This window comes from Arvicanthis niloticus, chromosome 7 (genome assembly GCF_011762505.2).
Source record: "Arvicanthis niloticus isolate mArvNil1 chromosome 7, mArvNil1.pat.X, whole genome shotgun sequence".
In the NCBI taxonomy this organism is placed as follows: domain Eukaryota; kingdom Metazoa; phylum Chordata; class Mammalia; order Rodentia; family Muridae; genus Arvicanthis; species Arvicanthis niloticus.
Window position 1 is genome coordinate 31,357,781 of NC_047664.1, and position 72,089 is coordinate 31,429,869.

Consider the following 72,089-nt stretch of genomic DNA (forward strand, 5'->3'; position numbering starts at 1 on the left):
CATAGGCAAATACACAGACACACATACACACACACAAATACACAAACACACAAACACACACACACACTGCCACCAACATCAAACATCAAAATAACAGGACTTACCAATCATTGCTCTTTGTGATCTCTCAACATTAAATGGGCTCATTTCTCTAGTAAAAAGATACAAACTACCAGAATGGATGTGAGAACAGTATATAAGAGACACCCCCCAACATGAAAGATAGATACTACCCAGAGTAACAGACTGGGAAAAGATCTTTAAGCAAATGGACCCAAGATGCAAGCAGGAGTAGCTGTTCTAATATATAATAAGATAGACTTCCAACAAAAATTATTTTTAAAGAGATGGAGAAGGATACTCCATACTCATCAGAGGAAAAATCCACCAATACTATGTCTCAATTCTGAATATCTATTCCTCAAATGAAAGGGTACCAACATTTGTAAAGAAAATATTACTAAAGCTTCAATCATATATTAGACCCCAAATACTAAAATGGGAGACTTTAATACCCCACTCTCACCAATGGACAGTCATCCAGACAAAAACTCAACAGAGAAATAATGGAAATAACAGATGTTATGACTCAAGTGGGCCTATCAAATATTCACAGAACATTTTACCTGCACACAAAACAATATATATTCTTATTTACACTTCATGAAACATTCTCCAAAACTGATAATATTCTCAGCCACAAAGCAAGTCTTAACAGACAAAGAAGATTTAAATAACTCCTGGTATCTTATCAGATCACTATGAATTAAAGCTGTATTTCAACAACAGAACCAACAGAAAGCCTACAAACTCATGAAAATGAAGGACTCCCTACTCAATGACCACTGGATCAAGGAAGAAATAAAGAAATTTAAAATGTGTTAAGATTTAATGAAAATGAAGGAACAACAAACCCAAACTTATAGGACACAATGAAAAAACAATGTTAAGAAGAAAGTTCATAGAACAAAGTACCTTCATAAAAAAATTAGTGGCATCTCATGCTAATTACTTAACAACACACCTTAAAGCTTTAGAACAGGGACATGATCCTGCCAGTCTCCATCTGCACCCAGGAGCTGAGCCTGTTCCACAGCTCTCTATACACAAATCCCACCAGGAGAGACCTGGTCTCCCAGGAGTGCTCTCATTCCTAAGCTTAGAGGTGAGATCACCACTTTCGCTCCAATAACTTTCCAAAGTGAGACCTGCCAGGAGGGCACAGGGCACAAGAACCGTAGAGCAGCTGGGAAACAGGATTGCTTTGGTCTCCATCTGTACCTGGAAGCTGAGGATGTTCTATAGCCCTCTACACACAAATTCAGCCAGGAGAGAGCTGGTCTCACCAGGATTGCTGACATACCTAAGATCACAGAATTACATGTCCACAGAAGGGACAAGCTCCAGTCAGAGACAGCAAGACCAACTAACACCAGAGATAACCAGAGGGAGAGAGGCAAGCATAAGTACCTTACCTGCCTTGTCCAGCAGGGTATTAAGCAGGGGTCCGGGGAGATCACCTGAAAGAGAGAAGAGGGGAAACAGGCAGACTCAAAGAATAAGCAGCTTGTCTGTAGTCTGATCAAAATGTTGATTTTACTGTTTTCACACAGGGGTTATACGCACATAGAGGCAGGATGTGGGAAAGGGGATGACGCTGGAGCGTAGGTGTTTTGGGAAAGTACAGATGTCTTCCAGAACAGGGTATCTGCTTGGTGAAGGTTCAGGGGACAGAACACTATGACTCCGCCTATGATTCACTTGTCCTTATCTAAGTTGGTACTATCCACCAAGGCTACCAAGGTCTATGACGATCCACAAGACCTATGACTACTTGTTCTCATCCAGGCTGGTAAATTTCCACCAAAGCTGCCTGTTAACAATATCTTATAGCTATCTGTTTCAGTGTTTTTCCACAGAGACCCAACCAAGACTTTGTGTTAGCAAGCTGACTTAGGCCTATAGCTGATTTTACGACTTCAGTGTATAAGCATGGCTGCCCCTGACACTGAACAACAGAAACCAAGGCTAATTGGCATCATCAGAACATAGTTTCCACCAAAACAAGTCCTGGATACCCCAACACAACAGAAAAGCAAGATTCAAATTTCAAATCACATCCCATGATGATAGAGCACTTTAAGAAGAATATAAATAACTTCCTTAAAGAAATACAGAAGAACACAGGTAAACAGATAGAAGCACTTAAAGAGGAAACACAAAAATCTGTTAAGGAATTATAGGAAAACACAACTAAATAGGTGAAGGAATTGAACAAAACCATCATAATCTAAAAATGGACATAGGAACAATAAAGAAATCACAAATGGAGACAACTCTGGAGATAGAAAACCTGGGGAAGAGATCAGAAGTCATAGATTCAAGCATCATCAACAGAATACAAGAGACAGAAGAGAGAATCTCAGGTACAAAAGATACTATAGAAAACATTGATACAACAATCAAAGAAAATGCAAAATGCAAAAAGCTCCTAACCCAAAACATCCAAGAAATCCAGAATACAATGAGAAGACCAAATCTAAGGATAATAGGTATAGAAGAGAGCAAAAATTCCCAACTTAAAGGGCCAGTAAATATCTTCAACAAAATTATAGAAGAAAACTTCTCTAACCTAAAGAAAGAGATGCCCATGAACATACAAGAAGCCTACAGAACTCCAAATAAACTAAACCAGCAAAGAAATTTCTCTGGTTACATAATAATCAAAACACCAAAAGCACAATACAAAGAAAGAATATTAAAAGCAGTAAGGGAAAAAAAAGTCAAGTAACTTATAAAGGCAGACTTATCAGAATTACACCAGACGTCTTACCAGAGACTATAAAAGCCAGAAGATCATGGGCAGATGGCATAGAGACCTGAAGAGAACACAAATGCCAGCCTAGGCTACTATACCCAGAAAAACTCTCAATTATGATAGATGGAGAAACCAAGATATTCCATGACAAAAACAAATTTATACATCTTTCCACAAATTCAGCCCTACAAAGAATAATAAATGAAAAACTCCAACACAAGGAGGAAAACTATAACATAGAGAAAGCACAAAAATAATCTTCTTCCAACAAACCCAAAAGAAGATAGCTGCATAAACATAATTCTACCTCTAACAACAAAAATGACAGGAATGACAGGAAGCAACAATCACTTTTCCTTAATATCTCTTAATATCAATGGACTCAATTCATAAATAAGAAGACATAGACTAAAAGACTGGATATGTAAACAGGATCCAACATTTTGCTGCATACAGGAAATGTACCTCAGTGACAAAGACAGACACTACCTCAGAGTAAAATGCTAGAAAAAATTTCTAAGCAAATGATCCCAAGAAACAAGCTACAGTAGTCATTCCAATATCATATAAAATTGACTTTCAACCAAAAGTTATCAAAAAAAGATAAGGAAAAACACTTCATATACATCAAAGGCAAATCTACCAAGATGAACCCTCAATCCTAAACACCTATGCTCAAAATGCTAGGTCTCCCAGATTCAGAAAAGAAACTACCAAAGCTCAAAGCACACAGTGCACCACACACAATAATAGTGGGAGACCTCAACAACTCACACTCAGCAATGAACAGATCATGGAAACAAACTAAACAAAGACCTCATAAAATTGAAAAGCTTCTTTAAGGCAAAGGACACTGTCTATAGGAAAAAACAGCAACCAACAGATTGGGAAAAGATCTTTACCAACACTCTGATAGAGGGCTAATATCCAGTATATACAAAGAACTCAAGAAGTTAGACCTCAGAGGACCAAATAACGCTATTAAAAATGTGGTACTAAGCTAAACAAAGAATTCTCAATTGAGAAATATCTAATGATCAAGAAGCACCTAAAGAAATGTTCAACATCCTCTATCATCACGGAAATGCAAATCAAAACAACCCACAGATTCCACCTCACACCAGTCAGAATTGTTAAGATCAAAAACTCAGGTAACAGTAGATGCTTTCTAGGATGTGGAGAAAGAGGAACACTCTTCCATTGTTGGTGGGATTGCAAGCTGGTACAACCATTCTGGAAATCAGTCTGGCGGTTCCTCAGAAAAGTGGACATAGCATTATCTGAGGATCCAGCTATACCACTCCTGGGCATATACCCAGAAGATGCTCCAACATATAACAAGGACATATGCTCCACTATGTTCATAGCAGCCTTATTTATAATAGTCAGAAGCTGGAAAGTACCCAGATGTCCTTTAATAGAGGAATGGATACAAATATTGTGGTTCATTTACACAATGGAGTACTACTCAGATATTAAAAGCAATGAAATTTTGAAATTCTTAGGCAAATGGATGGAACTAGAAAATAACATCCTGAGTTAGGTAACCTAATCACAAAAAAACATTCATGGTATGCACTCACTGACAAGTGGATATTAGCCCAAAAGCTTAGAATAGCCAAGATACAATTCACAGGCCACATGAATCTCAAGAAGAAGGAAGACAAAAATGTGGATACTTTGTTTATTCTTAGAAGAGGGAACAAAATACTCAAGTGAGGAGATATAGAAACAAAGTGTGGGGCAGAAAATGAAGGAAAGGCCATCCAGAAATAGCTCCACCTGGTGATCCATCCCATAAACAGTTACCAAACCTAGACACTATTCTGAATGCCAAGAAGTGTTAGCTGACAGGAGCATGATATAGCTGTCTCCTGAGAGGCTCTGCCAGATCCTGACAAATACAGAGGTGGATGCTCATAGCCAGCCATTGCACTGAGCACAGGGTCCCCAATAGAGGAGTTAGAGAAAGGACTTGCAGTCGCATAGGAGGAACAACAATATTAAACAACCAGACCCCCTAGAGCTCCCAGAGACTAAACCACCAACCAGAGTACATATGAAATGATCTATTGCTCTAGGCACATATGTATCTTAGGATGGCCTTGTTAGACATCAATGGGAGGAGAGGCCCTTGGTCCTGTGAAGACTCATGCCCCAGTGTAGGGGAATGCCAGGAAGGAAAAGTGGGAGTAGGTGGTTGTATGGGAGAACACCCTCATAATAGGAAGGGAAGAGGAATGGGATAGGGGGTTTTCAGAGGGGAAACCAGGAAAGGGAATATCATTTTAAATGTAAATAAAGAAAATATCTAATAAAAAATGACAGAAAAGAGAAAGCTTTAGAACAAAAAGAAGCAAACACACCCAAAAAGGAGTAGACTGAAGGATATAATCAGTATCAGGGCTGAAATCAATAAATTAGAAGGAATAGTACAAAGGATAAATAAAAAAGAGTTGGTTTTTTTGAGAAAATCTATAAGATAAACAAACCCTTAACCAACTAACTAAAAGGCATAGAGAAAATATCCAAATTAATCAAATCATAAATTAAAGGGGAAGCATAACAACAAACACTTAGAAAATCCAAAGAATCATTGTCTTACTTCAAAAACTTGCATTCTACAAAATTGGAAAATGAAAATTTAATGAATAATTTTCTTGATAGATACCACTTACCAAGGCTAAGTCAATATCAGGGAAACAATATAAATAGACAAATAACACCTAAGGAAGAAATAGAAGAAGTCATTAAAGTATCCCAACCAAAAATGCCCAGAGCCTGATGGTTTTATTGCAGAATTCTACCAGACTTTCAAAGAAGAGCTAATACCAATACTCCTCAAATTTTTCTACAAAACATAAATAGAAGAGACATTGCCAAATCCATTTTGAGGCCATAATCACACCAATATCTCAATCACACAAAGACAACAAATTTCAGACCAATCTCCCTTAGGAACACTGATGCAAAAATACTCAATAAAATTCTTGCAAACTGAATATAAGAATGCATCAAAAACATCATTTACCATGATCAAGTACATTTCATTCCAGCGATGCAGGGATGGTTTAGTATATGAAAATCCACCAATGTAATCCAAAAAACAAACAAACAAACAAACCTCACATCTCCTGGAAAAGCCATTGACAAAATCAAACACCCTCTCATGTTAAAAGTCTTAGAGAGAGCAGGCAGATAAGATACATACCTAAACAAAATAAAAGCAATATACAGCAAGCCAATAGCCAACATCAAATTAAAGGGAGAGAAACTTAAAGCAATCCCACTAAAAGATGACAAGAAGAGGCTTCCCAATATCTCCATGTCTATTCAATATAGTACTCGGAGCAATAGAACAACAAAAGGAGATTAAGGGGATGAAATTGGGAAGAAAGAAGTCAAAGTAGAACTATTCAAAGATCATATGATTGTATACATAAGTGACCCCAAAGTTTTACTAGGGAACTCCTACAGCTCATAAACTCCTTTGGCAAATTTCTGGATAAAAAATTATTTTATTTTTTAAAAAATAAAAATCAGTACCCTTCTTATATACAAATAATAAATGGGTTGAGAAACAAATTAGGGAAACAACACCCTTCACAATAACTACAAATACCAGAAAATATCTTGGTGTAACTCTAACCAAATAAAGGATAGACCTGTATGACAAAAATTTCAATTTTTGGAAAAAGGAAATTGTAGAAGATATCAGAAGATGGAAAGATCTCACATGCTCATGAATTGATAGAATTAACATAAGAAAGATGACCATTCTATCAAAAATATCTACAGATTCAATACAAATCCCATGAAAATTCCAACACAATTCTTTACAGACCTTTAAAGAACAATAAAAAAAATTCATAAGGAAAAGCAAACAAACAAAATCACAGGATATCAGAATTAATTCTGTATAATAAAAGAACTTCTGAGGCACCACCATCCCTGATTTCAAACTCTACTAAAAAGCAATTGTAATAAAAACCATGCTGGGCGGTGGTGGCACACGCCTTTAATCCCAGCACTTGGGAGGCAGAGGCAGACGGATTTCTGAGTTTGAGGCCAGCCTGGTCTACAGACTGAGTTCCAGGACAGCCAGGGCTACACAGAGAAACCCTGTCTGAAGGAAAAAAAACCACCACCACCAACAAAACCCCACATATTACTGACATAAAAACAGACATGTTGATAAATGGAAACTAATTGAAGAAATAGAACAAGTCTATTTATCTATGGACACTTGGTGGTTTTGTTTGTCTGTCTGTCTGTTTGTTTGTTTGTTGTTTTTGTTTTTGACAAAGAAACCAAAATTATATGATGGGAGAAAATAAAATCTTCAACAAGTGGTGCTGGTCAAACTTAATATTTGCATATAGAAGAAGGCTAATAGATCCTTAGTTATTACCCTATACAAAATTCAAATCCAAGTGGATCAAAGACCTCAACATAAAACCAGATAGCCTAAATCTGATAGAAAAGAAGGTGGAGAATAAACTTGTATACATCGGCACAGGAGACAACTTCCTAAATAGAACATCAATAGCTCAGGTACTAGGATGAGACCTCATGAAACTGAAAAGTTTTTGTAAGGCAAAGGAAAATGTCAATGGTACAAAAGAGAAATCTAGAGAATGGGAAAAGGTTTTCACTAACTCCATATCTGATAAAAGTCTGACCTATAAAATACAGAAAGAACTCAAGAAACTAGATATCAAGAAGCCAAAGAATCCAACTGAAAAATTGGGTACAGAGCTAAATAGAGATTTCTCAACAGAAGAATCTCTTATGGCTGAGAAATGCTGAAAGAAATGTTCAACATCCTTAGTCATCAGGGAAATACAAATCAAAATGACTCGTTAGTCTATGTTACACCCATCTGGATGGCTAAGATTAAAAAAAAAAAAACTCAAGTAACAGCTCAAGCTGGCAAGAATGTAAAGCAATAGAAACACACCTCCATTGTTGGTGGTACTGCAAACTTTTACAGCCACTTTGGAAATGAATTTGATGGTTTCTCAGAAAATAAAAAATAGATCTACCTCAAGACTCATAAGTACTAGTCCTGGTTATATACCATAAAGTTGCTTTACCATACCACAAGGACTCTTGCTCAACTATGTTCATAGCATCTTCATTTATAATAGTCAAAAACTGCAAACAAGCCAGATGTCCCTGAACTAACAAATAGATGAAAAATATTGTGTTGCATTCACTCAATGAAGTATTAGTCATTAAAACCAAATTTCATAATCTCATTATGAAATTTATAGTCACATGGATGGAACTAGAAAAGTTCATCCTGAGTGAGGCAACCCAGACCCAGAAAGACCAAGATGGTATACTTATAACTGATATTAGTCAAAGTGCATGATAACTCTTCTACAAACTATGACCCAATGAAGCTAAGTAACAAGGAAGGCCAAAGGGGGATGCTTAAATCTCACAGAGAAGGAGTAATAGATTACACATCAGAAGTGAATGAAGGGAAGTAAATGGGTGTTGGAGGAGTAGTGGTGAGAACAGGAGGGATGAGGTGGGGGAGGACAGAGGGAGAGAGTACTGGGAGAAACAATTGGAGGAGGTACCTCTGATGATGGCGTGCTAGAAACACAGTACAATAGAAACTCTCAGGATTCTATGAGGGTAATCCTAGCTAAGACAGGAGGCAAGACTTCCAACACAGCCACAAAACATTAGATCCACAATTTGTTCTGCTTACAAGATGTTCAGGGAAAAAGATGGAGCGGAATTTGAGAAAAGGCTAACCAGTGACTAGCCCAGGTTGAGACCCATACCATGAGAGGGTACCTTACTCCTGACACAATTAATGGTATTCTGTTATACTTACAGATAGGTGCCTAGTATAACTATCATCAGAAAGGCTTCACCCAGCAACTGATGTGGAAACCCACAGTCAAACATTAAAGATAGCTTGGGGAATTCTGTGAATTAGGGGCAGAAAGGGTTGAAAGAGCTACAGGATTCAAGGACACCACAAAACAAACAAACAAACAAACAAACAAACAAACAAACAAAAAACCTACAGAAGCAACTAACTGGGATCATAGGGAATCATAAGATTGCACTGGCAACTGAAGAGCATGCATAGGATGGACCTAGGCCCTCTGCACATATGTAGCAATTGTGCAGCTGGGTCTTCATGTGGAACTTCTAAAGTTGGCACAGGGGCTGTCTCTGAATATATTGCCTGCCTTTGGATTCTTTACCCTAACTGGGTTACCTTGTCTAGCCTCATTAGCTGAAAATGCACCTAGACTAGTCTTCCTCCAACTTAATATGCCAAAGCTGATTGATATCCATGTGAGACATCCGCTGTCCTGGGGAGAAGGGAATGAGGCGTGGGTGTGTGGGAAATGTGTGTGGGAGTGGAGGGAAATGGACTTGAAGGAGAGAAGGTAGGGGAAGCTTCAACTGGGATGTAAAGTGAATAACTTAATAAAAATATTTTTGAGATAGAGAAGAGTAGGTCTTTAAAATGTAAATTATGCACGGGGGTAAGGGTTGAATAGTTAGAAAGTTTGCCAGAGAAAAATCTCGCAATATGTAATAATTAAAACTACTTTAAGGACTCTACCCAGCCTCATGCAGACCACACTCAAGACAACTTCCTGCCCAGAAATATGCAGAAAAGCACAAGAGGACACCAAGTCTGATGCCATAGTGTTTAGGAGTGGCAAATAACATCAGAGTTGACTCACAACCCCAGTGCCACACAGCAAGAGTGGAGCAGAGCACTACTGAGATGACCCCAGACATCCAGAGGCCCAGAACCACTATGATGAGCAAGTAAGTGATAGAGAGATGGAAAAGGAGAAGCAGAGGTATATGAGCACAGGAGAGGCAGAGCTGAAGACTCAAGGGTGGTGAAAAACTGTTTGTGAGATTCACTGATGCTACTTAGGGCCATGGTGAGGTTCTGGACCCCATCCTACCACTGAGGCCCATGTCTGGGTTCATGGTCCTGCAAAAGCAGGGTCTATTACCACTAAGGTCCAGATGGACAACCATGGTCTGGGCTGGTGCCTACGGCCATGTCGATGTCTCTGGGATGTATAGAACTGACCCACCCTTTGCCTAAGTAATCCAGAGGAGCTGGCCCCATAGAAATTGAAAGCAAGAAAAGTGACCCTGCCCCTCACCAGCTGCAGTACTCTGGAGAATGGGGCTCACACTTCTCCCTGGAAGTACAGTGAAGCTGGCTGGCCCTGCTTGCTGAGGTTTCAGGTGAGCTAGTAAGTACCAAAAGAATGAGAGTGGGAGAGCTGGCTTGTCCCTTGCTTGCTGAAGCAGGCTCTGTACCTCACATGGAGCAATACAGTAGAGCTGACCCTGATGGTGTGGGCATAGGTGAGATGGCTCTGCTTTTTGCCAGCTGAGGCATTACGGGAGTTACCCAGAGCAGTTTTGGAGAGTTTACTAAGGGCTTCGATTTGGCCCTCCCCAACATCTATCCCATCTATGAACTGGAACATGTGAATTGGCTAGACCTGCAGATCAAACCTGCAGGGTCTCCATGACACCGGGAAATAACAGGATATATAAAAGGAGTCCTGGTGAGGATCCTGTAATATAGTGTAGGAAAGGCCAAAGGTCTTGAACCAGAGCAATGACTCATTGCAAAGAACATTTGCAAGTAAAGAAGTAACGACAGACTGTCACACACTACAACTTCTTTTGTGGAGGAGGTTGCAAAGGCAGAGGGTAGTACAAAGGGATCAGGAAGCCAGCATCTGTTCCTATCCTAATATCAGACACAATAAACTTCAAATCAAAACCATTCAGAAGAGATGAAGAGGGGAAGATATGATCAAGTGAACAATTAACCAAGAGGCCTAAGCATTCAATCATCCTAAACCAATAAGCACCAAATTCTAGCACACCCAATTTCAATAAAAAATTATACTGATGGATTTTAAAACACAGGTTAACATCAATCCGTTAATGGTAGGTGATTTCAATGCCCCATTTTCTTCATTTCTGTCTTCAGAATGAAAAATTGCATCCTGTATTCCCTTTATGTTTGGATTGTAGGGATTTTTTTTCACTTTATTTTATGGAGAGATTTTTTTTTTCTTTCTCCTTCAATCATGACAGATAGTTTTGCAGAGCACATTGGTCTATGCTGGTTGTAATTGTCTCCTAGGACATCAATTGAATTGCTTTTGGCTTTTCTGGCTTTCAAAGTTTCTATTGAAAGATCAGTTGTTATTCTGACCACTTTCCTTTTTTTTTTAAAGAAAAATATGTTTTGTGCCTTTTCTGTTGCATCTTTCAATACACTTTCTTGGTTCTGTATAATTAATGTTTTAACTATAATATGTTGTGGGGATTTCTTTTGCTGGTCTGCTTTGTTTAGCATTCTCTGTGCTTCTTGCACTTGTATGGATATGTCTGTCTTTGGTTTGGGGAAGGTTTTTCTGATGGTCTTGTGAAAGATCTGTTCTATGTTATCGACTTGGGATTCTTGTCTCTCATTTATACCTATAATAGAAAGTTTGGTGCTTTGATGGTGTCCCACACTTCCTGTACGCTATTTTCTTGTGTTTTAAAAAACATTTTCATATCTTGATTTTTTTCATATCAATCCTTTATTTTATCTTCAAGTCCTGATAGTCTATCTGTTGTTTGATTAATTCTACTTATAAAGCTTTATACTGTATTGTCTTGTTCAGTTACTGGGTTCCACAATCCGATCTTCACTTCAGCTTGATTCTCCTCAATGTTTCTATCTCCTTACTGAATTTCTTTCTCAAGGCATGAATTATCTTCACCATTCCCATCAGTCTTACATTTGTGTGGGTCATTCAGGCATTTATTCTTCTTAAGCTTTTTATTCTTAATTTCAGAGAGCTTTTTCCTTGTTTCTTCTTTAAACTCCTTGAATTTTTTGATCATGTGTGGTTTTTTTTAATATTGTTCTTTTACATTGTGGGCCCTGTAGTTCATCTAGGTAATCTTCATTAGCAAATATTTCACATGGTTTGTGTCTTTATGATGAGATATGGCCATGTGTACTTCTTTTGTTACTTATAAAGCTGATTTGAATAGAACAGATTTGGACAGATGAGAGGCTGTGCAGGTGGATTGGACCTACAGTCTTAAGATGTCTTCAGTGGAATGAAGTTAAGAGGATAGGCAGAGTAGACTAGTTTATAGGATTCATCTCCTGGTATAAGCCTAAACTATGGGGCTAGTTCTGGCTGGGTGTAAACATTAGATGCTAACTGTGGGTTAGAGTCTGTGTATAGAGAGTGCTGGCAGAGATGTGGCCAGACTAGACTAGGGCACTGGATATGGAACCCAAAACAGTTCTTGAAGATTGGATAGGGTGTGTAAATATGAAGGGTCAGGAAGACTCACCAGGCTAGACCCCAGAAAAGGATAATGGGAAATATCTGGAACAATTGCCTGATAGAATGATAGAAAGGTGCCATTACACAGTCAACTAAATGACAATAGTGTAAATGCCCAGAGAAGCACACTTTGTATATTGTGAATCAGCATCTGACATATGGTACTCCTTCTTCCACAGCCTGATGATCTACAGTTCTTGTTTTCACTGGTGGTGGGGTGTTTCTGCCAGGATGGATAATAAGTATTCCATCAAAGTAGAAGCTAAGAATCTCCCTTGTGAAAATACTACTTTGGGCTCCTGATGCTGTGAATCAAGCCAAAGGAGGAATTACAATGTGAGCATATTCGATCGATCCAGTCTATCAAGAGAAATTTTGACTGGGTATCCATGGTGCTGGGAAAGGCTCTATTTCTGGAGTGCAGGAGATCTTTTAAAGTGTCTCTTGGTGTTACATGTCCTAAGATTAAGATCAATGGGAACTCATAACACAATCCAGACAAGATGAAAAATGAGCCCTGTGTAGCCTCCCTCTTCCACTATGGCTACTTTATTTATAGGTCCATTGGGAATAAGAGATCACTGGGGAAAGAGGGTGATTGCTCTCCAAAGAATGGACCATCTTATTTTATTGACTGTTGTAGTCATTCTCTGTTGAAGGCATCTTTGTTGAGGATGGGTGATTTCAGAAAGAAAGATGTAGGTTATTTCTCTAGATAAAGAACTGAGATCAGTTGGTAAAACAAATAAGGAATGGGTAGTAAAGAAAGGTAGTTACAAATAACAGCCAAGGCTATTGGACCAGTTACAGAAATGACAGTTGTAATTGCCCCAAGTGTTTAGGTCTTATTTTGTTAAGGATTTATTTATGTATGAATATAAATAGAATAAGCAGACATACATGTTTCCTTTCCTCTCCATTTTAAAAACCATGTAATATAACATCTACTGTATTTGAATGCTGTTAAAACTGTTTTATAATTAAGTCTTGGGATATTGAAAAACTAACCATTACTAATGGGACTTTGACAAGTATTCTGGGGAAAGAATGATGTTGTTCTGGCTGCACATGGTAGAGTTACATCATGTTAGGAGGAATAATGTTCTTGTTACTGTCTTCACCCGAAAATTAGATATGGCATAAATGAGAGGTGTTTGCATATCTAATTGACAAAATTAGGATATCTTATGTTTAATCCTAATGGTACAATTGGATCCTAATCCTCCAGAGTGGATACCATATTCCAGTGAGGGCTCAGATGTAACAAGAGCCCAAAAGAATGCAGAGCTGTTAGCTTACCCATCTTTGCTTCTTGCTGTCAGTTACTATCTCATCGTTGCTTCTACCATAACTGCAGCATTTTTCTATCAGCAGAAACCAGCTTCTTGATCCTCCAAGATGAACTGAAGACAAGCAAATTTTAAAGAACATCCTAGACTTTCAATACTCTGTTAGAACTGCTTGGCCTTCAGACATGTAAGCTATGCAGCTTCAAGACTTTCAGTCTCTCTGACACAAATGACCATTATTGGAATGCCAATCCCCCAAGTTGTAAGCCACAATAGTATAGAACCTTTTATAATATAAGTTTATTCTACTAGTTATATTTCCTTGACAACATTGACTAATTAAATTATTTTATTCACCAATTCACCAAGTTTGTTCCAGACTGACTGGAGTGAAAAATGAGATTGACAGGGTGGAGAGATGGCTTAGAGATTAAAAGATTATAGTACTTTGACAGAGAATCCGAGGTCAGAACCTAGAACCTCTACTATTATGTTCAAAAATACCTATAGCTGTAGCTCCAGGAAATCTGTAAGTTTTGCCACAACAGAAATATGCATACATATACACATATGCACACACACACACAAATACACCACAAATAAATAATTAAAACAAAATAAAATGTAAGATCCAATTACCTTTTTTGTTCTTTTAAGCATATTTTTAAATGATTTTGCTCTTTTCATTTTTAAGATGATATACTTTGATCATATTTTTTTCCTGCATATTCTCTTTCCAGCTCCTCCCAAAATATACACCCAACCAACTTTATATGTTCTCTCTCTCTGAAGAGCAAAACCAACAAAAATAAAACAGCAAAGACAAAACAATTAAACAAAAAGACTCCCCCCAAAACAACAACAAAAACAACAAAATACACTTAAAAAATTCATGAAGTCCATTTTGTAGCAGTCAATAACTCCTGCACACAGGACCTAGACTGTAGTTAAATATACCAAGTAGTATTCCACTGGGAAAAAAAAGTATTTTCACTTTGTCAGAAGGTATAAATTCTAAATAGCTTCTTGTTTAGAGGGTGGGACTTTATGTCTGCCTCTTTTTCTCAGTGTTACAACTTTGTCCAGTTTTAACCTATGGAGGTCTTGTGTATACTGTAACAGTGAGTTCATTATTTCCTTAGAGTCATCTACTGCCTCTGGCTCTAACAACCTTTCCATCTCCACTTCTACCTGGGTTCCTGAGCAGTGAGTGGAGTGGGTTAATAAAGACATCACATTTAAGACTGAGTACTTCAAAGTCTTCTATTTTCTGTACACTATCCAGTTGTTGTGCCTTCCCGCAGCCTTGAGCAGACAGGAAAGAACTTGTTTGCCACAGGACCTTAATGACCCAGGTGGAGTCATCCACCCTGGCAGGACATAAAACTTCCTACAGGAACTTAGAATTGCTGAGCTTGCCTTGGGACATAATCCAGCTAAAACAAAGGATGGGTTCTGTGGGTTTCCCCTATATATACAAAATGCTGAATATTTAATTTTGAGATGTGATCAAAGAACTTGGTCTTGGCTTCATGGTTCTCATGCCCCTCTCTCTGTTTTTCATTTCCAGCCCTTCTTTCAGGTGAACCCAGTTTGTCCATGGCTGCTGGCAGCCACAAGTTGTAGTCTGTGTTAGTTACCATACACTGCAAGAAGAAAGTTCTCTGTAGAGGGTTGAGTTACATGCTGATCTATGATTATAGCAATATACCATCAGGAGTCATTTTATTACTATATTCTTTAAGGAGAATAATAGTTGTAGGTGTGAATCACACATATTGAAAGCTTAAAAACTAAAGTCTACATTGTTTTATTGCTCTGAAGAGTTACCATGACCACAGCAAACCTCATCAAAAAAGCTTTAATTGGGCTTGCTTACAGTTTCAGATGTTTAATATATTTTTTTTATCATGGTGGGCAACATGGCAACACACAGGCAGAAGTGGTTATGAAAAAGTTGTTGAGAGTTCTACATCAGAATTTGCTGGCAGCAGGAGAAGAGCAAGACACTGGGTCTGGCTTGGGATTTTTTCAAACCTCAAAACCAATGCCCTAGTGACATACTTCCTCCAAAAAGGTCACAATTCCAAATCCTTCTCAAGCAATGCCACTCCCTTATGATCAAACATTCACATCTATGAACCTATGGGGGTGGGGGATTTCTATTCAAACAAACACAGAAATATAGGAGAAAACAAAGTATTTTTCCATTTGGATCCGGGTTAACATTACTAAGGATTGTTATTTCTAGCTCCACCCATTTACCTGCAAATTTTACAATATTCTTTTTCTTAGCAGCTGAATAACATCTCATTGTATAAATGTGTTGTTTTTTTTAATCCACTCATCTGTTAATGGACACCTGGCTATTTCTAGTTTCTTGCTATTATCAAAAGAGCAGCAGTGAATATTGATGTGCAAATACCTCTGTAGTAACGTTTAAAGTCTCTTGTTTGCTCCCAAGAGCAATACAGATGGATTTTGTGTTAGAACAATTTTCACCGTTTTAAGGAACTTTCCACGTTAATTTCCATAAGAATTTTTGCAGTTTGCATCACAAAAATAAATATTTCCCATTCTTTATATCTTCAGTAACACATACAGTCATTTGTTTTATTGACCATGGTCATTCTGACTTGGATAAGATGAAATCACAATGTAGTTTTAATTTTTATTTTCCTTGTGGCTAGAACTGTTAAACATTTTTAGCTGTTTTTCAATTACTTGTATTTCATCTTTTGAGAACTCTGTTTAGTTCAATACACCATTTTAATTGGGTTATTTGCTTTCTTGATATTAAGTTTTGGTTATTTATATTTTAGATAATATCCCTCTATTGGATGAATAATTTCAAATGTTTTCCCCTTTCTGTTGAATGCCACTTGACTATAATAATAGTATTCTTGGTTTTACAGAAGTTTTTGGCTTCATGAAATCTCATTTATTCTTTGTTGGTTTTGATGCCTGTGCTACAGGTATCCAGTTTAGAAAGTTCGTTCCAACTCAGTATGTTTCTTATTTTGTATATAGGAAGGCTACTGAATTTATAGTTTGTTTAGTTTGTATCTTGCTACTTTGCTGAAAGTTTTTATCAGGTATAGAAGTTTCCTCATGGTGTCTTTAGATCTTTTATATATAAAGTTATATCATCTGTAAATAAAAATATTTTACTTCTTTCATATTTTATATACTTGAAACCGTTGAGTTGTCTTACTGTTCTTGATAAAACTTAAGAGTACTGTAACAAGTAGGTATATAGAAAGTGGAAATTCTTGCTTTGTTACTGATTTTAATACCAATGCTTTTAGTTTCTCTTTATTTAGGATGATTTTGGCTATGAACTGGCTATAGAGTATATTTGCTATGTTGATATATGTCTTTTGCATCTCTAGTCTCTCCGGCACTTTAATCATGAAGGGATGTTCTATTTTATCAAAAGCCTTTTTTATGTATGTAATAATATGATCATGTTGCTTTTATCTTTTAGTTGTTTATATGGTGAATTAAATTTACTGATTTACATACTTTGAATGATATATGCATCTCTAAGATGAGACCAATTTGACCTTGGTACATTATCTTTTTGATGTGTTCTTGAATTTATTTTGCATATATCTTATGAGAATTTTTGCATCTATATTATATCTAATGGATATTTATCTATAATTTTTCTTATCTTTGGGACTTTGTACAGTTTTGTTATCAGGGTATGTTATTAAAATTAAAATTGAAATTAGAATTATAAATTGGAATGTAGAATGCAAACAGATTCAAACCGATCAAAGATCTCAACATAAAGCCAGAAACACAGAACCTAATAGAAGAGAAAGTGAAGAATAGACCTGAACACATTTTGATACAAGAGATAACTTCCCAAACAGCATACCAATAGCACAGGCACTAAGAATAACAATTAATAAATGGAACTTCATAAAACTGAAAAGTTTTTGTAAGGCTAAGGCACCATCAACAGGACAAAACAGCAGCCTAGAGAATGGGAAAAGATTTTCACCAATTCCCCATATGACAGAAGGGTAGTATCCAAAAATATATAAAGAACTCAAGAAACTAGACATCAACAAACCAAATAACCCAATTTTAAAAAAAGATGTATAGATATAAACAGAATTCTCAATAGAGGAGACTAAAATGGCAGAGAAGTACTCGAAGAAGTACTTATTATCCTTAGCCATCCGTGGAATGGAAATCAAAACTACTTTGAGATTCCATCTTACACCCTCAAGATTGGCTAACATCAAAAACATAAGTGACAACTCATGCTGGCAAGAATGTGGAGGGACCTAGATGGCCCTCAACTGAAAAAAGGATAAACAAAATATGGTACAATTACACAGTGGCATATTGCCCAGCTGTTAAAATACATGGCATCATGAAATGTGCAGGCAAATGGAACTACAAAAACATTATTATGAGTGAGGTAACCTAGATCTAGAAAGAAAAATATAATGTGGTCTCACATTGAAGTGGACAATAGCAGTTATGTAATGGATAATTATGCTTTATTCCACAGATGGAGAAATGTTAACTAACAAAGAGGACTCAAAGTAGGGATGAATGGTTCTCCCTGGGAATGAAAAATAGAATAAATTTTGTGAGTGGAGTAAAAGCAGGTGAGGATAGGAACAGGAAGGATCAGGTCCGGTGGAAGAGATAGAGGGATAAAATACTGAATCAGGTAGGGGTGGAAAGGATGAAGGGATAAAGTACTGGGAGAGACAACTGGAATTGGGCCAGAGGAGGCAACTGAGGGGAGAGGAAGAAACCCAGGGTAGGGAAAATGCCCTCCAAAATCTCCTAATAATGGGAGTTATAGAGCCATATTCTACAGCCAGACAAACCTTCCTGCAGGATTACTTAGACATCAACCAACTCAAACAACCTTCCACCTACAATCAGCCCTGCCTACAAGATCTATTGGGGTAATAGTGGTGCAGGACTGTGAGAGTGACCAATTTGAGGCCCAAGCCATTAAAGGGAGCCCATGTACCTAAAACTTCATAGCTGGCCAGGATCCAGAGACTGGTCAGCCCAGAAACCTAGAATAGAATCAAAAATGACTAGCAATAATTATAAACAAGTAAATAATCAATGAAATTATTCCTTATAATACTCTGCTATATTCTATGCCTAGCCCAACTGTCATCAGAGAAGCACCATCCAGCAACTGATGGCAACAGATGCAAAGACAGTCAGACAGTAGATAGAGGCATAGAAGCCATGCAAAAGAAATACAAGAATAATTGTAGGACCCAGAGGAGTCAAGGACACTCTGAGAACATGTCCCACAGAATCAACTAAGCACTGCTCAAAGGAGCTCACAGAGACTAAAGCAACAAACAGCGACGTCATATGGGTCTGAACTAGGTTTTTGAATATGTTATAGTTATGTAGCTTAATGTTCTTGTGGGACTCTTGAAAATGGAAGTAGGGTGTGTCTATGACTACTTTGTGCTTGGCATCCTTTCACTTTTACTGGGTTGTCTTGTGCAGTCAAGAGTTAATATGAGGGTTTGTGTCTAGTCTTGTAACTAGTCATGAAATGTTTGACTCATATACCTTGGAGGCTTGCTTTTTTTCCAAGCGAAATGGAACTGGTGGAGAGGGGATGTGGGGGAGGCACTGGGAGGAGTGAAGAGAGGGGTAACTGATGTCAGGATGTAATGCATGAGAGAAGAATTTTTTCTAAAAAAGAAGGAAAAAATGGAAAGGAAGGAAGAAAGGAAGGAAGGAAGGAAGGAAGGAAGGAAGGAAGGAAGGAAGGGACTAGGAACTGTTATTTTCTGGAATAATTTGAAGAGTATTGGTGTTACTTTCTCTCTGAATGTCTGGTAGAAGTCTGCACTGCATCCATTTGACCCCAAGCTTTTCTTTGGTTGAGAGATTATTTTTTTTTAAAAATTACTGTGTTCTATTTCACTAGAGGTTATGTGTCCGTTTAAATTGTTTTCTTAATCTTGATTTAAATTTGTTTGGTCATAAATATAAAGAAATGTATACAGAGAACCATCAGCTCCCCGCCGGGTCCAGCTGACACCTCAAAGCAAGAAAATAACATGGCAGCTCCAGCTAAGGATGAGAACCTGTCCCTGGTGGTGCATGGACCTGGAGACATTCGCCTGGAGAACTACCCAATCCCTGAGCTGGGCCCAAATGATGTGTTACTAAAGATGCATTTGGTTGGGGATCTGCGGCTCGGATGTTCACTACTGGGAGGATGGCCGAATTGGGGATTTTGTTGTGAAAAAGCCCATGGTGCTTGGGCATGAAGCTGCTGGAACAGTCACAAAAGTAGGAGCATCTGTGAAACATCTAAAACCAGGAGATCGGGTTGCTATCGAGGCTAGCGTTCCCCGAGAAATAGATGAGTACTGCAAGATACAATCTGTCTCCATCGATCTTCTTCTGTGCCACACCCTCGGATGATGGGAACCTCTGCCGTTTCTACAAGCACAGTGCTGACTTCTGCTACACGCTTCCTGACAATGTTACCTTTGAAGAAGGGGTGCTGATTGAGCCTCTGTCTGTGGAGATCTATGCCTGCTGTCGAGGTTCAGTTTCCCTGAGGAACAAGGTCCTTGTGTGCGGGGCTGGCCCAGTTGGAATAGTCACTTTGCTTGTAGCCAAAGCAATGGGAGCTGCTCAAGTAGTGGTGACTGACCTATCTGTTTCTCAGCTGACTAACCAAAGCCAAGGAAGTTGGAGCAGACTTTACCATCCTGGTTGCCAAAGAGACCCCTCTGGAAATTGCCAGCAAGGTGGAAAGTCTGTTGGGGAGCAAGCCAGAGGTCACCACTGAATGCTCAGGAGCAGAGTCCTCTATCCAGAAGGACATCTATGCCACTCACTCTGGTGGGACCCTGGTGATTGTGGGAATGGGCTCTGAGAGGATCAAATTGCCCCTAGTGCAAGCAGCTGTGCAGGAGGTGGATATCAAAGGCGTGTTTCGATACTGCAACACGTGGCCGATGGCAATTGCCATGCTTGCATCGAAGACTTTGAATGTAAAGCCCTTAGTTACCCATAGATTCCCTCTGGAGAAGGCTGGAGAAGCCTTTGAAACAGCCAAAAAGGGAGTGGGGCTGAAAGTGATGATGAAGTGTGACCCCAGTGACCAGAACCCCTAAATGTAAATTGATCTATGCTCTCAGCCCACTCTCTCAGCATCTAAGGGCTAAATGGCTAGACGGGGAGGCCATTAATACAGAACTTTCTTTTGAATGGTAAAATAATAAACTCATAAGCCAAGAAAAAAATGTATACATTTATTTTAGGTTTCCTGTGTTGGTGGAATAAAAAAATTAAAGTATGCCCTTATTAGTCTCTGGATTTTATTGTTTGTCTATTGTAACTATCCCACTTTCATCCTTAATTATATTGATTTGGATCTTCTCTCTCCATATTGGTTAAATTGGCTAAAGGTTTGTCAACCTAATTCATTTCATCAATGAAATAACTCTACATATCTATGATTTTTATGTTTATGTTTGTATTTTTATTGGATTTTTTGGTTATTTAATTCTGTATCATTGACGTCAGTTCTGGATATGATTATTTTTTTCCTATCTAATCTTTCTCTGGCATTATTTCTTATTTTTCTAAATTTTTCATTTGTCATTAAATTATTAATGTGAGATTTCTCTAGCTTGTATTATTGTTTTATTTTGTTTTATATGTAGGCACTCAGTGCTTCAAACTTGCTTTCATTGTGTTCTGTAGATCTCCATATGTTGTGTTTTCACTTCATTAAATTCTAAAAAGTTTTAAAGTTCAGTTTTAGTTGCCATCTTGACCCAGTTTTTATTCAGTAGTGAGTTGTTTAGCTTCTATTTCTATCTACCATTTCTATATTTTTTTTTCCACAGTCATTTCATGATGGTCGGATAGGACACATAGTACTATTTCAATTTATTATGTGTCAAGACTTGTTTTGTGTCCTAATATGTGGTCAGCTTTGGAGTAAATTCCATGGACTGCTAAAATGAAGAATATTGTTCAGTAATTAGGTAAAATGTTCTGTAGATAGATAGCTGTTATTTTCATTTGATTCATGACATTATTTGACTTGAGTGTCTCTCCAGTTGGTTTTTGTCTAAATGACCTGTCTATTGGCAAGAGTGTGGTATTGATATCACTATGACTGTGTTAGAGTCGATAAGTGATTTTTAGCTTAGCAATTTTAATATAAATTTGGTTTCCTTCTGTTTTCTTTATAAATATTTAGAATTTTAAAGTCCTCTTGGTAGATTTTTCCTTTAATGATAAATATATAGTGTCCTTCTCTATCTCTTCTGATTAATTTTGTTTTGAAGTTTGATTTCAAAGATATTAAATTAGCCACATCTATTTGCTTCTTGGTTCCATTTGCTTGAAATACCATTTGCTATCTTTTTATCTGAAGGTAATGTCTGTTCTTGATATCGAGGTATGTTTTCTTGGTAGAAAAGTAGAATAGAAAGTTGGGTACTGTTTTATAATCAATCTATTATTCTATGGCTTGGTTTTATTTTTCTCTCATATTATACATCCCAACCCCCAGTTCTTCTTCCATCCACCCCTCCAAACATCTATTGTCCCCCAGATCAACTCCTTGCCATTTCTCTACAGAATGTCTTTTTATTGGGGAAGTAAGACAGAGAGTTATTAACGAGTAACATTTATTAATTTCTGCTATTTTGTTGTAGTGACATGACCTCCCTCTTTTGATTATATGACATTATTTATGCCTTTAGTACCCTTTTGTATAGTTAAACTTTTCTTCATGGTGAGGTGTTTCTTCGAGTACCTTTAAGAAACTGGGTTAAATTGCTTACATTTGGTTCTATCAGGACATTATTTTTTTTTCTGTCAATTGTTAATAGTTCTGCTGAGTCTGGGCTATAGCTGTGGTCTTTTATCACTTGTAGAACATACGTCCAGGCCCTTCTGAATTTTAGAGTCTCTGTTGAAAATTAGGATATTATTCTAATGGGCCTGCTCTTTATGATTTGCTCTTTTTCCCTGCAGCTTTTAATTCATTTCTTTGTCCAATACTTTTTCCTTTGATTATTATACATAATGTGGGTGGGAGGAGGTTCTTTTTTGGTCCTATTTGGTTTTCTATATGCCTCTTGTATCTTGATGGGCATTGTGCTTTGTAGATTGGAATTTTTTTTATTTCATTTTGTCTAAAATATTTTCTGTGCCTTTAACCTCGGTTTCTTCTCCTTCTACTCCTATTATTTGTAGATTGGTTCTCTTCAAACTATCCCAGATTTCCTAAATGTTTGTACTTGCATATTTTTTTATATATTTAACATTTTCTTTGACTGTGCTACCCATTTCTTTTCTTTTCAACACCTGAAATTTCTTCTTTCATGTCTTGTAATCTTTTGGTACAGCTTACAACTCAGATTTTTGTTTGACTTCTGAGATTTTAATTTTCCGTTTTATTTCAGTTTTAGTTTTCCATAGTGATTAAATTCATTTGTTCAATTCATCCATTCCCTGACCTGTTTTTATCATTTCATTCAACTGCTTATATTTACATGGTCTTCATTATAACATTTATTCATATCCTCTTCATAGGTTCTTGAACATATTCATGATTGCTATTTTGGAGTCCTTATCTTATACTTCAACTAGACTGCTTTTCTCATGGATTACTATCATAAGGTTTTGGGTTTCTAAAGAAGGCTTCTTTCTTGGTTGTTCACTATCTGAGTGTAGCAACTATGGTGTCCCTGGTAGAAACTGTTTCTGTCAATTAGTGGGAGATGTATAAGAAGGAACAGTTTTTTAAAGCAGCAGTTCTAAAACTGTGGGTTGCAACCTCTTTGCATATCCTGAGTATCAGATAATTATGATTTATAATAGTAGGAAAATTATAGTTATGAAGTAGCAATGAAATAATTTTATGGTTGGGGGTTATCACAGCATTTGGAACTGTATTAAAGAATCACAGCATTAGTAAATTTAAGAACTTCTGGTTTTAAGGGATGTTAAGAATAAACTAATAATACTCTTGATCTGTACAAAAAGTTTAATTCCCAAGGGCATATGGAGGTGAGTTGGGAAGAGGGTTTCTGCAAGGACTAAGAGCTAGACTGAAGACACTGGAATAGAATAATAATAAAAAAAAAAAAGGACAATCAATGTCATTTAAATGAGTGCCAGGTTACTGTGGCTGCTGTTGGTCCTTGGTAGCTCAATTATCTTTCATTGCCAAGAAATATGATACTCTAGTAAAGATACTTACAGACTGATAATCAAAGGCTGATTGACCTATAAATGAATAGATGCTAAAAACAGGACAGCTAGTCTGACATATGATAAAGTAGACACCAAAACAAAGTTAACCAGAAGTGATAATGCCACCACATACTAGTATAAGAAACTGATTATTCAGAAGATATAACAATTGTAAATATTTTTCATCTGAAAGTTAGTACTCCCAATTTTACAAAACAAATACAAATGAATTTTAAAGATGTTGATGATTCTAATACAATAATAAAAATAGATAGTAATATTCCAGTCTTATTTTTAGAAAAATTATGCAAATTAAATATCACAAAGAAACTTCAGAATTAAACTATACCATGAAGCAAATGATCTTAATACCTCTATAAAGAATATTTCATCAAGTAGAAATGTAAGTGGCTTCTCTAGATAGACTCTATTATAGGATCTGGAACAAGTTATAACATACACAAAAGAATCTAAATAATACCTTATACTTTATCAGATACTATCAGAGTAAATGTAAGAATTGATAGCAAATGAAATCACAGGTACTACACAAATACATAGATAATTATTATTAAAAGTTATTATTGTCACTACCAGAGAAGACATTAAAAATTTCCAGGAATAAAATGGAAATGAAAGCACAAGTTAATATTACCTCTGGGAAGCAGTTAAAGCAGGTCTAAGAAGAAAGTCAAAAGCTGTAAGTGCTTACATTAAAAATCAGAGAAATTCTTAACAAAGAATCTAAGGACATGCAGTGTAGTTCTGAATCTTGAATGTCCAGGCTAAAAGATTGCTCAGACACTATGAGCTAAGAGCACATACTGCTCTTACAGAAGACCTGTATTCTAATCCTATTACCCACATCAGACTGCTCATGACTGTGTATAACTCCAGCTTCCAAAGATCCAATGCTTTCTGTCTCCTCAGGGACCCAAAAAAATTGCCCTGGCCCGCAGGGGATTCAATGAGACCCTAGGGAAGGGGGCAAAAGAATGAGGGGACAAGAGACACAAAGACTGAGGGCAAGTCTGGGGTTCTGATCAAGCTCTGCAACTTTAATTTCAGGGACAGGTTATAAAGACACAGCAAAATGGGAAGTTTAGGCGAGGGTCATTGCTTAGGGCTATCCCACTATTGAATCATCTTTATCTAAGACCATCCAACTGTCATATCCTTATTGCTCAAGACCATCCCACTGTCATAACCGGCTCCTAGGAAACACCAGACATTCATTAAGTTCCTGGGGCCTGAGACCCGTGAACATCCTTTCTTAACCTTGTACTGACTAGGCTTTCCAGAACAGCAGGTAATTTCCTGGGTTTGGCTCCTGGCAAAAAAGCATGTGTATAACCACTCACAAACATACATGCAATTAAAAATAATAAAATTCTTTTTAAAGACAATTTTTAAAACTCTAGATTTTAAGCTTAACTTGATATGTGATTATGTAAAAGACAAACTACTAGGCAAACACTACCACGAAGGATTTTCCAATGCCCAGTAGATGTGGGGAGCCGACAAAAGGAGGCTATCATCCTTGCAGCCATCTTGAGCCATATACCCTGAAAAGAGACTTGATTACATCAGCCTGCAACAGCTGAGCACACTCTGATAACATCTTGTTTTAGATACCCAGGATTTTCCCTTGGGTGTGTGAGACTTAAAGGTGTGTGACTTAAGGGCTTGACTTAGAGATCAGATTTAGAGACAAGGCCTAAGGGCATGACTTAAAGGCATGACTTAGAGGCGTGGCTTAGAAGTGAGACATAAAAGGCAAGAGGCAGACAGAAGAAAGCAACAGATTATTAGGCACTCGGAAGTACAACTTGGAACAGAGAGTTAGTTATTAGACATTAATACAGTACAAATTGGAACTAGCAATTAGGTTAAAGAGTACAACTTATAGTACAACTTGGAGTAGGAATTAGGCATTGAGGAAGAAGACACTTGGACTAGAGAACTCAGAAGAAATGATTATTAAGTATTAGGCACTTGGAAGGGAGCTTGGAAAGAAGCTTGGAACTTGGAGGCACTAGGGACTAGGAACTAGGGACTAGGAACTCAAGACTATGGACTTGGAGAGAAGAAGAGAGACTGAAGAATAAACGGGATTGAATCACACTCTGTCTGGTCTCAATTCCTCATGTCCGTCCTCACTCTCCCTCTTGCTGAGCCCCAATCTGTGGACCAGAGCAGCTTGGGGCAGTGCAGCTCTAACAATTTAGCCCCCAAGGCTTTTGGCAGTGTGGGTTTCAACATTGACAGAACGGTCCGAGACATTTTGGCCCCCGAACGTGGGGTAGTGCAGTTCTCAACAAGTAGATACCATACAAATCTTATACCTAAGGCTTAGAGAACTTCAAGAAAGAGAAGGGGAAAAGGCTGTAAGAGCCAGAGGCCCAGGAAGTCTGCTACAAGATAAAGAATAGAATCTGTGTATTATAGGAGGTTGCACCATGAAATCTCATCAGAATAGTCACCTAAATAAGACCTTTACAATGAAGCTACCAATTCACATGCCAACTTGGAAGGAGGAAATCTCACAAAAGCTGTAGGCAATTAATGGCTAATAAGTTAAGTAAAATGAGTCTTCTAGGGCAAAATTTTATATATATATATCACACATAAATATAATGTATATATACTAAATATAAAATTATATATGTATATAATTAATAAATATAAAATTATATATGTATATAAAATCTATATATCCTCTTACACACACATACATATAAACACATATATATGTACACACACATATATGTATATATATACATATATATATGTATATATATACATATATATATGGAAGTGGTCAGGAATTTGAGAAATGGGATTCATGGAGAGAATTAGAGGGAAAAAGGAATAGGGCAGAGAATCTACATCTAACATTTACTAGATAAAAGACCCAAACCATTGCTTCTAAACCACAAACACAGAAAAAAAAATCTCTCCCTCTCTCGCTCTCTCTCTCTCTCTCTCACACACACACACACACACACTTGCTCCTCCTTTCTTCCTTTCTTTTTTCTTCACTATTGTGCTTGAAATTTTAGATTGAACAATAAATCAAGATATAGTAAGAAAGGCACATATAGAGGAAGAGGTCAAGTTATCTCAATCTTCAGCATCTGAAACTGAATAAAAATTGAAAATGCTATGAAATCTCTAAGATGGACAAGTACTTCCAAGAAAGAAACATTTAAAAAGAACATTAAAAATCTAGTAACTTTTCTATGAAGGCAAATAATAAACAAGTAGCAAAGAAATAAAGAAAACTGTATATTCCCATCAGCTTAAGAATAAAAGAAAATACCTAGGAATTAACTTAAGTTAAAAAGACTCCTACAATGTAAACTTTGAGATATTGAAGAAAGAGATTAAGAAGATCGTTACTGGTTGATGACAAGGTTTCAATGCTTTCATGAGCATCAAACATAAGAAGAACACCAGAAAAAAATTGTGAAAATATCTATATTACTAAAAGTGATTTAAAGATTTAACACAATTCAAATCAATTTTTCATGACAATACAGAAATAAAAAGTCCAATTCTACAGTAACTCCCTCCCATCAAGTTGCATGGGATCCTTCTTGTTTGTGCTAGTGCCCTGAGCAGACCTAGGGTGCTAGCTCTACACCCAATCCCAGAACACCCAGAGGAGGCTAGACTCCCAGGAACTCTAACAAGCCCAGGAATATAGGTGAGGATATAGCAAAACCCCCGTCCCAAAAAAAAAAGGGTAACTTGGAACAGCGGGGACCTAAGAACTCCCTCCCAGTAAGTGGCACAGGATCCTTCAGGTCAGCGCCAGTGACCTGAGCAGAATTAAGGTGCAAGCTCTGCACCCAATCCCAAAACATCCAGAGGAGGCTGGACTCCCAGGAGCTCTAATATACCAGGAACATTGGATCATAGGATCACAGGATCTCATGAGCTTGGTCACACCAGGATTTCAGGAGCCCAGAAGCAGCCTGACTTCCAGGAGCTCTTACACCTAGGACCTCAGAATCACAGGAGCACAGAGACAGCTGGGCTCTGAGGATTTCTGACTCAACCAAGATAACTGGAGACACAGGATCCAGTCAAAGACAGTGAGTGAAGTTTGCACTAGAGATAACCAAATGGAGAAAGGCAAGCAAACGAACTTAAACAACAGAAACAAAGGTTTCTTGGCATCATCAGAACCTAGTTCTCCCACCATACCAAGTCCTGAATACTCCATGACACCAGAAAAGCAAAATTTGGATTTAAAATCATTTCTCATAGTAATGATAGAGAACTTTGAAAAAGACATAAATATCTTTCTCAAAGAAATACAGGAGAACACAGGTAAACAGCTAGAAGCAATTAAAGAGGAAACACAAAAATCCCTCAAAGAATTACAAGAAAACACAACCAAACAGGTGAAGGAGTTCAACAAAACCATCCAGGACATAAAAATGAAAGTAAAAATAATAAAGAAACCACAAAGAGACAACTCTGGAGATAGAAAATCTAGGAAAGAGAACAAGAGTCCTGGATACAAGCATCACCAACAGAATACAAGAGATAGAAGAGAGAATCTCAGGTACAGAAGATACCATAGAAAACATTGACACAACAGTCAAAATAAGTGCAAACTGCAAAAAAAATTCCTAATCCAAAACATTCAGGACACAATGAGAAGACCAAACTTAAGAGGAATAGGTATAGAAGAAAGCAAAGATTTCCAACCTGAAGGGCCAGTAAATATATTCAACAAATTTAAAGAAGAAAAACTTCCCTAATGTAAAGAAAGAGATGCCTATGAATATACAAGAAGCCTACAGAATTCCAAATAGATTAAATCACAAAATAAATTATTCCTGTCACATAATAATCAAAACACCAAATGTACAAAACAAAGAAATAATATTAAAAGCAATAAGGGAAAAACATCAAGTAACTTATAAAGGCAGTCCTATCAGAATAACACAAGACTTCTCACCAGAGACTATAAACGCCAGAAGATCCTGGACAGATGTCATAAAGACACTAAGAGAACACAAATGCCAGCCCAGGCTACTACACCCAGCAAAACTCTCAATTACCATAGATGAAGAAACCAAGATATTCCATGACAAAACCAAATTTGCACAACATATTTCTACAAATATAGCCATACAAAGGATAATAGAGGGGAAAACTCCAACACAAGGAGAGAAATTACACCCTAGAAAAAGCAAAAAAGTAATCTTCTTCCAACAAACCCAAAGGAAGATAGCCACACAAACATAACACTACTTCAAATAATAAAAATAACAGGAAGCAACAATCAATTTTCCTTAATATCTCTGAAGACCAACAGACTCGATTCCCCAATAAAAAGACATAGACTAATGGACTTGATATGTAAACAGGACCCAGCATTTTCCTGAATACAAGAAACTCACCTTAGTGACAGACACTACCTCAGAGTAAAAGGCTCCAAAACAATCTTCCAAGCAAATGGTCCCAAGAAACAATCTGGAGTAGCCATTCTAATACCGAATAAAATCAACTTTCAACCAAAAGTTATTTAAAAAGATAACAAAGGATACTGCATACTGGTCAAAGTAAAAATCAACCAAGTTGAAATCTCAATTATGAACATCTATGCTCCAAATGAAAGGGCACCCACATTCATAAAAGAAACTTTACTAAAGCTCAATGCACACATTGAACCACACAGAGTAATAGTGGGAGACTTCAACACCCCTCTCTCAGCAATGGACAGATCATAGAAACAGAAATTAAACAGAGACACAGTGAAACTAAAAGAAGTTATGAACCAAATGGACTTACCAGATATCTATAGAATATTTCATCTAAAAACAAAAGAATATACCATCTTCTTAACACCTCATGGTACCTTCTCCAAAACTGACAATATGATTGGTCACAAAACAGGCCTCAACAGATACAAAAAGACTGAAATAACCCCTTGCATCCTATCAAATCACTACAGACTAAGGCTGGTTTTCAATAATGATAAAATCAATTGGCAAGATTAATGTAGTAAAAATGGCCATCTTTCCAAAAGCAATCTCCAAATCCAATGCTATCCCCATCAAAATTCCAACTCAATTCTTCATTGAAATTTCTCTTCATTGAAAGAGAAATTTGCAAATTCATTTGAAATAACAAAAAACCCAAGACACTGAAAACTATTCACAATAATAAAAGAACTACTGGGGGGGAATCACTGTCCCCAATCTCAAGCTGTACTACAAAGCAATAGTGATAAAAACTGCTTGGTATTGGTACAGAGACATGCAGGAAGAGCAATGGAATAGAATTGAAGGCCCAGAAACGAACCCACACAACCTATGGTCACTTGATCTTTGACAAAGTAGCTAAAAACCATACAGTGGAAAAAAGGCAGCATTTTCAACAAATGGTGCTGGTTCAACTGGAGGTCATCATGTAGAAGAATACAAATCAATCCTTTTTTATCTCCTTGTACAAAGCTCACGTCCAAGTGGATCAAGGATCTTCACATAAAACCAGATACACTGAAATTAATAGAAGAGAAAATGGGAAAAGCCTCAACCACATGGGCACATGGGGAAAGTGCTTGGACCACCAATGGTTTATGCTTTAAGATCAAGAACTGGTAAATGGTACCTCCTAAATGTGTAGTTTCTGCAAGGCAAAGAACACCATCAATAGGACAAAAAGGCCACCAACAGGTTGGGAAGAGATATTTATCAATCCTACATCTGACAGAGGGCTAATGTCCAAAATATACAAAGAACTCAAAAAAATAGACTACAGATAATCAAATAACCCTATTAAAAATGGGGTACAGAGCTCAACAAAGAATTTTCAACTGAGGAATATCAAATGGCCAAGAAGCACCTAAAAAATGTTTTGGTTTCATTTATGCCATTGTGATATACACTGTAATTTCAGATATTCAGGAGGCTAAGGCAACAGGGTTACTTGAGCCCCTCCTTTATCCAGAAATATGAGGCTAGCCAGCACAATATAAAGAGAGACCTCGTGTCAAAAAGAGACTTCTCTCCCAAGCAGGATGAACTTATATGGAAAGTTGTACATTTCTAAGAGATGTTTGACATAAACCAGAATTTACAACAAAAGGTAGAAATTGAAATTGTTCCTTTCCAAAAAATGCATCAAAGAAAAGGTAGAGATTCTGAAATGTGACAGTAAGAGTTTTTAAGAGAAAGGGAGCTACCACAATCCAGTGCAGGAGAGTTCCAGAAAGGAAGAAATTATGCCTTCAAGAGGCCAGCAGCACTGGTAACAAACTTGAAGTCAGCAACAAGGAGTAAGTTTAGGACAGTGTTATTCTGTAGTATCTTGGATCTAAACCATCTTTAAACATGGGTGGCCTGGAGTTCCCTGATTTGTAGATCATTCAGTGTGCCTAACATAAATGTTACATATTGCTGTTACTCCTCATTTCCAAAGGAACTTATCTCCCCAGCTGGCTCTGAGCCTGGGCAGCAGGCCACCACTGTTGTCTTCATGACAGCTCCAATGGCCTTGCATGGACTTGAATAGCCTGATGGTCTGTCTCTTGGTATAACTTGAAATGGGATGTAAGCATTATTCATTGTGCAGATAGAAGATGACATAAGATGTTACAGGTATGGGTGATTCACATGACTGAAGAAGTTACTTTGGTTTATTGTTTTAAGTGTTTAAATTAAGGAGCAAAACCTTTTCTCATTCAGATATGTGACTGATGCCCTGGGAATAGTTCCTTTTTATCAGCTGCATATTTCATCTAAATTGCAAATGACCCCCATTAAGCAACAATATTGGTCACTGATATTATTTTAATACCAATTTATAAAAAGGAAGCAGAGACCTAGATTTCCCATGGCACTGATCAGAGTCACATTATTATTTGATAGCAGAAACATTGCCCCTACATTCTGATTTCAAGCTCAAGATGCCCTGAGTAACTATCCACTGCCTACAGAGACACTTCCAGGAAACTATCCTCAGTTTTGCACACACATGCACACACACACACACACACACACACACACACACACACACTCACATGAGGTATTTTCAGACACTGTGGATTAGTTCTGGTATATTTGTTGACAGAGAGATTCCAGTGAGATTTTGAAAATAGACCTTCCCTTTATAGTAATGTTGGATGCTCAGAAAACAGGACTTGTATGTTTATCTTGCACTTGAGTTTTATTAGTTCTCCTCAGAACAGCCTTGTCAGTAGGCTTACCACTTGTCTCTAGGCTGTGTCAATACTCTGCAACACACATGCTGAATTGTAAAAAAGCACCCAGTCAATCCAGTCCCAGCCACTCTTGCCTTTAATATTAATATACTTTCAAGAAAATGCAATATAGATGAATGTGTGTGCTCATGACTGGAATTTGTGCTTATTCCATAGGCTCTTTTCTTAATATTTCCCCACATTATCTTATATTGATGTGACTTCAGTCCTCATATTTGACATGCCTAAGAGTAAACAGGTATTTTCTGAATTCATAGGACCTGTACCATGCCTGAAATATAAACAATCCTCAATTAAGATGACTTGAAGGGAGCAGTAGCAAAATGGAAATAATATAAAACATCTTTCTTGGACACATGAATAATTGCCATCTAGGAACCCTGGCAGCACATAGGAGAGGTTATGAGGCACAGAGCTCTCATTGCTAAAGTAGAACTCACAACTATTCAGTCATCCCATGGGATGATCGGATTGGATTGGGACACTGGAGGTCTAAGGGAGACAGAAATGCTAGTATTTTCCAAACTGCATTTGCTGGACTCTCAGCTGCTCTGATAAAAACTTCTAAACAGGGAAGTAAAATCTTGGGATGCTTCTTATGTTTAGACAACACAAGAGGGTCTGTTATGATGTCTATAAATTTCTTACCTCTAGTGAAGTTTTGCTAGGAAAATTTAGAAGATAGGTGATGGATAGATAGATAGATGGATAGATGGATGGATGGATGGATGGATAGATAGATAGATAGATAGATGAATGATAAATAGATATCCCAAATTTAAATGCATGTTATATGTTGTTGTAACTATTTAAAACTGGTTGCTGGTAAAGCCAACTATCTAAGCTGCTGCAGCTTTAAAAATACAACTTTTTATTTAAAAAAAAATACAACTTTTACTTTCAGGTGAAGAGACTTAAATTTCTAGTGAATTTGTGCCTCAGTTGGGCACCACTTTGTTGTTGTAGTCATTTAAAATTGGTGGCTGGTTAAGCCGACTAAGCTGCTGCGGCTCTGCCTAGCTCAGTCATGTTCTGTGGCCAGAGGCCACGTGCGTGCCACAGCTAGAAATGGCCAGCCAGAAACACCAGCCCTGCCATCCATGAGATGCTAGTGTGGGAGATGGCTCTGCCAATCTTCTATGCTGTCTCTACAAGGCTGGGCATTGCCCAGACCATCCCACCAACCACGCAGGCTTGGTACAGATGAGACTTTAATGCTTAGATTACTCAAAAGTTTTATAAATTTGCTAATGATCAATAATGAAATGCCCATACAATCAGAGATGTAACCCAATACCCAACCTAGATATACCAACTACCTTTGACTGCTAGAGACAAATAAACATCTGCCTCCGTGTCCTCCTTTCCCATTCTCCCTCATCTTCTAGCAATTCCTCTTCCTTCTCTTCCTCTCCTTACTCCTCCTCTTCTTCTCCTTACTTTTCCCATCTTAGCTCCTCCTACAGTTATATGCTTATTGTATTATTCTTTTATTTTAAAAACTCAAATCTCAATGACCCATAATGAAGGATTGGTTCCATTATGGCATGTCTATTAAATTCAGAGACTTACAAAAACTGTGGAATATGTAAAGTAAGTTATACAAAGACATTTTGAGTCTGGGGTAATAAGATAGCTTGTTAGATGTGGGGTATATGAGATCTAATAAAGAAAAACAAGACAAAACTAAGTATATAAAAATCCCATCCACAGAAAACAGAAAACAGGAGAAGCTGTAGAAAACAAACAAACAACAACAACAAAAAAGAGTAGGTGGACCTTTCCTCTGTAAAGAAGCCAACTGTCATCAAATTATACAAGATAGACAGGGTCCTGCCAAGGAAATGTGTTCACAAGAAGGGGCATTGGGTGCCCAGAAAGGCAAAGTGGTATAATCTAGATTTCAGGAAACTCTGTATTCAGGGTGCTCAGTGAGGCTACTAGAACACAGTAGCTTGTGTACAAAGCACTAGAGGAATGTTTGAGGATTTGAATCTGAGAGATTCATAATTCTTCTTCTTTCCTTCATCCCTTGCTATTGTCTGAATGAGGTGCAAGGAGTCAGACTCAGCATAAGTACGTAGAAGGTTATTGGTGCAGAATTTTGACAATGGACAATTATGTTCCCATATAATATAGGTGAGGAAAAGATGTTAAACTGTGCTAGAGGTCTATGAAACAAAATGGTTTGCGATGTTCCCCACCCAATGAGCTGTACAAAAGTGAGGGAAGTGCCTTTATAATTATAAGCTGTAAGATCCTAATGCCCCAAAATGGCAAACACAGGTGAACGAGCAAATTCTTTATCTTGTTTGAATTACTGAAAGTAGCAGCCCTCCCCTTCCTGAGAGAATGACTAAAATGGTGAGATAAAAAGAGAAACTGCATCTTTCAAACCACAAGAAATACTGACTGAAGGCAGAATACTTTATATTTCATTTCAGCATTCATGTGAACGAATATGTCTTGAGAATTCAATGCATGTATAAAATGAAATACAATCTTATTTCATCCTGTTCAACTTTCCCCAGACTTTCTCCAGCACATTACCCTTCCCAACTTTATGTCCTCTTCTTTAAAAAACATAAGCCTCTAAGTCCAATTAGTGTTGCCCAAAGTAAATTGCTATAGGGCCACCTAGTGAGGCATGGTCATCCTACCAGTGGCCACATCCACAAAGAAGAATTATGATTCCTCCCCAAGCAGTCATCAACTGCCAATAGCTCCTCAGTTAGGGATATGTCTGACTGAGCTGTTCCCCATTTATGCTAGAATTTTGACTGGCTTGATCATCTAGTAGTCTTGTACAGTCAAGCACACCTGCAGAGAGTTCATGAGTCTAATGGCCATGCCATTTCTAGAAGAGAGCATGTCATGGCACTCCTCGTCATCCTCTGCCTCTTGCATTTTTCTGCACTGTCTTTTCTGAGCCTTAGTGCGGGGGTTGATAAGCATATACCATTTAGGGTGTAGCACTCATAGTAATTTATTCTTATCACTGTATGATTTATGAGTCTCTGCATTGACTGTTGCTCTATAACACAGAAGTTCCTCTAACGTTAATAATACCCAGATGTATGAGTACAAAATAATTATTTAAAAGTTAGTTTGACAAAATAGCAATAGTCAGTTCCATTTCAGGGTCTCAGACTTCACTTTTCAACAGGTTCACAGTAGAAGCCATGTATTCCCTTTTGTAGATCAAGATTCAGATTTAATTACTTAAATCATATCATGGATCAATTGGGTTTAACAGCTACCTACAGAATAATCCATCTAACAAATGAGGAATACACATTCTTTTCAATAGTTCATGAGACCTCTAAAAATTCAATCATAATATAGGCCACAAAGCAAGCCTTCATATGCACACATAGAAGAATGAAAATAATTCTTCATTTATCAGATTCTAGTGGAATAAAACCAGAAGTTATCAACAAGAGAGCCCACAGGAGCTCACAAATTCTTGGAGACTGAATTTCTGTATAAAGAGGAGTGTGATTGTAAAAATCCTAGGAAGAAACAATGAAATGAGTAAAATCAAATGAAAATTATAGAACAATTTAGTAGTATGCTTCTGACATATAGCTGAAGCAGTTCTAAAAGGAAAATGAATAGACACTAGTGCTTATATTTAAAAATCAGAGAAAAGTTTACTAATTCTACTGAAAAGTCAAGCAAGTAATCTAATAATAAAGCTCACTACAAAATACGAGAGAGAGAGAAAGAGAGAGAGAGAGAGAGAGAGAGAGAGAGAGAGAGAGAGATTTGTGCTCTGAAAGGTAGTAAATCTATTAGAAATGAAGAAAGCCTACATAGATTTATCTATTAAAATAAAATTAAGAAGACTGAGTAACAGAATAGGAATAGAATTTCAACTTAACATAATGGCAAGTATGTATGCTAAAGCTGTTGCCAACCACTATGCTAAGTGGAGAAGAGGTGAATGGTTCCTCAACAATCTGGAGTGAGACAAGAGCGCACATTCTCTGTGCACTAGTTCAACAGAGTACTTGAAGCTTAGTTAAAGAAATGAGACAAGAGAGATAAATAAAAGGGCCACAACTCAGAAAGAAGACTAATCATCCTTGTCTGTAAATGGCATAGTTGGTACATAAAGGACTCTACAGCCTTCACCAGAAAACTTTGATACTCTTTTGAGGCCAAGATACAAAATCAATGTACAAAAATAAGTAGCTTTTCTGTATATTAATAGTGAACTGGCAAAGAAAGAAATTAGGGGGCTGGAAGTATATCATTCCTAGTTAATACATTCCTAGTTAGTATATTTGAAATAGTGATAGGAATATACCTCACTTCTAGGTGGAACTGGACTTGTGGACAACCACTGTGGAAGTCAGTATTGAGGTTGGTGGGGAGAGGGAAAGGAATAGAATATATGACACAGAAATAGAAGAGGATCTGGTGGTGACAGAGATCAACAAGAAAGGAACAGAACATTGAAGGAAGGAAGGAAACAAGAAAAATATGAGCGAAATAAAGTTCAAATGAAGTTTCCATAGTGAAAACCCTGAAAATTATTGCTAGTGAATAAATCTAATGGAAACTACAAAATGTCAGAAGGCAGTTGGAAAGCAATAGGTATAGTTTTACACAATAAAACATGATTTAATGCGAAATAAGTGATACTTTCAAGACACCAACAAGTGAATTCTAAATATATTCAAGATATTTAAAGCAGAAGAAAAGCACAAATTAAAATGCAAATGCTTACTAGCTTTACTTTAGGCAAGGGGCTAATGTTGAGAATTTATTAAGAACAGCAGAAGTGAAATGCCAATAGAGTAAATCTGCCAATCAATAAAAAGGTTAATAATTTGAATAGACAATTTTCATCAAAAGAAACACAAATGGCCAGTAACTATTTTTAAAAGGATTCAACATCCTTTGTCTTCAGGAAATGCAAATTAAAGCTACTTGGAGATGGTACCTCAGGATCTCTCAGGATGATGAACATCAGGACATCTATTCTGACAACAAATGTTGAGGAGGATAAAAAGAAACAGAGGTCTTATATACTATCGTTGGAGCTGAAAATTAGTACCACCATTATGGAAATCAATTCGGAGGTCCTTTGTCATATTTATACACAGAGAACTCTTTATGCTCCTAATGATATTTACACCTCCATGTTGATTACTGTCCCTTCACAATGACAAGAAAATGGGACCAACCTAGACATTCATCAACAGATGAATAGATAATAAAAATCTGGTACATGTAAAAATGAATATTATTTAGCTTTCAATAGTAAAGAAAAAGAGAATCACAAAACTGATGAACCTAAAATGTATATTAAGCAAGCTCACCTAGTTTTTATTTTAAAAAAATACTCTGTTATCCCACACTCAGATCTTTGTTTATAGTGTATACACAAAATGTAAACAAATATACATCTGGACATAGTATAAAATGTAGAAGAAAAACAATAAGAACAACTTTAGTTGGTGCGGAAAGACTTCAGACAAGTGAAGGATGTGTGAGCCGTGAAAGAGGATATGAGACACGGTGCTTTTCTGGATTTAATTCCATGTTTACTTTCTTTTTGTAATGGGATAAGTGCATAAAAACATAATTGATAGTACAAGTTTAAAATTCACTAAGTAATGCACCATGGCTTCACAATGGCAATTTGAACTGTGTAGAAGTTCACTGAGAGGCATAGCGTTTGGGACGTGACAAGTATTTGTGAGTGGCTACCTTAATCAATGTATGTGAGGTTTTCATGAGTTTGTGGGTTTTCATGAGTTTCTTTTCATTAAAAGAAAGTGAGTATATATTATAAAAGAAATAAAAAGTAAGGGCTCATTCTTTCAAATATGTATCATGAAATAAATATTTTATGTTCTATAACTAAGAAGAAAAGAGAATACATGGACAAAGAAGATGGTTTTAAGAAAAATAGATAATCTTTTATAGTGTAATATAAATGAGTTTTAAATTATTTACATACATGGTATTTTAAAATGTATTTACAGAATTAATCAATGGAAGGGGCATAAGCTTTTATAAGACAACTAAAAATAAGTCAAAAAGTTGGGTTTATTTATTTATTTGTCAGTAATTTTAAGCAATAATGTTCAAAAGTTGTTCACTTATTTCAGTTTTATATGCCTATTTTACACTGATAAAATTTGTAATCTTAATGTTCTAAACAAAAAAAAAATTCCTTAATACATACTCTATTTAAACACTAAAAGTAGACAGCACACACATATACATACACACACTGTGGTATGTGATTTGAATATGCTTGGTCCAGGGAGTGACACTATTTGGATATGTGGCCTTGTTGGAATAGGTCTGGCCTTGTTAGAGGAAGTGTATCACTGTGGGTGTGGGCTTTAAGACCCTTCTTCAAGCTTCCTGGAAGCCAGACTTTTTCTAGCACCCTTTAGATGAAGAGGTAGAACTCTAAGCTCCTCCTGAATCATGCCTGCCTGGATGCTGCCATACTCCCACCTTGATAATAATGGACTGAACCTCGGAACCAGTAAAGAAGCCCTGATCAAAAGTTGTACTTACAAGCATTGCCTTGATCATGGTGTCTGGTCACAGAAGTAAAACCCAAACCAAGCCAGAAGTTGGTATCAGGGACTGGAATATTGCTTTCCTATGCCTGACCATGCTTTTGTTTGGAAGAAAGTGGATTTTGGGACTTTGGATTTGAAATGCAGTAGAATGTTTTAAGTGAAGTTACATGGTGATCCCACTAGGAATATGAAAGACTTGGCTGCTGAGCGTGATTTCAACTGTGGAAGCCTGACTTTACACAGTTAGAGGTTTCAGAGGAGAAAAATATTAATATATAGCTGAGAGACTGTTCTTGTGTTATTTTGGTGATGAATGTGGCTACTTTTTGCCCATGACTGAGGAGTCTACCTAAGCCCAAGGTTAAGAGATTTATATTAACTGCATTGACAAAGGAAGCCTCACAAAACCCCAACAGAGACTCTGTTCTCTAGTTAAGTTTCATGAAGAATATTTCGAACAAGTGTATCAAGCTTGGAAAAAAAATATGAAATGTATACTTCAAGTACTAAAGGGAAACCAGGAAGTGAAATGGAGCTGAATCCTGTGTTCAAGAACAAAAACAGATAGAGTGGTGACTTTGAGGCAAAATCCCACCCAACAAAGCTTATTGTTTATGTGTTTGGCACTGAACAAGGAAAAGTTACATCATATTGGGTGTTATTATTACTACAATGAACTACAATCCAGAAAGAAGAAGAAGAAAAAAAAAGACACAGGTCTTTGATCTGGTTCTTGAGTCATAGTGACCAAGAAATGGGGGAACAGAGTCTCTGTTGGGCTTATTTCGAACAAGTGTATCAAGCTTGGAAAAAAATATGAAATGTATACTTCAAGTATTAAAGGGAAACCAGGAAGTGAATTTCGAGTTTGCCCAGCTTGTTTCTGGTCTTGCTTTGGGGATTTCAGTTCTGTAATTGTGTAATCTTTGGACTTTTAACATTGTTGAGATTGCTATAGACTATGAGGAGTTTTGAAGATGGACTAAACGTACTTTGCATTTTTCAGACAAGGTTAAAAAGCAGCAATATTTTTTACCAAAGCATCACAAAAAGAGTCTGTCAGCTATGTACTAAATTTTTTCTCCTTTGAAGCCTCCAGAGCCAGGCATCCACAATTCAAATCACTTTCAGCCCCAATGCCTTCCATATTCCTAGTAGGATAGCCCATAAAGCCTCACTTAAAGTGTTCCACTGCTTTCCAAATCCAACGTCCCCAAAATCCGTATTTTTTGAAACAAAAGTATGGTCAGGCCTATCAAGGAAATACCCCACTCCAGGTACCAACTTCTGTATTAGTTAGGGTTTCATTTCTGTGAAGAAACATTGTGACTACAGCAATTTTTATTTAAACACAGAAAACATTTAATTGTGGTTTGCTTCTGAGGTTCAGTCCATTATCATTACAGCAGGAAGCATGGCAGCATCCAGGCTAGATATGGCCCCCATAGGCTCATGTGTTTGAACAAGACTATGGGGGCCAGAGAATAGAATGTGGTAGTTTAAATATGCTTGACCCAGAGAGTGGAACTATTAGGAGCTATGACATTATTGAAGTAGATGTGGCTTTATTCTAAGAAGTTTGTCACTGTGGGTGTGGGCTCTAAGACCTTTGTCCTAACTTCCTGGAAGCCAGTCTTCTCTTAGCTGCCTTCAGAATAAGATCTTGAACTGTAAGCTCCTCTTGTGTCGTGCCTGCCTAGATGCTGCCAAGCTTTCTGCCATAATGATCATGGGCTGAACCTCTGAACCTGTAAGCAAGCCCCAATTAAATGTCTTTTATAAGAATTGCTGTGTCTCTTCTTCATTATCATGGTGTCTCTGCACAGCATCGAAACCTTAACTAAGACAATGGGTTAAACTAAATCTGCCTTTGGGAGTGGTAATCCCTTGGCCAAGTGACTGAGCAACTCAATTTACTTTGCTGTTTTGGTAGTTTGTTATCCACACTGACCAGTGGTTCTATTCTCTTAGAAAGGAGAAAATCATATTCTGTTAAAGGACTAAAACACATCTCTAGCTTTCAGCGCTACTGAGAAAGAAGAGAAAAGGGCCATAAACTAAAAAATATATTTAGAACATGCACCAAAACAGATTCTCAACATAGATCCTTCAGAAGAGCACTTAGATCTATGACTTCTAGAACTGGAAAAACATGCTTTTATGATCTTTAAAGAAACTCAATTATTATAATTTATCATAGCAACAATGAGAAGTAAAACTAGTTACAGTTGAAATTTAGCACTAGGACTTAGAAGACAAGGATTTCTCATTAGGGATGTCACTCAAGATGTGTTCTACATAAATAAGGACAAGAGAAAACTTGATGGAGGACACTATACAAGGAGGTTCTGAGAATTCCCAAACAGACAGCCCAGGAAAAGAGCCAAACATTGGCTTCTTGATGGCTGAATTACTGGCTATGAGCCACTTTGTGAACATAGAGTCCAAGGCCCTTCTCAGTTCTGTGAATCTGAAAAGGTTACACTAGGTTCCACTAGACCAGGAGCGGGTACTCCAAATAATTTGCAGGCAGAGGTGACTTGGAACAACAAATACTTAAGAAAAGGATGATGAGCAGAAAGATGTTGGAAGCAATGAACAGAATCTGAAGAACAAGCTGCTGATGTGCTTTAGTCATGAGCCGTGCATTGGGATTATTAGGATGTGCCTTGGGAAGCCACTAATGCATCACACTGTAAAATGTACTAGCAGTCTAATAAGGCAAAATGCTAAAGAAAAGAAACTACAGGATCAGTTCACTGGTGCTGCACAGTCACACATCCATCCCTATTGAAATTTCCTAATTCAGCTTCTCTGTTTCAAAGTCATGCTCTGGTTAAATTTGCACACCTTTTCTAAAAGCCTCTTTGGCAAGGTTAACTGCATACATATGCCTTCTTGTAGTTATGTACTTTAAGGGGAGTAGTGAGACAGGTACACCAAAAAAGGGGTGAAAAATAGGAGAAATATCATTGTTACTTAGGATTCTTTTCACTATAAAATAAATTCTAGAAATCATATCAAAAAACCAAATACTGGCCAAAATGACTTATAATTTTCTAAAGTTATTTTTAAAAAGCAAAATAAATATCTATATAATAAAAGGCATGTTGAAAGAAATACTACTTACAAAGTCAGGATGCCTAGATTCAGTGTTTCTCTTCATATGTCCCAGAGGCACAGCATTAAAGTTTAATTTCCTGGGACTTGGATTTTTTATTGGCAAAGTCTTAGTGGTTTTTATTTTTCCTTTGTCAAATGATGTATTATTGGTGCATCCCCAAAGCAAGATCTCACAACAAGCACAAGAGTCCATGGAGATGAGACCAGAGGATGATCTTGGATCATCTTACAGGATAGCCATCAATATCTTTCACAAGACAGTTATTGCTGACCAGTTTGTTATGTTTTCCTTTTCAGTGTTGAAACTTCCAGTTTTGGGTTGTTAAAGAAGTGGATGGGGCTGGCTTCAAATACCATCACTGTGCTGGTAGCTGACACTGCTGGATCACAAATCAGACCTTTGGGTATGTGGGTGGGTATATGGGGGAAATCCAAAACATAATACTGGGATAGCTATCATGGGAGAGATTTCTAGAGTCTTGCCATACTGTTGAACACAAATAAAAGAAACAAAACTGGAAATGTGCAATTTCTGTTCTCTATCATGTGTTGTAATTTAAGGCAGCAATATTTCTTCCAAAAGGAGACTGTGAAAGATGCTCCAGTTTATTGGGAATATTAGAGAAATATCCTTTGAAAGAAACTGCCAGGTTTAGAGTCATGCCTCGATAGAGTCTTTTGTTTTTCTCTGTAAGCACCTAGCTCTGATCTGAAGGTTTATCTTTCATTGGTTTGTACGAGCTGGTAGGCTGGTCCCAGAGGTTTCTTTAGCTGTCTTCCTTTGTCTGTTACTGGACTTTAAAACTAGACTTTCTTAATTGACTTAAAGGCAGCAATTCTGACAAACATTCAATAGAAAACAATTTTATCATTGTCTTTTAAAATGATTTTACTACATAGACATTAAAAACAGAACAAAAACCAAAACCAAACTAAACCGAACAGAGAAAATACCATTTTTTTTAACTGAAGACAGGCAAAGCTGTCTGAAAACTTGTTGGTGGGGCCCTTGTTTTCTAACAAGAGGTTTAAGGACAAGGATGATGAAATGTCCTGTGGAAGAGTGTGCTCATCTACCAGATTACTACCAGAGGTATCAACCTTTCATTGCTGGGTAGGGAAAGCAAGGCTAAGATTTTATGCTGTCTGCATTTTCCCCTTATTCTTAGATAACAGTACACTGTGTACCTCAAATACTCCTCTGAAAAGTATCAGAGCCTCTGAACTCTATGTCATTATTATTTAATGATAACTTTAAAGAGATGTGTGTTAAGCTTTAGAGCCCAGCATTAACAATCTATTCACAACCCATAGCTCAAATTCACTCTGCTGAGTCAGGGAGTCTGAGCTGAAATGTAAGTTAATGACCCCCTTTGTAATAAGTAATCTCTCGAGAAGGCACACCACACCCCTTCCAAATTTTTATATGAGTTGCTCAAATGGCTACTACCATGGAGTCTCTAAAGACATTGGTCTTCATGATGGACGGCAGTGCTACTTGCAACTAACAACTCACTTTGAAACCCTTTAACCTCACAGGGTTCACATGGAAGAAACATTTTTTTTTTCACAGAAAAGAAAAACACATCCATCCTATAAATTAAATATTTTGATTTCTGCTGCTACTTTTTCCCATCCTCCTCTAAATGATTTGATTCAACAGTCATTAGCAATAGTCATTTAACTGCATATTTTTTCTATTAACAAAATAGCTCATTGGTACAGTGTAAGACTTTTTCTTAGATATTGACAATTTCTTCTCTTACCAGGATGCTTGAACAAATAGAAGATGTGCACACATGGCACCAGGCATCCTGATCCTGAGCTCCAGGATCACAGGCTGGGAGTTGTCTTTAAAACCAGGCCATCATATCCAGTGGTAGAACTAAGAAAGATCTCAATGGCAGTCCTTTTGAAGAATTGCTTGCTTATTTAGGAAAGATAAATAGTATAAAAAGAGCTCAATGTGGACAGTATTCTAAAGTGTCCTCCAAGATTACTCCTGTACCCACTTCATATAATCAATTTCCTTATGAATGACAGCAGGGTCTACAATTGTAAGAGCAGTCACACCAGGAATTCAGATCATGCTATGCATCAAAAGTGAAGGTTATGTAAAAATCTAATGAAGGTCCAAAATCAGTTGTGCATGAATCAACTGGGGATGAGGGTGCCAGGGGTAGATCGTCCTACATGTATCTTGCAATCATGCGAAAGGCCCTTAAAGAACAATTGAAAGCTCCCTGAAAAGAAGGGATGGTGCATGCTACCCTCCTTACTTAACTCAATCACCCCTCCTAGCCTCTAACTCAGAAGGAGAGTTAGAAAACAGCATAGTTCGAGGAGAAAAATACAAAAAAATTACAAGGAGAAATTGGCACCAGCCTGAAGAACACATAAGGTTGTAACACTATTTGTCAACATAGATTGTCAGACTCTGGACTTACTGTGTATTTTTATTTTATTATCGATGCATTCAAATACCAAGAAGGAAGAAGTACCCATCATATCTCTGACTCTTCATTTTACTGCACTCTTGTCATGAGCTCTATGCTAACATTTATAACTCTTTTACCATGCATTGCATTGCGTAGTCCTTCTATCTGAGCACCACCCGAACTGGTCACAGTTCCTTTCTGGATGAGCTACTCAGCCCCTCATCTCTGTAGGATCTGGGCAACTGACAACCCTGCTGAGGATGTGCCATCTTTCACTGATGTAATGATAGCACATGACATGCTAAAAGTATTTCACACACTATCTTACCCCAATTTTATAGCAGAAACTCAATTTTCATTTTAAAATGAATACCAATTATCCTATCAAACACAGTATCTATTCCTTCTCAGTCAGACCCATATGGGAGGAGCCTAAGTGTCCAGGTGCCAGTCATTTTCGCACTCTGAATGGAATCAATGTTGAGTCTCCTGGTGGGAGCATGCTTTCTCTTGTTACTAAAACTGTTTCAGCAGGTCTGGTCAGCTCAATGTTATCAGTGTTCTAGGCTGGCGGTTAGTTCCCCCAGCAGGAAAGACAACTAAATTATGAGGCAATGTGGAAGAATTGATATATTTCCCAGATAGTACAGCGGGGCACATCACTGTCATGTGCAGCTAGAAAGAAAATTGTTTCTGATGGCCTCGATCAAAAACTACAAAGGAAAAAAATGTCATAAGATAAATAGCAAAGTGCCAAGTAGCAAAGACTATAAATTGTCTAACCAAACAAAACAAACAAACAAACAAAAAAACATATCTGTAATAGCTGCTGATGGAGCCACCTTCCATTAAGTCATTCTCCAAAAGCCATCTGAAAGTTGAGTCAGAATGTGGGGAAATCTCCACTGCTGAATTTTCAAGATTTTCTTTAGTCATATACTTGGCGTTTATTAATTTAATTGGCCGACGGTTTTATGCAGTGATATAATGCATGTGAACTACTCTTAACTCTCACCATCTCTGCCCTGGTTAGCTGGCCTTTTGGCTTTCAGCTTTTGGTTTTGGTTTGGGACCAACGTGACACTAGGTAGATTTATCTAGCACGTGAGAACCTCAATTGAAAAAAAATGCCACCAAAGAATCTGATTAGAGTAATCAAGTTCATCATCTATTTTCTTGATTAATGATTAATATGAGAAGGATCAGTGCACTGTGCGGCCTGGGCCAGTGGTGCTGGGTTATATGAAAAAACTAGCAAAGCAAATCACGAGGAACAAGATGGAAAGCAGTGTCCCTTAAAGGTCTCCGTTTTCATTTCTGCCTCTAGGTTCCCTGCATTTTGAGGCCCTGCCCTGACTTTCCTTCATAGTGTCCTGTAAATTGTAATGCAAATAAAACCTCCCCTCCCCAAGTCGCATTTGATCATGGTTGTTATCACAGCAACATAAAGCAAACTAAGACACTTTCTTACCTCATTGCCATCCCTGCCTCCCCAGACCAACACACACATGTTTTTCTACAAATATCTTTCATTACTGATTATTTTATTTTATGACTCACTGTATGTTTAACCAGACCGATCTATGTAACTATGGATTTAGTGAACTCAGCAGTGAGTTCACAAAGATAGTGATTCACTGTCTTCCAAAATTCACCAGTAGGGAATAATTCACCAATAGTTCATGGGTAAAATGTAGGGTTCTGTGAACCCACCGGTCACAATGGTTAATAGGACCAGCTTATGAAAGCCCAGTGCAAGCTGTTGTGAATTCATGATTGTAGTGATCATGACATGACTATAGGATGACATTTTACAGTATGTCTCACAGTCTCCTGGCTTTAAAAGTCTTCCCAGCTCCCTCTACCACAATGCTCTATGAGCCTCAAAGGAGGGTGATAAAAAAAAATCCTATTGAGAACTGAATTCTCAACCATTTCTCAGTATCTTGGGTAACAAAAGGCCTCTGCATTTATACAACCATTTCCTAGAAAGAGAGACCTTTCTGATTAAGGCCAAGAGTAACTTTTATCTATGGGTATAAATATAAGGTACTTAGAAGGCAATTTGATGTTTTGGTTTAAAAATAGCAGTAAATTCCCAACATGAAACTTTAGAACCAGAACCTCCTTAACATGGACTGTTGAGCAGGTTTACAGTATCAGGCCTGGGTTCCCTTGTGTGGAGCAGATTTCAAAATAAAGTGACTTATTATCCCCATAACTATCATACCACTATTTTCAGAAATGGCTACATATTGCCTAGAAGGTTTGTACTGTGCCTTTCAAGATTAGATCAGTGATTGTGTTTCTCCAAAACCCCACCCCAAGATACAAGTATTATACTTGTAGCACTCTGAAAGATAGGAAGCAAAAAGTTTACAGCTCAGTATCAGCTTTCTCTATAATGCACTTGGGGTGGGAGGTGTCCTCGGCAATCCATTATTATCCTCTAGTTTTGTTGGCCAACCAAGAGGACTAACAGGAGTCTATATTGTTTTAGGTTTCTAGAGGATCCCTCATCGATAACTGCTATAGTGCTATGCACACCTGGCTCTGGGAATTTTTGTTAATTAATATGACACTGCTCCTAGGAGAACATTATTTAGCCATTCAAAGTACCTCCCTTTAATCCCTCATTTGTATATTTAGCTGGGTTACATAAGGGTAGGTTTCTATACAACTTTTTCATCATGCTTTAACAAAATTCCATCTCTCTCATTTCTCTGATCCTTCTATTCCTCACTCTGCTTAAATATTTATGCTTTCATATTCCATCTCTCTATTTACACTTTATTATGTACTGTTACTGCTCTCTTTGTAGTGTGTTACATCAAATGTCCCCTGGCTGGGTTCCTGGCTTCTGTGGTTATTCCAGGCTAAACAATTAAAACTAAAGGTTGCTAGAAAGAATTTTCAAGTGAAAGAGAACATGGCTATCTTAGTCCCACCAAGCCTTGACTAACTCATTCAGGCTAATATTGTATAGTTCCATCCATATACTTGTGAATTTTTTATACAGATGTATAAAACTCAATTACACACATACATATATATGTATACCACATTTCTATTGTCCATTCATAAGATGATAAACACCTATTACCATCTCCTAGCTATTGTTAATACAAAGGCAATAAACATGAACAGGTATCTCAGTACTATAATAGAGTCCTTTGGGTGTATATCCAGGAATGGTGTCGTACTTAGGGTTTCTATTGCTGTGAAGAGATGCCATGACCATGGTAACTCTTATAAAGGAAAACATTTAATCGGAGCGGCTTATAGTACAGAGATATCATCCAGTGTCGTCATAGTGGGAATCATGGAGGCATATAGGCATACATGGTACTGGAGATGTAGCTGAGAGTTCTATCTCTGAATTGGTAGACAGCAAGAAGACAGAGTTGCACTGGGCCTGGCTTGAGCATATGAGACCTCAAAGCCTGGCATCAGTGATACACTTCCTCCACCAAAACATCACCTACTCCAATAAGGCCACACCTTTTTAAAGTGTTAATCCTTACAAGCCTTTGGGAGCTGTTTTTTTTTTTTTTTTTTTTTTTTCCTTTTTCTTCTTTTTCTTTTTTCTTTCTTAATTTTTTGTACACTTCAGATTTCATTCCTCTCCACCCACTTAAGTGTTCCACATCCCATACCTCCAACTCACAACCCTGTCTTCACGAGGCTGTTCCCACCCCCAGCCCCCACCACACCTGACCTCTAAACTCCCTGGGGCCTCCAGTCTATTGAGGTCCCAATTCTTAGGTTGCTGATTTGTCTTATTGACTATATTGTTTACATTACAGAAGCTTTCCAGTTTCATGAGGTCCCATTAAACAAATTTACTGAAAAGTCCATGAAAGCTTGTGGTGTACTGTGAACTGTGAGTTTTCTTGGGTGAGAGGAAAGCCAGACTGATTTCCAGAGTGGTTGTACCAGCTTGCAATTCCACCAACAATGGAGGAGTGTTCCTGTGTCTCCAAGTCTTCGACAGCATCTGCTGTCACCTGAGATTTTGATCTTAGCCATTCTTATTGGTGTAAGGTGGAATCTCAGAGTTGTTTTGATTTGCATTTCTCTAAACACTAAGGACTTTGAACATTTCTTTAGGTGCTTCTCAGCCATTTGAGATTCCTCTCTTGTGAACTCTCAGTTTCATCCTATACCCCATTTTTTATTGGGTTTTTTGTTTTTTTGGTGGTTAGCTTCTTGAGTTCTTTATATATTTTGGATATTAGCTCTCTATCAGATGTGGAGTTAGTGAAAAATTTTTTCCCAATCTGTAGGTTGCTGATTTGTCTTATTGACTATGTCTTTTGCCTTACAGAAGCTTTCCAGTTTCAAGTCACTCAAGAAAAAAATTGAAGAAGATCTCAGAAAATGGAGAGATCTCCCATGCTCATGGATTGGCAAAATTAACATAGTAAAAATGGCCAGCCTACCAAAGGCAATCTACAGATTCAATCCAATCCCCATCAAAATTCCAACACAATTCTTTAAAGACACGGAAAAGGCACGTCTCAATTTCATCTGGAAAGGCAAAAAAACCAAAAACCAAAAAACAAACAAACAAACAAAAAACAAACAAACAAACAAAAAACACCAGAATATCGAAAACAATTCTTAACAATAAAAGAACTTCTGGGGGAGTCACCATCCTTAACCCTTTACTACTGAGCAATAGTGATAAAAAGTGCATGGAATTGGTACAAAGACAGACACGTTGATCAATGGAATAGAATTGAAGACCCAGAAATAAAACCACACACTTACAGACACTTAATCTTTGACAAACACACCAAAAATACACAATGGAAAAAAAGAAAGCATCTTCAATAAATGGTGCTTGTCTAACTGACTGTCTGTATGTAGAAAAATGAAAATAGAATCATATTTTTCATCTTGCACACAGATCAAGTCCAAATGAATCAAGGACCTCAACATAAAACCAGATACACTGAATCTAATAGAAGAGAAAGTAGGAAAAAGGCTTGAATTCATTGGCATAGGGGGAAATTTCTTAAACAGAACTCCAAAGGCTCATGCTCTAAGATCAAGAATTGAAAAATGGGATCTCATGAAACTGGTGGCTGTTTTTATTCGAACCACCATAAGTAATAGAAAGGAGAAAAGTAGTAAATGTATGTTTAGAGGTTTCTTTGTTTGCTTGCTTATTTGCTTGCTTTATTTTTGTTTTGTTTTGTTTTGTTTGTTTGTTTTTGTTAGGTATCTCCAGACTGATTTCTAAAGTAGCTACAGTAGTTTGTACCAGCACCAGTGGTATATAAGAGACTCACTTTCTCCACATTCATCTCAGCATTATTATTGGTTATTGCCTTGATGTCTATTCTGACTGAGGAAGAGATGGCATCTCAAAGTAATTTTCATCTGCATTTATACATCTTACATATATTGAACAATTTAATAGGTGTTTCATTACCATTTATATTTCTTCTTTTGAATATGTTGCATTTCGTTGCATAGTTTAATTGTGCTGTTCATTTTGTGATGCTTCTATTTTGTTTTGTTTTTTAGTTCTTTGTATATTCTAGATATGTATCCTCTGTCAGATATATACCAATGGACATCCCCCTTTGCATGGGAACTCTTTAGTTTTCTGATATCCCACTTGTCATTTTTTGTTATATTTCCTGCATTATCAGAGTCCTACCTAGACAATCTCTATCTGTGCCTACATGGTGAGGTGTATTCCCCAACATTCATTCCATAAGTTTTGTAGTATCAGCTCTTATGTGGAGTCCCTTAATCCATTTGAAGTTGAGCATTGTGCAAGGTGATAGATAAGCATTTAGTTTTGTTTTTCAATGTGTTTGTATCCACTCATTTGTTATTAATACCCTCCTTTATCCAATGCAAATTTTAGCTATGGCTGTATAAAATCACAGCTGGTTCCTCTATTTCATTGACCCATCCACTGTTTAGTGCTGTGACAATTAATCTCTATGAGTTTGTGTGCTTTTTATTCTTTCTATTGCTGTTAATATATTGCTTTGTTCCATTTGTATCAGATAAAACACACAATGCTATTTCTATTTTTCAATATCCAAATATGTTGCCTATTTTTTAAAGTTGTGTAAAGTGTTAAATAGAATTCATTAATATTTGTATAATATGTTCTGTGAATGTCTAAGTCCATTGCATTTACAGTGTTATTTAACTTCAATATTTCTTGTTTATACTTTGTCCTGAGGATTTATTTATTGGAGATTCTGTGGTACTTAAATTACCCACTGCTGTTTGAAATATCATAGTATGCTTTTGATGAAACTGAATGTGCCTGTGTGTGCTACATATATTTAGATTGTAATAAACTTTTTGTAAACTGTTTCTTTAATGAATATGCCACAGACTTTCTTATTTCTTCTCATTAGTTTTGGTTTGAAATCTATTTTGTTAGATAATAGCTCTTCCTGCTTGGTTCTTAGTTCTATTTGCTTAGAATAACTTTTCCATCAGTTTACTCTATGTTGGTGTTTATCATTGGTAGTGAAGTATGTTTCTTGGAGGCAATGATTTCAGTCTGCTAGTCTATGGATTTACTGGTGAATTTGATCCACTAATATTAAAAATTATTATTGAAAGATGTGTATTGATTCTTATCTTTTTGTTGATTTTTGTGGTGCTTTCTTAGACATCTTTTTTCCATACACACACACACACACACACACACACACACTTGGCCGATGAAGCAAAGCTCCAGCAACTTTATTTCTTCTTCCCCAGCTTATATCTCCCAGAAAAATCTCTCAAGCAATATAGAAATTTCAGTGTGATTACATTATGTTTTTCTTTAAGCAAATGACTATGAACACACACACACAAATTTATTCCCCAATAGTCTTACATGATTAAAAGATTTGTGTATTACAGGTTTAAAAACAACAAATTATTCCCAAGGACACAAATACATTTATGTCTAAGCAACTTTCTATAGATTAACAAGATATAAGCAAGTATAGAATTTTTCTCAGCCAGTTATCATTCTGGGAGGCTTCAATTTGCCATTACAAAGAAAGGATCAATCATCTTATTATATATCTTAAAAAAGTAATTTTAAAAAATATCTTAAAAGATTTATAAATTTAAACTTTTATATAAAATATCAGCTATTCCTATTTTAAATCTTCAGAGTGCATACCTACTCACCAACAACTTTTTATTAAATTATATGAGGAAGCCAAGTGCAAAAATGGGTGCAGAGAATTAGTCTTCAACTTGAATATCAGCCCAGCTTTAGCAAAAGAGGCATGTCAGCTAGTACTTGCTGGGATGACATTGTTCTTGTTCCCTGACCTCAAAAAACCTTGGCCCAACTATCAAAACTATGTCTTTCTGAACTTTAAATTGTTCTTCAAGATTTCTACGTCGAAGCTACTAACAAAAACATCTTAACCTATCTTTACTAACAATCTACATCTCCGATTTCTTTCTAAGAAAATGGTGATGGTTATTACTAAGAGTCTACATCTCTAGGTTCTTTCTGAGGGTGGTGATTGAACCATTCATTTGCTCCAGCCCCAATGCTTGAAAAAGATCAATAACTATTATTTTAAGTACTAATGGCAGTGCCCAGTAAGGGGCTGGAAACCTCCTTAGAGTTTTCATACAGCTCATAGATTAGGAGATACATGATGACAGTGAGGGCAATATGCAGAATGATATTCTATAACAGCATAAAGCCCTTGAAGCACACAATCCTCAGGCCTCTGTCTCTCTGAGGCACACCCATGTGGATGTGCAAACAAGTGAGCCCTACTCCATGACTTCCAAACCCATTTTCTGTTCCTCTCACATAGTCCTTGAAACTCTACTTTGGCAAATTTATTGTTGTTGTCCTTGTCCTTGTCCATGAACAAAACTGTTGTTCATGTTTTGGCATTCATGTTGGTGAGACATTTGAGGTAGAGCTTTCTGATATTCCCGGAAGACACAAACTCATAGCAAATACTCTGTTCCTCTGGCTCTTAGTCTTTTTGACCCATCCTCAGCAATGTTCCCTGAGCCTTTGTAGATGTTTCTGTGATAACTTGTCCTGACATGGATGGATTCTTCCCTTTGCTCTCTCGGGTATGTTTATACATCTTTTCAGACAGAAGGATTCTTTTCAATATTTTCTATAGCATTAGCTTAATGGTCATAAATTTCTGTTTTTAATCATGGAATGTTTTCAGTTCTCTTCAATTTGAATATTATTATTGGGCATAATAGTCTGGATAGACGGCTGTGGTTTTTCAGACTTGGAATATATTTTTTTTCTAGGCCCTTCTGGTTTTAAAGATTTCTATAGAATAGTGAGATGTTGTTCTGGTTGCCTGTCTCTTTAACTTACTTGATTTTTTTCTTTCACAGCTTTTAACACTCGTCTTTATTCTGTTTCTAATGTTTAGAATTTTAATATTCTCTTAATAGATTGTACCTGTAATGAGCATGATGAGACTTTCTTATCATTTCTGAAGAGATTTTACTTGAATTTTGTAGTGTTGTTTGTTTGTTTGCTTGCTTATTTGTATTTTGAGAAACCAGAAAAGCTATGCCTCCTTGTTTAATACTTTTAGTTGCTTAGAATATCATTTCCCATCCTTTTAACCTGAGTTGATATAAAAAATGTATGCTAATGTACATTTATTGGAGTCAGTAGAAAAATCGATCCTGATTTCTAATCTATCTGCAACTCAATAAAATTTTAATTTGGAGTTGAGTTTATTAATATTGAGATTTATTATGAAAACATATATGGGAATTTCTAAAATTTTGTTGATTATCTGGTCTTGGGACTCCTTAGATTAAGTGTCCTGGCATTTCTATTCCCTGGGGCACTTTTTAGTGTGTTGTCCCTTCTTTTCAGTCCAAAGTATTTCTTCCATTATCTTAGTCCATTATTTTTTGCCTTTTTTTGCTGAGTACTCTAGTCTGGGTTGAAAATTTTGATTTTTCAGAAATTGAAATAGTTTTTTTAGCCTTTGAAATTTTCCATCGAATAATTAGCTCTTTTTCTGATGGGTCTGCATTTAAATATGGCACAGCATTTCTTCTAGTAATTTTTTTTATTATTTGTTAATTGGATATTTATTTACAATACAGATATCATCACCTTTCCCCATTTCCTCTCCCTAGATCCTCCATCCCATCCCCCTTCCTCCTATATGCTTTTATACTGTTTTGATTGCATGCATATATTAAAGTCAGTTCTAGACTGAGGGTCTAGCAATACAATAGATGCAAATAGTCAAGGAACAAGCAAGACAATAAACACAAATAGTCAAAGAAAAAGCAAGGCATTAAACCCAATTACGTGAACACTCCTGTGATCACTGTTTCTAAGGGCTTTTGAGGATGACCAAAGTATCTGAGCCTACTTTTCTGTCCTAGCCCATGTTCATTTTCATGTCTGAAGCCTACTTCCTTGTTCTAGCCTAAAATTTAGATTCCTGTCTGAAATTACTTTGTTCTAGCCTAAGATTTAGATTACTACCTGAAATTACTTCTTTGTTCTAGCCTAATGTCAGATTCCTGCCTGAAGCCTACTTCCTTGTCCTTGGTGAATGTCACATTCCTGCCAAACAGCCCATTTCCTTGTCCTTGGCCCATGTCAGATTCTTGCCAAGCAGCCCCAAATGCTCTCCACTTTCCCCACTTTTTTATTTCATTAACAAGACTGAGTCTGTCTTAGGTCATTCTGACAAGAAGGCCTTTCTTAACCATCATGGAATATGCATTATCCAAAGCAAAGCACTCTGTCTCAGGTTGGTAAGGCTCTGTGCAGAATCTTACCCTTCCTTGGCTTGCCATCCTGTTAATTTAATAACTCTGTCTGGGGGTCCAATTTCTGGTTCAAGCCATGTACTTGGCTACCAACATGTTGATGTTGCTGAAGAAAAGCTTTAACACAATGGGCAGGAATAAAAGTATTCCCAGGACAAAAAGGGCTAGCATGATCAAGCTATGTATGCCATTCTTGAAGCTTGACCAAAATAGAAATATTGACTTCAGGCCATGGGCAATTTTATCTACAGTATCTACCATATCAACGCTCAGCAGAGTAGCATTCTTGAAATTCATAAGCACCTTATGTACCATTAAAACATCCTGAGAGGTGGTAGAATTATGCCAAATACAATGCATGTGTCATTAACCTTCTTCCTAATTATAATAACTACCACTGTAAATTCTAGAACTAATATGAATACCATGGTATTTGGCATGACACTCAAGATGGCTCCTTATCCAATGCTAAATGATTAACAAAAGTTTCTGTAAGGCAAAGGACACTGTCAATGGGACAAAACAGCAACCAACAGACTGGGAAAAGATCTTTACCAATCCTACAGCCGATAAAAGGCTAAAATCCAATATATACAAAGAACTTAAGTTAGACTCCAAAGAACCAAATAACTGTATTAAAAAATGGGGAACAGAGCTAAACAAAGAATTCTCAACTGAGGAAACTCCAATGGCTGAGAAGCACCTAAAGAAATGTCCAACATCCTTAGTCATCAGGGAGATGCAAATTAAAAGAACTCTGAGATTCCACCTCACACCAGTCAGAATAGGTAAGATCAAAAACTCAGGTGAGAGTAGATGCTGGTGAGGATTGATTGTACACTTTCTAATTGTGTTAGTGTGTTGAAACCTGGCATGCTTGTTTACAAATGTCTATCAACCCAGCTTTTGTTTTAGTACCCTGAGTAGGAAGTACTGGAAGAAATAAGTCAGGCTTTAAGCAGAAGCAAGAGGGTACCAACCATGACACGATGGGGCCACAAGCCCCTTCAACTCCTCAGTCTTCTCTCTAACTCCTCCACTGGGAACCCTGTGGTCAGTTTGATGGTTAGCTGTAAGCATCTGCCTCTGTATATGTCAGACTCTGGCAGTACCTCTCAGGAGACAGGTATATCAGGCTACTGTCCGCATGCACTTCTGGACATCCACAACAGTGTTTGCTTATGGTGATTGAATCTGGGAGGGATCTCTATGTGGTGTAGTCCCTGGATTTTCTCTCCTCCAGTTTCTGTCCCACACACTGTCTCATATTTGCTTCTGTGAGTATTTTTTTACCCCTTCTAAGAACCAAAGCACACACACTTTTGTCATTCTTTTTCTTGGGCTTCATGTGGTCTGAGAGTTATGTCTTGGGTATTGTGAGATTTGGGGCTAATATCCACTTATCAATGAGTGCATATCATGTGTGTTCTTTTGTGATTGGGTTACCTCACTTAGGATGATATTTTCTAGTTCCATCCATTTATCAAAGAATTTCATAAATTCATTTTTAATAGCTGAGTAATACTTTATTATGTAAATGTTACCACATTTTCTGTATCCATTCCTCTGTTGAAGGACATCTGGGTTCTTTCCAGCTTCTTGCTATTATAAATAAGGCTGCTATGAACATAGTGGAGCATGTGTCATTGTTTTATGTTGGAGTGTCTTTTGGGTATATGCCCAGGAGTGATATGGCTGGATCCACAGGTAATATCATGTCCAGTTTCTTCAGGAACTGCCAGACTGATTTCCAGAGTGGTTGTACAAGTTTGCAATCCCACCAATAGTGGAGGAGTGTTTCTCTTTCTCCATATCCTCACCAACATCTGCTATCAATGAGGTGGAATCTCAGGGTTGTTTTAATTTGCATTTGCCTGATGTTGAACATTTCTTTAGGTTTTTCATGGCCATTTGATATTCCTCAATTGAAAATTTTTTGTTGAGCACTGTACCCCATTTTTAATAGAGTTATTTGATTGTCTGGAGTCCAATTTCTTGAGTTTTTTCTTTTCTTTCTTTTTTTTTTTTTTTTAGATTTTGTAAATTTTGGATATTAGCCCTCTATCAGATGTAGGATCAGTAAAGATCTTTTTCCAATCTGTGGATGGCCATTTTGTCCTATAGACAGTGTCCTTTGCCTTACAGAAGCTTTGCAATTTGATGAGGTCCCAATTGTCAATTCTTGATCTTAGAGCATAAGCCATTGGTGTCCTGTTCAGGAACTTTTCCCCTGTGCTCATGTGTTCGAAGCTCTTTCCCACTGTCTCTTTTATTAGTTTCAATGTGTCCGGTTTTATATGGAGGTTCTTGATCAACTTGGACTTGAGTGAGATAAGAATGGGATGATTTGCATTTTTCTACATGCTGACCTTCAGTTCAACCAGCACCACCTGTTGAAAATGCTTTTTTCCACTGTATGGTTTTAGATCCTTTGTCAAAGATCAAGTGACTGTAGGTATGTGGGTTCATTTCTGGGTCCTCTGTTCTATTCCATTGATATTCTTGCCTATCTCTGTTCAAATGCCATGCAGTTTTTATCACTACTGCTCTGTAGTACAGCTTGAGGTCACAAATGGTGATTCCCACAGATATACTTTTATTGTTAAAAATAGTTTTCACTATCCTGAGTTTTTTGTTATTACAAATGAATTTGATTATTGCTCTTTCTATCTCTGTGAAGAATTGAGTTGGAATTTTGATGGGGATTGCATTGAATCTGTAGACTGCTCTTGGCAAGATGGCCATTTTTACTATATTAATCCTGCCAATCCATGAGCATGGGAGATCTTTTCATCTTCTGAGATTTTCTTCGATTTCTTTCTTCAGGGACTGATGTTTTTGTCATACAGATTTGTTGCTTGCTTGGTTAGATTCACACTGACATGTTTTATATTATTTGTGACTATTGTGAAGGGTGTTGTTTCCCTAATTTCTTTCTCAGTCTGCTTATCTTTTAAGTAGGGGAAGGCTACTGATTTGTTTGAGTTAATTTTATATCCAGCCACTTTGCTGAAGTTGTTTATCAGGTTTAGGAGCTCTCTGGTGGAAATTTTAGGGTCACTTATGTATACTATCATATCATCTTCAAATAGTGAAATTTTGATTTCTTCCTTTCCATTTTTTTATTCTTTTGATCTCTCTTTCTTGCCTAACTACTCTGGCTAGAACTTCAAGTACTGTATTGAATAGATAGGAAGAGAGGCTGCAGCTTTGTCTAGTTCATGATTTTAGTGGGATTGTTTCAAGTTTTCATTTACTTTCATGTTGGCTACTGGTTTGCTGTATATTGCTTTTACTATGTTTAGGTATGGGCCTTGAATTCCTGATCTTTCTAAGACTTTTACCATGAAGGGGTGTTGAATTTTGTCAAATGCTTTCTCAGCATCTAGTGAGATGATCATGTGGTTTTTTTTCCCTTTGAGTTTGTTTATGTAGTGAATTATGTTGATGTATTTTCATATGTTGAACCATCCTTGCATTCCCGGGATAAAGCCTACTTACTCGATCATGGTGGGTGATTTTTTTTTTGATGTGTTCCTGGATTAGGTTTATGAGAATTTTTTTTGAGTATTTTTGCATAGATATTCATAAGGGAGATTTGTCTGAAGTTCCCTTTCATTGCTGGGTTTTTGTGTGGTTTAGGTATGAGTATAATTGTGGCTTCATAAAACCAATTGGGTAGTGTTCTTTCTGTTTCTATTTTGTGGAGTAGTTTGAAAAGAATTGGTATTAGGTCTTCTTGGAAGGTCTGATAGAATTCTGCACTAAAACCATCTGGCCCTAGGCTTTTTTTTGGTAGAGAACCTTTTAATGACTGCTACTATTTTTTTTTAGTGGTTATAGGACTATTTAGATGGTTTATCTGCTCCTGATTTAACATTGGCAACTGGTATCTGTCTAGGAAATTGTCCATTTCATCCAGATTTTTCAGTTTTGTTGAGTATAGGTTTTTGTAGTAGGATCTGACGATTTTTTTAATTTCCTCAGTTTCTGGTGCTATGTCTTCTTTTTCAGTTCTGGTTTTATTAGTTTGGATACTGTCTCTGTGCCCTCTGTTTAGTCTGGCTAAGGGTTTATCTATCTTGTTGATTTTCTCAAAGAACCAGCTCCTGGTTTTGTTGATTCTTTGTATAGTTCTTTCTGTTTCTACTTGGTTGATTTCAGCCCTGAGTTTGATTATTTCCTGCCATCTACTCCTCTTGGGTGCATTTGCTTCTTTTTGTTCTAGAGCTTACGGGTGTGCTGTCAAGTTGTTAGTATATGCTCTCTCCAGTTTCTTTTTGTAGGCACTTAGAGCTATGAGTTTTCCTCTTAGCACTGCTTTCATTGTGTCCCACAAGTTTTGGTATGATGTGTCCTCATTTTCATTAAATTCTAAAAAGTCTTTAATTTTTCTTTATTTTTTCCCTGACCAAGTTATCATTGAGTAGATCATTCATTCTTCAGTTTCCATGTGTATGTGGGCTTTCCATTGATTTTGTCATTATTGAAGACCAGCCTTAGCCCATGGTGATCTGATAGGATGCATGGGATTATTTCAATCTTTTTGTATCTGTTGAGGCCTGTTTTTGTAACAATTATATGATCAATTTTGCAGAAGGTTCCATGAGGTGCTGAGAAAAATGTATATTTTTTGTCTTTGGATGAAATGTTCTATAAGTATCTGCTAAATTCATTTGGCTTAAAACTTCTCTAATTTTACTGTCTCTGTTTAGTTTCTGTTTCCATTATCTGTTCATTGCTGAGAGTGGGGTGTTGAAATCTCCCACTATTATTGTGTGAGGTGCAATGTGTGCTTTGTGCTTTAGTAAGGTTTCTTTTATGAATGTGGGTGCCCTTGCATTTGGTGTATAGATGTTCATAATTGAGATTTCATCTTGGTTGAATCTTCTTTTGATGAGTATGAAGTGTCCATTCTTATCTTTCTTGATAACTTCTGGTTGAAAGATGATTTTATTTGATATTAGAATGGCTACTCTAGCTTGTTTTTGACCATTTGCCTGGAAAATTGTTTTCCAGCCTTTTATTCTGAGGTAGTGTCTGTCTTTGTCACTGAGGTGCATTTCCTGTATGCACAAAATGTTGGGTCCTGTTTACATATTCAGTCCTTAATCTATGTCTTTTTATTGGGGAATTAAGTCCATTGATGTTGAGTATTAAGATGAAGTGGTTGTTGCTTCCTGTTATTTTGTTATTAGAGATGAAGTTATGTTTGTGTTGCTATCTTCTTTGGGATTTGTTGGAAGAAGATTACTTTCTTGGTTTTTTAGGGTATAATTTCCTTTCTTGTGTTGGTGGTTTCCCACTATTAACTTTTTTAGGGCTGGATTTGTAGGAAGATAGTGTATAAATTTGATTTTGTCATGGATAATCTTTGTTTCTCCATCTATGGTAATTGAGAGTTTTGCTGGGTATAGTATCCTGGGCTGGCATTTTTGTTCTCTTATGGTCTGTAAGACATCTTTCTAGGATCTTCTGCCTTTTATGGTCTCTGATGAGATTTGTAGTGTAATTCTGATAGGTCCTTTATATATTATTTGACCTTTTTACCTTACTGCTTTTAATATTCTTTCTTTGTTTTGTGCATTTGATGTTTTGATTATTATGTGACATGGCAAATTTCTTTTCTGATCTAGTCTATTTGGAATTCTGTAGGCTTCTTGTATGTTCATAGACATCTCTTTCTTTAGGTTAGTGAAGTTTTCTTCTATAATTTACTAGCCTAGGCTGGCATTTGTGTTCTCTTCAGGTCTGTATGACATCTGCCCATGATCTTCTGGCTTTTATAGTCTCTGGTAAGAAGTCTGGTGTAATTCTGATAGGTCTGCCTTTATAAGTTACTTGACTTTTTTCCCTTACTGCTTTTAATATTCTTTCTTTGTATTGTGTTTTTGGTGTTTTGATCATTATGTGACTGGAGGAATTTCTTTGCTGGTTTAGTTTATTTGAAGTTCTGTGGGCTTCTTGTATGTTCATGGGCATCTCTTTCTTTAAGTTAGAGAACTTTTCTTCTATAATTTTGTTGAAGATATTTACTGACCCTTTAAGTTGGGATTCTTTGCTTTCTTCTATACCTATTATCCTTAGGTTTGGTCTTCTCATTGTATTCTGGATTTCCTGGATGTTTTGGGTTAGGAGTTTTTTCCATTTTGTATTTTCTTTGACAGTTGTGTCAATGTTTTTTATGATATCTTCTGCACCTGAGATTCTCTCTTCTGTCTTTTGTATTTTGTTGGTGATGCTTACATCTATGACTCCTGATCTCTATCCTAGGTTTTCTATCTCCTGGGTAGTCTCTCTGGGTTTCTGTTGCTTATGTTCTTGTACTTCCCTTTCACCATCTGGTTATTTCTAGTGCTACCTCCTCTGGGTTTTGGGGGTGGGGGGGTTGGGTGCAGAGCTGAAGCATTAGGGCTGTTCCAAACACAGGTGCAGACCTCCTATAATTTTCAAAGCACATTTTTATTTTCCCCTTTTGCTTTTAGTCTGTATTTTTAATATTTTAACTATATGTTTGGGCAAGTTTTTTTCTAGTTCTGTCTATCTGGTGGTCTCCTACAAGTCTGGGTATATGGCTCTAGTGACCACATGCAGTAGCTAGTAAGTGTGTGTCTGGAGGTGGAAGAGGCAATGTGCCAAACAGAGCCAGATTTCTAAAGTAGGGCCAAGGCATCTTACCAGTGCCTTGGGCAAGGTTGTAGCATCTGTATGACTCAGCTAAATCACCTGGTCCATTAGGGGCCAGAGATGGAAGTGGGAAAGGATCTCTGATGATGTGTGACTCAGAAGTGGCTACATGTTGTCATCCAGAGGAAGAGAAGGACCTAAAGCACTTGATTCTGACACTAATTTCTGCCACTCTCCCATGGATATAATATTGACTTTGATTAGCTGTTCTATGTTCATAGAAGCATAGGTGACTAGACATAAACCTAAAAAAAAAAAAAAAAAAAACCAACAACATTGCCTAGTGATAAGTGTTGTGGGAAAAGATACTGATAATTTGGAGGGGGGGATAAAAGGCTTTAGTCATTCATTAATTAAAGCTGATGGTTTAATAAAATGATTTTGAAAATCACTTTAAGTATGGATTTAATAGCTGCCGTTCATCTGGGTGTCTTTGGAACTCCTTTATCACTTTTATGGAATCAGATCATAATTGCAGCTAATTGAAAAAGGATTCTTTCACTAGACACATTCTTATTTCTCAGTTCTATGAAGTGTCTGAAAGGAACAGGTGTCTTCAGTGCAGTGCTATGAGGTATTCCTAATAGACAGCATATGCAAAGAAACTACTCTATAATCCCTGGGTGGAGGTAAAGTCTGAAGGTTTAATGAATTTGATCTGCACAATGTGAATAGGAATAGGGCTATTGCAGTTGTCCTTTCTTCTTGTGTCATCCAAAGAGATGTAGGTCACTGGGGAGTGGTACTATAGGCTTTGCAATGCTACGCATCCTCCATTGCATGGCCACATTATTTTAACAGTCTCTGTTTGCCTTCTGCACTGTGAGAATTCTTTTCAATATCACCCTTAATAATTCAGTGCCCATTGATAATTTCAATCTTAATGGAGCATCCTGAATTTTGGACAATGCTAATGTTTATAGTTCTAGCTTGCTTATGTACTTATCAGCTAAGAATTGTTCTTTAAAAAGCATAAATTTACCTTTTTCATATGTTTTAAATCACAGTGTCAAAATTACTAGTTATCATAACTTGAGTGAATTTTGAAGGTTTTGAAGTATTTTAAAGAGTGTATAAACAGACTACTACATTTGATGTTACTCTAAAATTAAAATAATTATTATACTTACGTGATTATATGAATAAATGAGTCCATTTGTTTCTGCTTTTAATTTCAAGATATGTCAGAGGTATTTTTCTGATTAAATTTTACTTCCTGTATAAAAGCATTTACCAAAGCCCAATTTTTATGACCTAACATATGTGTTGATCATCTACATAATCAACTGTATTAGATTATGTTTTAATACCAAGTATAATCTTTTTAAGATGAACTTACTCAGTGTGTGTGTTTGTGTGTGTGTGTGTGTGTGTGTGTGTGTATGCCCACACACATGGGTGTTCATGTGTTGTACACATATTGTGCATGTGTATCTGCGTACACAAGTGCACACACATGTGCTATGGCATGTGTATCAAGGTAAGAGAGCAACTTATGGTAGCCAGTTCTCTGCTCCCACCATATGGACACTGAAGATCACACTCAGTCCATTGGACTTTGCAGGCAGCCAGACCCCTCCCCACTGAGCCATCTCACAAGGCACTCCAGTGTAATGGTTTTAATTAAGCAAACAATCATTGCAGAGATTACTCTGTAATTGTTACTTTTAGGTATCTGTATTTGGATTGATGCTTGGGTAAATCATTATTTCTGGGCACATCTGCAATGTATTTATAAAGACACTGTCATTTGAATTAGTGAACTAAGGACTATCCACCCTCAGCCAAGAGCAGGATTGTCTGACTCACGGGAAACCAAAATAATGACAAAGCAGCAGGAGCTCCTCAATCAGAGAATACCCGTATTTATCATTTCACCTGAGTCCTTGGCCTCTGGATCCAGGTTATCTGAAAGCTCAAGTCTTCTGGCTTCTGCTAAGAATTACAAAGTCAGATTCCTTGGTTCTGGTGCTTCCAAACATCACTGTGCCACACAACTCATACCAAGGGCTTCTAGCTTAAAAATTTCCCATGCTGAGACTTCTTAGGCTTCATAATTATATAGCCATTTGCCTCTAATGAATCATTTCTCAAGTATATATGTCTGTCATCTATCTATCTATCTATCTATCTATCCATCTATCTATCCATCTATCATCTCTATCATCTATCTGTCATCAATATATCTATCATACCTACCATCTACCTACCTATAATCTACCTATCTACCATTTACTTACCTACCATCTACCTTGCTAGCTATCTACCCACTATCTGCTTATCTATGATCAACATACATATATACGTATACTGAGTATCATTCTGAAAAACTCTAAATCCTTAATATAGTGGTTTCTTCACTGTTTTTTTTTTCTGGCATGCTGATTGTTCAATTAATTTGTAACTATCATTTGAAGAATATATTAAAAACAATTTTCCAGGGAAAAAAGAGCCATCACTGGACAGTAAGGCCTAATAAGAAACAGAATTGTTTGGTATATTTTCCTTATACCATGATGCTGTCTTATGACCTTAAAAAATGGATTTTTTGAGACTATATGTCTTATATGCCTCACACGTTCTATATGGCCAAAGTTTATCTTCTACCTTCTGAATGCTAGGATTACAGATATATATCACCATGGCTAGCTTTTTAATGACCTTGTAAGAACTCAAAGCCTTCAACCATCTACAACCTTTGTATTACCTTTTCTGTTTCTTAATTTCATGTCTTTCATCCATTTTTTCTGCTATTATGTAACTGAAAAAGTATCTATTCTTTTGACCTACAATCATCTCCATCATCAAATGTATCTCCATACTCCCAATTCAGTTCTTTGAATTCTCTATTACTTTCAAACACTATTATCACAATATTAAGTTTCTTCATGTATTAATGTGACTCCAATCAACTAAGTATGAAGAGGGATAATTTGTTTCCTGCCTGAAACCCATAGATATAAAATGATGTGTTTTCTGCTTAGTACAGATCATCTGTAAATATTTACTCCTCTTACTTTATTGCCTCATTACAATGTGAAGGCCCAGGACAATAAATTTTATTATTGTCACAATTTCAGATGTCTTTTTTTATACCTATTGACATGATGCTTGGCAGTTTGTTATGCTAAAAATACAGAAGGATTGGAAACATAAAATAGAAATAGACCAACTAGGGCACAATTTCAGAAAATGAGCACAGGGAAAACACTAGCTATTCCCAAAGAACAGCTTCTGGAGGATGACCTCCAAACCTATAGAATATTCTGATGAGAAAAACTGACATTTCATTTGCCATAAAGTGAAGGTTTCTGGTCTTTAGAGTTTGTCTTACACCCATCTGGTTAGACAACCCCCAGGCCTATCACAAACAAGAACAATGGATCTTCTGAGGAATGTGTCTCTGAAAGCTCACTCCTTCTCCAGGCTCTGCTACAGTGGGTAAGGGAAGAGCCGAGTTTTGCCAAATCTTTTTGCCACCTGCTCAAGTGTCTGCCTTCCATTGAAAAGCACCCATGTTCTTTCTGATCGATTGGAACCTTGTAGTGGTTTAAGTTTAGTTAATGGTGATCTGCAAGGACTATCAGGCATGTTTAACAACAACAAGAATAACACATCAGACTAATATTTTCATAATAAAAGCTGTGTTTTGTCTCATTTCACTGGCTTCATCACTTGCTCTTTGTGAGGTCCTGCATGACTTACTTTATAGCTTCTGGCTTGATTATGTCATCTCTAGACAAAGACAGAGAGCAGGAAGTAACTTATAAAGGGTTATTAAGAGAGGGGTGAATAAGCATATGGCATGTCCTGCAGATAATATCAATAAAACTAGTCCTAGAAAATAGAATTGCTCTCCTATAACTATGAATAAGTTTCTAGAAAGGACTCTAAGCTTTTTAACATTTCATGAACTCATCCCTCTTCCCAACTGCTGCTGAGTTCTAGTCACATCACTTAGAAGCTTATAAAGAAAACATTTTATACAGCATTAGAACTCCATGTAAGGCCTTGACTGAGAGCAGAAGGTATTAAGTCCTTGCACATGTTAACAGGACTCAAATCAACTAAGTATAAAGACCACTAAGTTGTTCAATGCCTCAAACCCAACTTCAGAGTTGCACTACCAACAGTAACAGTATGTGTTACTTGATGAATTTGCCCAGTAACCTTGCTGAACTTATGGTAGCAAGAAAGCCATTACAGTTGCTTGGATTATTGTTTGAAAGCAACAGAAGGGACTAAGAAAGATTTAAATAAAAGGCCTAAAGTGCCCAAGAAAAAGAATAGCAATTGGGATCTTTTCTCTAACTCCTATTCTTTCCCCCAAGGGCTTTGGAGACTTCTAAGTCAAGGCAGAAGCTGAGCAGGTAACAGGAGGCCATGGCTTGTGGCAGTCTCCTAGGACTGCAGACATCTACAGTGTGATTTAAAGAAGTGTATGATGCTTAAATGCTTGCGATTCCGAAGAGGAGTATGAATATAAGGAAGGTGACCATTTCATACATCACTCTTCTCCATATTGATTCCTAAACTCTACAAAAACAAGATAAGAATCAATAAATCTAAGCTTCAGCTGATTTCTAAAAAGTTCTAAAAAAAAAAAAAAGTAGACACTTCCACATTTGGTAAGTCTTGAAAAGCAAAACTGTCAATTCTGAATTTGTCAAAAAGTGAGAAAGTCTTTTCCTAGGACTTCAGAAAGCCTGTACTTTGCAGATGTACACATGAAATATTGATAGCTTTGATTTAATTGAATTGATATGGTCATATTTGATATTATTATCAAGAGAAAAAAGTATTCAATTTTAATTTTCTTTATTTTCTGTGAAACAGATATTTCGTCTGGAATTTTACAAAATGTTATATAATATATTCAGCTTTTAATAAAAGACATTTACCAAGCATGCTGGGAAATAGAACCAAATTTTTACAGACAAGAAATTGGACATAAGTTTTCAGTTAGAGGAACAGTGTCCTACTGACTAGACATGAATATGTGAGGACTTAAATTATTATTATTAAAATCTTCCATTAACAAGAGGAGGATAAAGTTTTAACAGATGTAGTCTACAAAATAAAAATCCTTTCATATTACAGACAATATAGGTCAAAGTAAGTATTTAACACAAAACAGGTCAATCCAGACAAGTTAGTAAATATGAAGCAAGAAACTAGAAAATGACTGAATAGAAACATCCACAGTGAACCAAAGAAAAGGAGATAGAAGAAGAGGAAAAGAAAACAAGGAACAGTAGGGCAAAGAGAGAGCATATAGAACATAGGACAGGAGAAGAAACAGGATGGGAAGAAAGGAATATTTGAAGAGATTCTTGGAAAAGAATTTTCTACAAATGCCAAAAAAAAAAAAAAAAAAATAGCCAAAGATTTCTCTGGAAACCATAGACACAATAAGCACAAAGACACACCACAGCAAAGACACACCAGGGTCTACATCATAAACCCTGGGCACTAGAGACAAAGACAGAACCTTCAGAGTAATCATATAGTGATACAGATAAAAGCTTCAGAAAGCAGCAGGGAGGCTGGCAGCTCACTTTTCAAGAGATACAATGAAAACTGAAGGCAATGTTAGGACTTTTCTCAAGTTATGAAATGGCTGACCAGCTAGACAATCTTTATGCACTGAAAATGTGTTCCAAAAATAAAGGGAAAATAAAGTTTTCTTGAGGCAATCACAGAGAGAATTCATCGTGGGAAAAAATAACACTAAATCACAGAAAAGATGGCTCATAATGACAGTTCCAGAAGCAAGAAAAGAATGAAAACAGGCTATGTAGATTGGTTGCTTTAGACATTAAAATTTTAGGTATATTTAAAATTTGTACAAAAGTAATAAGAAAGGAAAGGTGTCTTCATGGGAAAAAAAAGTGTTTCAAAGCCTTTGCATCGTACAAGGGTTATCAGAGACCAATTTAAGATATAACACATGAGAGATAACATTTTTCAATAAAAATTGCATGTGTAGATATAGGTTATTATACTACATAAAAATTTTTAAAATAAACTAATATCAATAATGTAGTTTTATGCAATTTTACCTAAATTATTCAATATGTAATGAATGTAAAAGTTAACAATCTGAATATACTAATTGAAACCTGAGATTTTTCAGCATCTAACTAACATCCTGCAGTTATGTGCTATTTTTCAGAACTCTGCCTAAACCAATTCTGACCTGAAAGAGTAAGATGAAATAAACCCTTTCCTCCCCTAAGTTGCTTTCAGTCACAGTGATCATTACAGTAACAGAAAGAAAACTAGGACAGTCCTCATCATTGCTGTCAGGAAAATACTATTCAATTCCAAATGTGGTAGCAGTACCTGGCTACCATAAAGGCTGACATTTATTTGAAACAGCAGTATCATATGGAGAGACCCTGGGATAATTAAACACTCATGTGCTGCCCATAGAACCATGTGTTTGCATATTCTCCATGCGGAACTGAGTAACTCTGTATCAATATTATGTTTAGTCACACCTTGTAACAGCACTGTTCTACACAAAGTAAATGTATCTAGCTAAACTATTTATTACCCAAAACTTTCAAGAACATGGCAATAGTAGATTTTTAGAAACTACCCAAAAGCTGATGAGTAGAAGGATAAATTCGGTGTGCATTCACCACAGATTGCCATATAGTAATGGCAACAAATCTCCTCTACTTTATACAGCAGATATGTGCAACATCACAGTCATAGTATTAAGGAGAAAAGGTAAAAGCAGTGGTTGAACTCAGACTCAAGGAAGTGCTTACTCTGTCATTCTGATAACAGAAAAAAAAAAAATCCTAACCTGAGAAACAAACTATGAGGTATGCTGCCACTGGAACATGCTTGATGTTAATACATTGAAAGCTTATTCTTAGTGCAACAGTGTTGTGAGGAAGCCTAAGGCATGGTGACTCATGGCATCATCACATGAGTGTAAACCATCCAGGAGTGTCTATTATAAACACAGTTACTGCTGCTACCTGCCCTCTTATTCCCCTGCAATTCCCCCCTTTAACCCTCCAGAAAAGGACAATACATCTTAATGCTCTCTCCTGCTCTAGGTATGCTTCCCACCCTTGTATCCAGCCTGTAAGCTCTTCTCTGTTACTAGGAATTTCTTAGTCTATGGTACTCGGTTATAAAGCACAAAGGAAATTGAGTCTCTAGTTTTCCCATGTGGTTAGACATTCATATACCAAGCATCCTGTACTTTTAATTGCTAAATGTGAAGAGTCCTGTTGATATGATTTTTGTCCACACTGGCACTACTAACATGTTTTATTGAAGATTGTTTATTCTGGAGTTTATCTTGTATACTGCAGGATAAAAGGTATATTCTGTTCTAGACTCACGAGCATCCTGCACCTATACTATGATAACCAAAATTTCCTGAAAATATTGCCAAAATGACATTTGGTATAGAGGGGCAAATTTCTTTCTGTTGAGAACTACTGGGTTAGATTGGTCCAGGATAGGTTATGTTTCCCTGATGTCACCTGGTAAAGAGTCAGACCAAGATTAGGTGACACAAGAGGCAAAATGGATATCAATATAGCATAATATTTAGAAAGTGGCCTGTAGACTAGGAAAATCATTAATGACTTTGTCTGCCAAAGGCTAATTTACAATCTAAGAGATGTATGACTATCTTGCTAGCTAACTGAAAGCAAGGTGCCTCAAAGAAGATGATAGATTTTCTCAAGAAATTATCTAGATTAAATACTGTCTCACTGTGAAGGAACACATAGAACCAGGATGACCAGCCACTCCTCCAAGTACACCAGGAAGTTAAACATTTTCTTCTACTCATGGCTTCATGTACATGGAAAGCAAGCCAGTTTCTCTCCTACTTGGAGGAGCCAGAAATTTGTCTGGCTGCACTTTTGGTTTCAGTCAATTTTAATCAGGTCCCAAGAACTTTGGATGTCATAGTTCGCAGTTTATGTCCTTTGAAGCCCTGTACACACTGAAGACTTACATGGACAGCAGAGTACTGTCTTGACTCTGCCCTGTGATACAGCACAGAGATGAAGTATTCTTAAAATGAATATCCCTGGGTTCTCTCCTGAAGCACTGTATTTTATGCATGTGCATTTGAGCAAATTACTTTACCACAGCACCACTGTATTTCCTCCCATATTTTCTACCTTAGAAGTTACTTTCCACTGGGTTAAGAGATTGAATTAAGAACCTATAACTTTTGTCTTGGTGATGCAGCATGGTTTGGGCTTCTCCTTTGGCCATGTCTCATTTACAGTATTTTCCATGAAGCCAGCTCTGACACACACAAACATCATAGAATACTTCTCTCTATGCAGCCTAGAATGACTTGTCTTCTGTCCACACAATGGCCAGATTAAGTCTTTCATTACAACTAAAAGATGCTTACATGCCAAAGTTAAAAAAAAAAAAAATAGCATCCCTGAGATCCTGAATCTCAGTCTTAGAAAAAAGCGGTTGAGCAGCTTTCTCACTAGACAGGTTCTAATACTGTCCAAATGAGACCCATTTTCTTCATGTCCTCATTGACACAGGAGGACCTGAAACAAGAAGCTTCACCAGATGCTGAAGTTCAGCCAACTTGCAAGTTGCTTCTCTAACCACGACTGGCTTTTAAAACATTAATTTCCATCCCCAATTTGGTCTCACTGAAGTAGACACTAGTGCAACTAATGTTACTTTAACCATAGTTTAAGACTCAGGGAGTGCCTGTCTGCCAAGATCAGTCACCAGGGATCCTCTGCAGGCAGCTTGACTTTGGAAGATAAGCCTTTGAGGACCTTGTGAGCAAGAACATTGCTTCGGTCCAGAGCCTCTGTTGCTAACACACCCATACAGTGCCAATCCATAGAAAACCTGGCTATGAGTTCATCTCTTCTCAGCTTCAGTTGGAACACATTGCCAGTCATCATCCATCCCATTCTTCCATTGTATTCTTTTCAACATAAACAAATGCGGGATTAGAGCACCATTTAAACCTACAGCGGAGCTTCCTGTTTTGGCTCATCCTAAGACCTTCCCTCAACCTCTTAGGGTAATTTAGTCTTATATGATGGAAGCATCTGCTTTATACAGAAAACATGCGATTTCAACATCTGAAAGAGGCAGCTTGATTGGGCCCAGAAAACAACCCACCGCTTGGCAGCTTGCTTCAGCAAGCATCGAAGCTCCGCTTGCAAATGGGGAAAGAACTGCTCCCCGCAGATGTTCTCTGAATAGCACTTATGACAAGAATTGCGGCTTGAACAGAACACATTTGCTAAAGCTAATGAAAGTCTTTGGGGAAATGAATAACTCAACTCTTAAAATTAGAAGGGGAAAGAGCTATTTATTGAATTTTTCAAAATCTGTTTTTTATGCATTTCCTTTAAATTATTCTATGCATTTGTCACTTGTTTGCTATCCCAAGTTGTTCCCTTTGCTTCGAAGCCTTCTGCTATATTATATACCTTAAAAAGCTCAAATCACTGTTTGTTTTCCAAATGAGCTATGTACCCACCAAATGGGTCTGCAGGAGTGTCCTCCATCCTTGGGCTCTCAAACATGTCCACCTGCATGTGTCTCCCTGGCCACACAGCACTGACTAGTGCTGACCAGAAACTGGGTTTCTGAACCTTTGTTACACACTAAACATTCTTATGTAGCCAACTTAGGTATGAAGCAATGAGATGGAACCTGTGGGACAGAACTCAGTGCTGCCTACTCTCAGCTCAGCCATTCCAGGCCTGCATGGCAACAAGGATAATAGTGACTCTTGATGCAACTTTATGGTTCTCTCCAGCAAAACAATATCTGAGTGTGATGCACCGATTCAATCCTGTAGTTTACTATGATTACCCATGTATCCATTTTTTTCACCAAGTTAGAAATTAGAGTTGATCTTGTTTCTATTTGATGAATAGAACTGACCTGACTTCTGACCTTACAGGATTTATAGTTTTTAAAAGAAATGGGATATGGAGGGTTTTGAGAATAGTCTAAAGCACTGCTTTAAGATAGGTGTCCAAAGCAGTATGTATTGTGATCACTATCTTCCTTATACAACCTTACAATCGGCCATATTTATCAACAACATGTACCCAATTATACCTTAATTTCTTGCTGATTCCTTCAGCTTGAAGAACAGGTCCTCCAGCTGTCTGTATGCACCATTGATCAGCCAGACCTTTTCAAACTCAAAGATATTATGTGTACTAAACTGATTCATCATCTCTCTGACCCCAAAACTACACACGCCATTTCACTTATGTAAGATAGGTAGATAGATGATAGATTATTGATATATAGGTAAAGAGATGAAAGATTACAGACAAATGATGGAAAGATGGGTAGAAGATATGTAGTTAAATAATGAATGAATGATAGATAGATAGATAGATAGATAGATAGATAGATAGATAGATAGATAGATTCAAACCTTTCTTCTTCAAATCTCATGAACTTTCTTAGCACTCATTAATGGATACCTTCTGTGACCTTCATCTGGAGACAAGCAATGGTGTCCTAATTCTTTCACTCAGTGAATCACGTTCATATACAATAATTGGTATACATGGAAGAACTTTTACTTCTTATATGAACATTAGAAACAAAAAAATTAAGACTAGAGAACCTATTGCCCATCTAAAAGCTAAAACATAAAAATAAGTTCTAATTGTTTACTCCATGTCTTCTTTTATCACTATCTCCTACCTTGCTTTTGATAAATTCATATTTGGTGATATGTAATTGCATCTTTCTCTTGATTTTTCTACATGTGTTTGTGTGTGTGTATGTATCCTTGCATATCTCTACACCTATGTATACATATGATTTCTTTTACTTTGTTTTGAAATTTATGAAAATGATCTCATTCTATATAACTACACAAGCAAGAATGTATAAAAATAACTGTTTAGACTGTACTAGCTTTGGTGTTCTGGACCAAAGCTGCAATGGTCGTGTAAAATGTTGCCAGTATCGCAAAAGAATGTTTAATGTTAAATGGCCATGTTCACTAAAACTGCCTTTTCAACATTATTTTCTTTTCTGCTGTATCAGATCTCCTGAATATTTATTGGCTTCACTAACTCTAGTTTTCCTATTAATATTTAACTCTCCTAATCCTTTCTGGAATACTGTCTCTTATTTCATTACCTTCTATTGTAATAATGATAATTTTCTTTCCTTCTACTGAACTTCTACTATTTTGTAATATAATTGCCTAGCTCAATTGCCAACTTCTTTCCTGATTTTTCCTGCTTGCAGCAGTTCCTTAGGTTCTATTTCAAGACCTGCCCAAACCACAGAATGAGTGATTTAGGGGGAAAATTGCAAATATCGTTTTTACTAGCACTTGTTTACTAAACAAAATGATGAGTTCTTTTATGACATTTTCTCTAAACACCATCTACTTGCTGATATTGTCTTTTAGTGTTCTCTTGCTCCCTTGTCCACCTTAATACATTCTGCTTTTTCTATTCTTCTTTCACTTGCCCGAAGTCTTCTTTTACTTTGATAGGGGGTTGTA

At 37.0% G+C, this 72,089-nt stretch overlaps 1 pseudogene; it reads left to right on the forward strand.

Moving 5' to 3' along the window:
• Positions 1–19,512: 19,512 nt before the first annotated feature.
• LOC117713047 (sorbitol dehydrogenase pseudogene) lies at positions 19,513–20,647 on the forward strand (annotated as a pseudogene).
• Positions 20,648–72,089: the final 51,442 nt, after the last annotated feature.